This window comes from Castor canadensis, chromosome 13 (genome assembly GCF_047511655.1).
Source record: "Castor canadensis chromosome 13, mCasCan1.hap1v2, whole genome shotgun sequence".
Lineage (NCBI taxonomy): Eukaryota > Metazoa > Chordata > Mammalia > Rodentia > Castoridae > Castor > Castor canadensis.
The window spans coordinates 6,950,305-7,021,034 of record NC_133398.1 but is presented as its reverse complement, the minus strand read 5'-3'; the positions used below and the strand labels follow the sequence as shown (position 1 = coordinate 7,021,034).

The 70,730-nt window shown below is 53.2% G+C and overlaps 2 long non-coding RNA genes across 3 annotated transcripts; one reads left to right on the top strand and one right to left on the bottom strand.

The window, feature by feature from the left end:
- Positions 1 to 22,558: 22,558 nt before the first annotated feature.
- LOC141415789 (uncharacterized) lies at positions 22,559 to 49,613 on the top strand. Of its 2 annotated transcripts, XR_012440750.1 has the most exons (4): positions 22,598 to 22,641; positions 37,068 to 39,235; positions 47,258 to 47,397; positions 48,085 to 49,613. It is a non-coding gene; the product is annotated as an uncharacterized lncRNA (long non-coding RNA). The 2 variants fall into 2 exon arrangements; XR_012440749.1 differs by lacking the exon at positions 37,068 to 39,235 and having other exon boundaries at positions 22,559 to 22,641.
- LOC141415790 (uncharacterized) lies at positions 39,217 to 48,708 on the bottom strand. Its single transcript, XR_012440751.1, has 3 exons — positions 48,588 to 48,708; positions 44,164 to 44,235; positions 39,217 to 41,345 (listed from the first exon to the last, which is right to left on the bottom strand). It is a non-coding gene; the product is annotated as an uncharacterized lncRNA (long non-coding RNA).
- Positions 49,614 to 70,730: the final 21,117 nt, after the last annotated feature.

Sequence of the window (70,730 nt, the reverse complement as noted above, 5' to 3'; positions counted from 1 at the left end):
ATTACCGATGGGCGCAGTCACTTCAGCTCTGGGGACCTGGAGCCCTGCACCCAGGGGAGTCCTAGGTGTCTTTGGGGACTTGCTTCTGGCCCCCTCCCCCGAGGACAGAAAAGAAAGCTGTGTCTCTGGCCTGGGGCACCACGGACAAAGTCAGCCTGAAGCTGGCCTCCCTTGATCTGTCTTCTTTATTAAAAATTATTTTATTTTAGAATTAACATACATTAATGACACGAGGGGATTTCATTGTGATGATTCCACACACCCATACAGTGAACCCCTCCATTACACTCCCTTGCCCCCTTGACCTGCCTCAGAGGCTCCCTCCTGCCCTCCAAGCTGCTGGGCCTGTGGCCAGTGGGAGGGTGTGTGTGATGAGAATGGGGCTGCACTTTGGGGGCCTCATATTTTAAGTTCCCCACCTGGCTGGGGAAAAGAGGCTGTCCTTGCTTCACAAAGGCAGCTCTGTGTGCCAAATTGTCCTCACTGACCTTCACATGTGTTTGCAATAAAAATCAAGTTTCTAGCCAGGCATGGTGTCACACATCTATAATCCCAGCTTTTCAAGAGGCTGAGGCAGGAGAAGCAAGAGTTAGAGGCCAGTCCAGCAAAGGTAGAGAGGGGAGACCCTGTCTCAAAACAAAAAAAGACAAAAGGACTGGGGCTAGGCGGGGAGAGGGCTTGCCTAGCATGCTCAAAGCCCTGAGTTCAATACCTAGTACCCCTCTCCCAAATAAAAAACATGAAAGCCCGCTCCTGTCCATGTCACTCAGTTGCCCCTTACCCCAACCCCAGGGCCACCCTCAAACACCCTAGCTTTCCCCCACCCTGCAAGCTCTGCCTGTGCCCAGGCAGGTGTAGTGGGGGGCTGGGGGGACACGGGGTGAGCCAGGCACAGGCAGAGAGGGAAAGCCAGCCCCACCTGTGATGTTCCTGGGCCCTTGGACTCCAGAATGCTCCACGCTCCCGTGCACCCTGCTGGGGTTTGTTAAGAGATTAGTGTATGCAAATACCATTTTCCTATGGTGGTTTTGGCCTTGGACTCTGTGGGTTAAGTTACTTGATTTAAATACGTGTTTGTCTCCCCTGCCCCACACATCCGTGTATAAACCCTAAACACTACATAAAACCCCCAGTGCCACTGAGCATCCACAGTGCAGATGGTCTGCGGGGGCTGCAGGGCACCTGGGGACCCCTCTCGTGTCCTTAATGGGGTCTGGGACAAGGTGGAGGTGTGGGAGGGGCCTCAGAAGGGCCATTAGCAAAGGATGAGTCAGGAGGACTTGGATGGTGACCAACATGGGAGCTAGAGACAGCTCCAAAGCTACTGGGGACCCCTCTGGGGTGTGGGGCAGGCCTGGCAAAGGAAGTGGGTCATGCTTTGGGGGCAGGCAGGGGATGGGCTCCAAGAGCTGGGGTCAGGGGCAGGTGGGCAGACTCAACCACCGAGGACCGCAAATCCTGCCAAACCCTGTGCCTCCCTGAGAGGAGAGGGCTGGGGAGTCACCTGGTGGGTGACCGGGCACTTCTGGGAGATGAGGGACAGACTGGGCCTGGCCTCTGGGTGTCTAAGTAGCAGGCACACTGAAGTGACTTGCCCAGCTTCCCTGAAACTGGATGGCCTGGGACATTCCCAAGCTGTCCCCAGATCCCTCCAGGCCCCCACTTGACACCCTTCCTTCCTCCTGAAAGCCTTGGCTCAGATCACCCTCACTGTCAGTGCCCCTCGCCCACCCACCCACCCAAATCAATCAGCAGAGCATAAGCCCCTGGGCCCAGCGGCTGGCTTGGGGTTATTCACTGAGGCACATAGTAGGTACTCAGGAAATAGGTGGCTAAGCAAACGATGCCAAATCCCCCAGCCCAGCCAGGCTGTGACCAGGAAGTGTATACACATGCAATTGCAGCCTGCAGAACCAATGAACAGCTCAGGACCAATACAGTTGAGCAAGCACTAATTGAGCACCACCTGCATACCTGTCAAAGCAAGGCCTGGGTTCCATGGTGGGTGGAAAGGAGAGAGGGAGACTCAGAGGATTGAAGTTGGGGCACTGGTCTTAGGGGATCTGAGACCCTGCTCTCTCCTGCTGTCTATGAGTGTGGGTCTTCCTCCCGCTTGCTCTCAGTGGGTCGTAGCGCCTCCCCTCTCCTCATCATCAACATTAATATTTCGTGATTGCCTAAGGCATAAAGATAGCCAAGCCTAACTTCTCAGATAATTTAGGGTCGATGTGGATCTGCTTCATGTCAAAGGCAGGAGCTCTACGATGCCTTCACGAGCTGCTGTCATAGCAGTGTGTATAATTTTTGCTTTCGATCGTCCCTTCAGTTGCACAGAAGTTAAGAGGAAGCAAAGGTCTTTTCTATTGACTCAGCCTGATCGGTTTCCTTCGAGCATTGCTTATTGTGTGTGTCTCCTGGTAAAAAAGTCTCTTCCTTTTTATAAATCTGAAAATGACTAATTTACCTTCACTCTAAAGGGATATTTTGCTGGGTATAAAATTCTTGGGTTGAAGTATTTTTTTTTTTCATCCTTTTTTTTAATGATTTTTTGTTGTTGTTACTGGGGCTTGAACTCACTCCTCCAACCCTATTTTTTTGTGAAGAGTGTTTTGAGATAGGATCTCGAGGGACTATTTGCCTGGGCTGGCTTTGAACCACGATCCTCCTGATCTCTGCGTCCTGAGTAGCTAGGATTACAGGTGTGAGCCACTGGTGCCAGGCTTTTTATGACTTTTTATTTTAAAATAATATCAGATTCACAGGAAGTTTCATCAATAGTACTGAGAGATCTGTTTCCCCCCATGGCTATATCTTACATGGTAGCACTGCAGCAAAAGCAGGAAAGTGACTTTGGCTCAATGTGTGTGCAGAGTTGTACGCTGTTCTATTATATTTCTATACAAGCATAGATTTGTGCCACTGCCTTGTCAATCACAATACAGAACTCTCTTCATCTCAAAGCCCCCTCCATAGTCACCCCCAGCCCCGTCCCCACCCTCCTCTTCCCCTGCCGTCTGCTCTCTCTCTCTCTGGGATTCTGTCATTTCGCGATTGTTCTGAAAGTGAAGTTGTACGGCATGTGATCTTTCCAGAGTGACTTTTTGTCTCGTGTCCTGGTTCACCCCTGTCATGGAGGTCCTCTGCCTTTTGCTGTTTCCATCAAAGCTGCCATGGACACCCACGTGGAGATTTTAGCTTTTGTCTCTTGCAGGTGATGTCCAGGAGGGGGACCGTTGGGAACCTTACAGCGTGAGTAACAATTTCCCATTGCTAAGCCAGGCCTGAGGGACCCCGCTTCTCTGTATCCTGGCTGGCACTTGGTGTTGATAGCATTTTAGGTTTTTGTTTATTTGTTTAATTTTGGCTGTTCTAGTTAGGCAAGCAGTGACATGTCACTGTAGCCTTAATTTGCATTTCTCTAATGGCTGATCAGACATCTTTTGTGTGACTACTCACTGTTCATGTATCTTCTTTGGTGGAATGTCTCTTCATGACCTGGGGCCACTTTCTAGTTGAATTATTTGTGGTTTGAGAGTTCTTTATGTAATCTAGATGCAAATTCTTTGTTAGATGTTTTCTTAGGTCATTTGCAAATACAGTCAGCCCTCAGATTCAACCAACTGAAGATTGAAAATATTTGGGGAAAAAATTTTCGTCTGTATTGAAAATGCACAGACTTTCCCCTGTCGTTAAATCCTAAACAATACGGCACGTCATTCCCTAAGACCACTCGTGACCTGCATTTGCATTGCACTAATATTTTAAGTCATCCAGGGACAACTGAAAGTCGACGGGGGAGCCAGGCGCCCATGGCTCACGCCTGTAATCGCCACTCAGGAGGCAGAGATCAGGAGGATCGTGGTTCAAAGCCAGCCGGGGCAAATAGTTCTTGAAAAAAACCCGTCACAAAAAAAGGGCTGGTGAAGTGGCTCGAGGTATAGTCCCTGCTCCAGTTCCAAAAAAGAAAGAAAGTAGATGGGAGTGCACCATTTTACGTGAGGACCTGAGCAGCTGTGAAGCTTAGTAGCTGAGGAGTCCTGGAATCCCTCGCCCTCAGACGGTGAGGAGGAACAACTGTATTTTCTCCTCCTCTATCACTTGTCTTTTCACCCTCTTATCAGCAAAACTTTTACTTGTTCATTTATTTTGAGACAAGCTCTTGCTATGTGGCCCAGGCTGACCTCAAACCCACAATCCTCCTGTTTCTGCCTCCCACATGCTGGGATTACAGGCAGGTCATCATGCCTGTCCAAAAAAAATTAATTTCAATGAAGTCTGACTTGTCAGGTATGTTTATAAGGACCCTGCTTTACGGGTCCTCTCTGTCTGGCCCTGAATGCCGAAGACTTTCTCCTGTTTTCTTTCCCGGAACGTTTTAGACTGTTTTGTTTTTAGGTGCAGGGCTGCCATCCGTCCTGAATTAATTGTGAACGAGGTGTGAGCCCGCTCCAGGTTCAATTTCTGCTGCAGGAGATGTTCGTTGGGAATATTTGTGTGGGTCTTTCCCAGCTCTCTGTTCTGTCCCACTGACCTGTGTGTCTGTCTCCTCTCAGTGTCTGTCCCCGGGAAATGTTTGAAGATCAGGCTTGGTTGTAAATTTTCAAAATTGTTTTAGGGTTTCTAGCTCCATTAATTTTTCCTTATTAACTTGGAATAATACTGTCAATGTCTTCAAGAACTCTGGCTTGGATTTGGACAGAAGTTGTATAAACATATGTATGAGCTTGGGGGAAGGTGACAGGTTTGCTACCTTCATTCTTCTAATTCATGAGCATAGGTTGTCTCTACCTAGTTTTTAATTTGTATTAGTGTTTTATGATTTTCAGCATATAAGTCCTAGCTATCTTTTGCTATTTATACCTAAATATTTTGGTTTTCGAGTGAGTGTAAATGGCATTTTATTTTTATTTTTATTTTCCTGTGTTCATTGATAGCGCATAGACACACAATTGGTTCTTCTTGTGTTCATCTTATACCCTGTGTCCGACTGGACTCATTTATGATCATTTATACTGCCGATGTTTTGGAACTTTCTACATGACCTTGTCATGGGCAAAAGCAAACATTTCTATTTCTCCTTTCTGATTTGCATGGTGTTATTTCCTTTTCTTGCCTTGTTGCTCTGGCAAGAAGTTTAGCAATGCTGTGCGTGGTGGTGCAAGCCTGTAATCCCAGCACTCAGAGGCTGAGTCAGGAGGATTTCAAGCTTGAGGCCAGCTGGGCAGCATACCTGAACCTAAACCAAAACAAATAAATAAGTGAGCAAAAATAATCCCAGCGCTAAGCTCGGACTGTTGAGCGTGGGCCTCCCTGCCTGTTTCCAGCTTGGCGGAGAAAGCTCTCTTTCACACTAGCAATGCTAGTGGGGTCCCCGCCCCTTCCCAGGGTGCCTAGCGCTTTTCACCAGCAGGTGTCGAATTTTGGCAGGGTTTTTTTCTGCATCAGCTAATCGATGATGTGGTTTTTCATCTTTAACTTTTTTATCCACCCAGTCGTGCATTCTGGAATAAAACCCACTTGCTCCTGAGGTCCAGCTCTCACGCACTGCCTAAGTCTGATTCCCAGTGTTCTGTTAAGGATGTTGATTTTGGGATGTCGTGTCCTTTGTCTTACTTGGTTTTGGTACTAGGATAATATCGTCCTCATAAAGTGAATTGGGAGGTGTTCCTTTCCTTTTATTTGTTTATTTGAGTTTTTGAAGTCAGGATCTAAAAAATTAAATGTATCCCAGGCTGGCCTTGAACTCTTACCCTCCTGTCTTCCCCATGCTGGACTACAGGCATGCTCCACCACGCCCAGCTCCCTTCTCTTTTTATGAATTGATTTCTTTCATGTGACTTATTCCACGATCGATGACTTGTCATAGTTTGTGGTTTCCAAGCTGTAGGATTCTCTATGCCCTAGATGTCTGCGGGATTTGTACAGTGGTCCCCTCCTCACGCCTGACTTTGGTAACCGAGTCTTCTCTCTCTCATTTCCCCCGCTTCTTTTGCTAGATGCTTCTCAATTTGATGGATCTTTTCAAACAACCAGACTTTTCTTTTATTGATTTTTGCCTATTTTGCTGATTTAAATTTTACGAAGTTGTTTTTATACTAATTATTTCCTCCTGCTTGCTTTGCTGTTTTTCTGGTTTCTTCAGGTAGGTCAGACTGATGACTCAGACTTCACTTCTAACATAAAGGTTTAAGGCTATAAATTTCCCTCTCACTACTTCTTTAGCCTCATCCCACAAAGTGTGATATGCAGTGGGCTTTTTTTGTTTCAGTTTTATTTATTTTTGTTAAAAAAATAATTTTCCTTTAAGACTTCTTTGACTTAGGAATCACTTAGGCATCTGGGTTTCACTTCCAAGTGTTTGGAGCTCATCCTGTTCTTTTCTACATTGGTCTCTGCTTCGAGTCCATCACGTCAAGGAGCAAACGCCATGGTTCAGTTCTTTCAGGCCACTGGAGACTTGATGAACTCAGGGTGTAGCCTCTGCAGTCCACGCTCAGCAAACACCTGCAGATGATGTGCAGTCTCTTGTTGGATTGAGTGCTCCATGAACACTAACTCGACCCTGTTGACTGATGGTGGTAAGTTTTAGACCACTGCTAATTTTGTGTCTGGCTGTTCTGTCAGTTGTTGCAGAAGGGCGTTGTCTCCAGCTATAATTGTGAATTTGTCCGTTCCTCTTTTCTGTTCTGTCAGTTTTTGCCTGGTGCATTTTGCAGCACCCTTGTTTGATGCTTTAATTGCTCTATCTTCTTAGCATTTTGACTCTTCCTTCCTCATGTAATTTTGTTCTTTGTCTCTGGTGAGTTCTTTGCTCTGAAGCCTGCTTTATTTAAGATTAATGTAGCTACTTCTATTTTCTTTTGATTAATTTTTGCATGGATTATATCTTCATCCATGCTTTTCCTCTCAACCTACTATGTTATACAGTTTCTTGATTTGCAATGGTTTGATTTACATTTTTGACTTTATGATAGTGCAAAAGGGATATACATTTAACAGAAACCATATTTTATTTTATTTTTTAATCTTTTCCTGGCTAGTGATATGTGATGTGACTCTCTCGTCTGTCACAGTGCAGCAGGCTGCAGCTCCCAGTGAGCTGCACAGTCGCAAGGATCAGCAGCCGGTACTCTACACAGTACCATGCGGCTGAACTACGATGCTTGGTAGGTTAGGTTTATTAAGTGCATTTAAACTCATGATAATTTCAGTTTACAATGGCTGGAAGCTATGTTCCCATTGTAAATTGAAGAGTATCTGTATTTGAAACAGGTTTCTTACAAACAGTAATATTTGGGTCATTAAAAAAAAAATCTTTGCTAATCTCTGTATTTTAAGTAGTGAATTTAGACCATTTACATTTAATGTAATTATTGCCTTGTTAGAATTTAAGTCTGGCAATATTTTTTTGGCTTTCTTTGTTGTTATTTTATCTTTCTCTTTTCCTTTGACTTCCTATGGATTACTTGAGCTTTTAATACACACATATCTCTTTGTATAACATTTTAAGTGTTTGGTTTAGGTATTACACTATACACTCATAACATATTATAGTGCACTAGTGCTGAAATTTTGCCAGTCTGAGTCAGTATAGAAATCTTACCTCCACACAGGTCCCTTTGTGCTCTCTTGGATGTAATATACTTTTCTTAAATATTTCCTCTACATAGGTTGAGAACCATGCTAGACACTGGTATGCTTTTGCTTCAACCATCAAACATAATTTACAGAACTCAGGAGAAGGAAAGTCTGTTGCTGTTACTCATATTTGCTATCCTTTTAATCTATCTTCCCTCCAAACATTGTAAGATTTCTTTTACCATTTCCTTTCCATTTCAAGAACTTTCTTTTGCCCATTCTTTTAGGGCAGGTCTCCTGGTGACAGATTGTCCTTTATTCCTGAAGGCTATTTTCACCGGATGTAGAATCAAGGTTGACATTTCTTCTTTTTGGTACTTGAACACTTGTGACACTTTCTTCTGACCACCGTGGTTTCTGATGAGAAATGTGCTATTATTCAGATTGGTTTTCTCCTTTCCATGAGGCACAGTATGGCAGTTACCTTTGTGTTACTCTTACAAAACACTGAAGTACTCAACTTGAAAAGAGGGAAAGTTTGGATCATAGTTTTGAAGGCTTCAGTCCATGATTGATTGGCCCATTGCTTCTGGGCCTGAGGCAAAGCAGTATCCATGGTGGGAGTAGGTGGAAGAGGAAGCTGCTCACCTTAGGGTAACCAGAAACTGAAAGAGAGAGAGATCAATGCTGGCATCCCACAGTCCCTGGGGAGGGGACACCCCAGTGACCTAAGACCTCCAGCTGGGCCCCACATTTTAAAGGTTCCATGCTGAGGACCAAGCCTTTAACACATGGGCCTTGGGGAAAGGTTTCAGATCCAAACTGTAGCACATGGTTTCTTTCTTCCTGCTTTCATTTTTCCTTTAGTTTTGTTTTCAGTACTGGATTTGAACCTTGAGTCACTCCACCAGACCTTTTTTGTGATGGATTTTTTTGAGATAGGGTCTGGTGAACTATTTACCCAGGCTGGCTTCGACCCTCAATCCTCCTGATCTTTGCCTCCTGAGTAGCTGCCACTGGTGCCCAGATTTGTCCTTTAATTTTATGGCATGTCTTGACATGGTTTTCTTTTGTTTTATCTTGTTTCTGGTTTGCTCAGCTTCTTGAATCTGTACGATTAAGTCATTTGCCTAATTTACCCACCCAGTATGTCTTCTTGTCCTTCTTCAGTCACACTGTCTTTATCTTGTCCTTCTGGAAATCCATTGACACTCATTTAAGATGTCATCATGGGCCACAGTTTCCTGAGCTCTGTGTTCTTTCTCCCTGTTGTCACTATTGAATAATTTCTCCGTCCTATTATTTGGATCATAGATTCTTTCCTTTGTTCTTCCATTCCACTGTGGAGCCCATGTAATTGGTTCTTAAATTTCTGTTTGTTTCTGATTAACATCTTCTGGTTTTTTGCTGAGACTAACATTTTTCACCATTTGTGTCAAATATGTAATTGCTTATTAAAGCATTTTTATGGTGGATTCTTTAAAGTCCTTGTGAGATAATTCCAACTTCTGTGTCAACTTATGTTGGCATCTGTTATCTTTTTCTCTGAGCAGTTGAGATCTTCCCGGTTCTTGGTATGATGAGTGATTTTTCTGGACATTTTTCTGAGACTATGGACCTATGGACTTATGGACCCCCCTTTAACAGCGCACTCGTGGAGGATGGAAAGCATGTCTCAGCAGGTGGGCAAGAGTGTCGCTCTCTGCTGGTGCTGAGGGAAAAGGAGGCCATTACTGCCTCCGCGGACACTACCCTCATCACTGCTCCTTCTGTGGTCTCCATGGGTGTCGTGGGGTGGAGTGGGGTCATTACTGCTGGGAAAAGGCAAGTTCTGGCTCTTTACTACTGATACTGCTTCAGAGGGGACAGAAAGGAGCATCATTATCACTGGCTGGGAGAGTGTGCCCAGGTTTCCCAGGTGGCCTCTACTGATGCCACAGGGACTTACTACTGCTTGGTGTGAATGAAGTCTTGGTAGAGAATGAAGAAAGGGAAGGGGGCTCAGTTACAGACTCAAGAAGGTTCCCAGTCTTTCATGGGCAGCATTGGAGTGGGACCACAGTTTCCCTGTGCTGTTTGGCTGGATTAAGGTGATTTTTGCCTAACTGTTCTGTCCTCCTAGACAGCCTCTTTCCTAGTATTTTGACTAAAGAGAGCAGGGTTTTCTTGGGGGCTGGTTTTGGTTTGTTTGTTTTTTGCCTGCATCTGTTGTTTTTTTTGGGGGGTTCAGGCTCTCCAGCCTCCATATGTCTGTGAATGTGAGAGGCAAAAAGAAAATCCAGGGGTCCTGGGGTCCCTAGTCAGTTTTCCTTCTCTCTACTTTTCAGGGTCTTCTTTTTTTTTTTTTTTAATTGGTGTGCTGGGTGGGATCAGGGTCTTCTTATGATTTTTTTATGTATAATACCCACTGATTTGGGCTGCATTTGGTGAGAGGAGTGGAAAAAGTGCATCAATTCCCTCTTGTCTGGAACTAGAAACATGAAGCTTGTTTTTCTTTCAGCCCTTTGACATTCTACTTTCTTTTCACTTCCATAATTTCTGATGAGAAGTCAGTAATTTTTCAAATCGCTGTTTCTTCATGTGTAAAGTGTCATTTTTCACTGGCTACTTTCACTTCAGTTTTCAATAGTTTTACTGTGATATGCCTAGGTGTGGCTTTTTTTGTGTGTATTTATCTTCCTTGGAAGTAAGTGGCCATCTTGATTTAAAAAGTTGGGAGATTTCTGGTCATTACTTTTTGGGGGGATTTGAATTCAGAGCTTTGCACTTTTAAAGCAAGTGCTCTACCACTTGAGCCATACCTCCAGTCCTGGTCATTACTTCTTGAAATATCCTTTTTCTGACCCACTTTCTATACATATTAAGTAAATTAAGTTAGTAAATAAAAACCCAGATTAGAAAATGCTACACTTAAATGGTTTTACTTGTGACATCTATCAAACATTTATGGATTAACTAAGCATAAACTCAGAAATCAGAGAAGGGGAAATACTTCTTATTTCACGAGGCCAATACAACCCCAACTGCAAAGCTTAACAAAGCCATCAAAGAATAGAAAGCTACAGACCCATCCGACCAACCCCCTCCAGATCAGAGATGCAAACAACCCTAACTAAGCAAAGTCAATCCAGCAATATGTTTTTTTAAGGATAATTTATTAAGACCAAGTAAATTTTATCTCAGGAGTGCAATATTGGTTTAACACTAAAAAGTCAATCAATGTAATATACTATATTCACACAATAAAGGAGAAAAGCCATACGATCATCTCAAAAGATAAATTTTTAAGTACAACTCAACACCCAGTCATGATATATTTGAAAACAACCCTCAGGAACTGGAAATAGAAGGGACCTTTTTCAACTGAAAGAGGATATTATGAAAACCCACAGCTGATATTGTACTTAACTGTGAACTTGTGAACACTCTCCTAAGAGCAGGAAAACAGTGTGTCACTGTACTGAAAATCCTAACTGGTGCACTAAGGGTGAAGGAGGAAGAAGAGTGGGAGGAGGAGGAGGAAGTGGGGAGGAGGAGGAGAAGGAGGAGGGGATAAGAGAAATAAAGGCATAAACACCAGGAAGAAAGTCATAGGACATCTATGCACACATGACATCACTGTCTATGTGAAAAACTGAGGAATCTACAAAGCCACCGAGACAGCTGAATTCGTGAATTTCTTAAGACAGTAAGATACAAGACTCACATAGATATACTGGATCTATACAACTGATAATTGTACGTGTTAACACTAACAGCAAACAGAAAATTACTATTTATTTGGTATTGTCGTACTGGGGGCACATGGTGACATTAACCAAAGTTCTTACATTATATCACAGTTGAGTTTTCACCCCTTTCAGCATTCAGCAAACAAAAATTTTAAAATTCCATTTATAAATATAAATGCTTAGTAACAAGCCACCCATCACTTTGCTTTCTCCTTGCTCCCCACCACAGCCACAATCCCCTCTGTCACAGGACTGTCTTTAGCTGAACCTAGAAAATGAGTTAGCCTGTCACTTTTCCCTGAGGATGTCAGGCCCCAGTCAGGGAGAAGCCATTGGCCTGGTCACCACAGTGAGAACCACAATTGGTCACAGGTCTATCAAGACATCCTGTGGAGTCCAGGCTTCCTTCCTTCAGGTCTTTACAGGTCACCAAATAAAGCCTTTGTCATCAGGAGCTTATGTTCAAGTGCAGGGTCACTGACGTGGGATACAGAACAAGGGCCCTGGTCCCTGGAACCTGTGAATGTGTCAACTTGGTGGCAAAAGGGACTTAAATTAGGGGTCTTGGGGTGGGGTCTGGAAGGGCTGGGTGGGCCAAAGTTAGTCACAGAGTCCTTATTAGAGGGAGGTGGAAGGTCCAAGTTGGAGAAGTTGATGTGACAGTGGAGGCAGAGGCCGGGACGGTGCATTTGGTGGGAGGAGCAGTAAGCTGAGGAGTCGGGGGTGGGAGGACAGAGCTGCCCTGGGAGGTCCTGGGAGTGTGGCACTGCCCCACCTTGGATTTTGCCTCCTGAGACTTATTTTGGACTTTCAACATCCAGGAGCGCAGGTGATGAACCCACGTTGCTCTAGGTAGAGGGTTGTGATGATTTGTCACAGCAGCCATGCTGAGCCCTACTGCCCTCACAGGCACGCAGGTCATCCCCGGGGTGTTAGGACTCTGGGCTCATCCTTGCTTTAGAGGGGCAGCGTGGAGATGAAGGTCTCTGCACCTGCGATGACCAGGCCACCAGCATATGACTATCTTTGAGCCCCTCACGGGAGAAGAGAGGGCTGACCACAGCGACAGAAGCCAGCAGCTGCCTGTGCTCAGACGAAGCTCCTTCATTACAAATGTGCCAGCTATCAGGTGTATAACCCCTCCTTTCATGACAGAGGAACCGAGGCACGAGAAGGAAGGACCACCTGGGTCACACCCAGAGCTGCATGGCCACCACAGGGCTGGCAGTTGAGCCTGGGTTTCCTCTCCCACCTGCTCACACACATTCCTGAGTGGCTGCCCCAGTTAGGGCAGCTACACCAGAGGGACAGATGGGCTTCGGCTGAGCCCTGTCACGTGCATCTCGGCCTCCTGGCTTTTATTCCGGCTGCTTCCCTCTCAGTGATGTCATTCCCCGACTAAACCAAGCCTTCTCTTTTTGGGAAGCACGCAGCACACAGCTCTCTTCCCTTCCTGGGAGACCCTGTGGCTCTCAGTGTCCCCTGGAGGCCTCTCAGGCTCTCTCTTGTGCCACTAACCCACTTCACCTTCTCCACAGTGGCACCCACTCTCTGGAAGCAGCAGTCCAGCCTCCCTCTCTCTGAGAAGCCAGAGGGGGCTGAAGGTGTGGCTCACATTAGCCTTTGTCACAGAAAACCAAGCTGGAAGGGAGGTTGCCGTGTCCTGGTGACAGTGCGTCATGGTGACAGCGCGTCATGGTAGGAACTCAGCTCCTGTAACAAAATCCAAACAGCAGTGTCCTAAACAAGCCTCAACATACACGGTCCCCGGCTTGCTGCTCTGACACCCTCAGCACATGGCTTCTACCTTGTGACTACAGATGGCTGCTCTGGCTCCTGCCACTGCGTCTGAGTTCCAGCAGGAAGGAGAAGCAAGGACAAGAACCAGATGCTGCACCCATATGGTCACATGCAGGTCACATGGGCCCTGAAGTTACAACGAAGGCTAGGAAATGTGGTCTTTTGTTTGGTGGCCAAGGGCCCAGCAGCAATTTTTATTATCCTAGGACTGGATAGATGTTGTCAGCTGCAATGGAGGCTCCCAGGAGTTTTCTAGTCAAGCACTGAGCTTCTCTGGAAGCTGGGGACCTGGACGGGAGGCAGGTGTGACCTGGCAACAACGACGAGGGAATGGAAGGTTTGACATTCTTCCCATACAGGAGCAGCCAGGCTAGAGAGAGAGTCATCCTGACTTTCCTGTCCTGCTGAGGGAGCAGCTGGGGCCCGACTGCCCATTCTGTGGCAGGGGTGGGGACAGCTGCTGGGACACGAGCCCGTGTTCTCCCCTGGGGAAACAGGAGTAGAGTTCAGGAAGACACGAGTCCTTTTCAAAGTGCTTTCAATGACACAGAAGCACCGCGGGCTGGAGTGCTCGCTCCCTGCCCCTCCCAGGGTCACCAAGGTGTGATCTCAGGGCCTTCTGCAAGGCCATCCCCGAGGTCTTTTCTGTTACAGCCTCATCTCCCCAGGGGTGACATGTTTTCTGGTGACTTTGTTTAGAGTCTGTCTCCCTCACTGGAGTTAAAACCTGACCACACCCGCTTTTCACGCCGTTGGCTGTTCCTAGCGCAGAATCGGGCCCCGGCAAGCGTGGGGTTTGTGTCTTCCATGAATGAAAGAGACTGTGAGTCATGACTGCAATCCCGGCCAGGAACGGGTGCAGCCGGCCCTCCTTACTGTGCTTTCAGTTCCCTATGGTTAACTGTGGTCCCCAAAATGTTACTTGGACAGTTCCAGAAATAAGCAACTTATAAGTTTTAAATAACTTTTCTTATAATTGTTCTTTTTATTATTGGTCATGTCTTACCAGATCTAGTTTATAAATTAAATTTGTATAGGAAAAAACCTAGTGTATACAGGGTTCAGTACTATTTTAGCTTTCAGGCATGCACTGGGGGGGGGTCTGGGAGATGTCCCCTGCAGATAAGGGGGACCCCCCCACCCCGTGCTTCCCTCCCCTGGCCAGTCCTCCACACACCTGTTGGCGCTTGCCTCATTTGTCTACAAGTTTGTCTCATACAGGCACATGCCCTGCTGTGTTAATCTAACATTGCATAAGAAATAATCCCCAGGTCAGGCACAGAGGCTCACGCCTGTAGTCCCGGCTACTCAGGAAGTGGAGATCAGGAGGACTGTGGTTTGGGGCCAGCTCAGGCAAAAAGTTACCGAGGCTCCATCTTGGGCACAATAGCATAAGCGTGAACCCTAGCTGAGCGAGAGGCCAGCCCTGGACAAAAACACGAAACCCTAAAGCTAAAAGGGCTGGGAGTGTAGCTCAGGTGCTGCACCTGTGTAGATTAGAGTGCCTGCCTAACAAGTGTGAGGTCCTGAGTTCAAATCCCAGTTCTGACCACTAAATAAATAAATAAGGAAAAGAAAAAGAAAGAATCCCTAAACAGAGGGGTTCAGGACAAGACAATGCTTTATCTTTCTGTTGTCTGGACAGAACTTGGGAAGTCTTAGCTGGGTGGTTCTGGGAGACTCCCAAGGTTACGTCAGAGGTTAGCTGTGATCACAGCCATCCAAAGGCTCAACCAGGGCTGCAGGACCTGTTTGTTGTGGTCTCATCTGTGGGCCAACAAGCTGTGGACTCTTCAGAGCTGCCTCAGGATCCTTGTGGCAGGGCGCTGGCTTCCTCCAGAGTGACAGCCCAAGGGGGCAAGACGGAAGGCCATCCCTCTACCACCTAGCTGGGAGGACACATATGGCCATCTTTCTCCTACTTGACTGGCCACCAGTCCAGCCCTCAGTCACTGTGGGAGGACAGGACACAGGGCATGAACACCAGGAAAGGCCTTCTTGGCAGGTGGCCTCCAGGCTCTCCGGATCCCCAGAGCAGGCCCTGGCTGTGCAGCTTTGGTTTCCCTGGGGCCCTGCACAGGCCTGGGACGGGGGTGGAGCCCAGGTTCCATATGAGCTCCTTGGAGGAATGAATGAACGAAGCCAGGAAGAAAGGAAGGGATAATGAAACAGCAAATGAATTAAAGAGCCTGCGGTGAGAACTCTCTGTGGCAGAACTTGTTCTGGTCACTGAAGGTCTTGTCTCAGGGAATCCGAGCCCAGAGGTGGTGGTGTGCGGGCAGGGGATTCCTTTCTTTCCATCTAGCCTACCCTAGTAAATTTTGGGGGGATGGGGGTGGTCCAGATGGTCTGGGGGACTTGTGGAGGTGTGGCTGCCCCCACTCTTTAGGCACTGGTAAGAAGGATCGAAGGCACTGAGGTGAACATGAGAGAGGATGATCGGATTGCAGCCCTTGCTTTGCGTCCTCTCTTGGTGCTGACTTGTGTCCTACAGCACAGCACTGGACAGTTCTGCTGTGGCCAGCCGGGGAGGGACAGGGATGAGCGTGCCAATGAAGTTAGATTTCCCACCTGGGAAGGGCTCAGAAAGTGTGGAAGGGCCTGTGGCCTCTGTGTCACCTGCTGTGGTTTTCCATGGCCCCTGACTTCTGTTGACTTGGCTGTTGGTGAGGTGGCCTCTCTGCTTTACCTGTGATCCCCAGGTGCCTTTTCTTGGGCCTGGGGCAGGGCGGAGGGGCTTCTTTCCCCACACCTCTGGTCCCCACAGCCCTGGGAGAATCTGAATGTCATTTTACACAATCTGGGCTCTCAGTTAATCTTACCTCCCTCCTGGCTTTAAGCCACCCAGGGTACGGGAAGCTCCCGGATCACAGTTGAGGTAAAAATGCTCTTTAGCCTCAGGGCCTGCTGATGTGTTAGGCTGGCCGTGACACCCACTGCTGCTGTCTGTTGTTGTCTTACCTGAGGAGAGCACGGTGGTGGTGGAACAAAGCTGCAGTCTGCAGGCCGCCAAGCAGCCAGACAGGGCCTGGAGCTGATGCTGGTGAAGGCGCTGTGCTGAGCGCAGACTTACAGAACTGGACGAGTGGCCAACATCCCTGAGCCTCAGTTTCCTTATCTGAAACGTGGGAGTCAGCACTCAGCCTAACAGATGTCCTCAAAGGACAGGGGTGACGGATGGTGACCAGGCACTGGGTTTACCAACCAACCCAAGATCCGCAAAGCTGCAGTGGCCGGGGACCCCCACCATACCCCATGGGGCAGCTGCGCGGCCCCTCCCGTCTGTGGAGCAGAGCAGTTACAGCAGGGTGTGAGGCCCCTGTGCTGTCCAAACTTCCCATCAGGAGGGTTACTGCTCAGATAATGGGGGTTGGGGACTCAGGGACCAAAGACAGCTGGGGAGAGAGGGAGGGAGGGACCACCAGTCCAGGTGCTGTGATAGAGGACAGAGGGGGCAGTAGGTGCGGTGTTTGCAAAGACGCCAGGGTGAGGCGGGTTTGTTCCCAAGCCTGGAAGAGGAGAGGTGGGAGAAGCCTGAAGAAGAAGAGGTGATTGGGATCTAGAAAATGAGGAGTGGGCGGGGCCTCGAAGGATGCAAAGTGGGCGGGGCCTGGGCCTGAGGGGGCGGGGCCAGAGGGCAAAGACTGGCCTCCCAACTTCAGGCTAAGGCACCTTAGACCAGGAGTTAATCTGTCTGTGCCTCAGTCTCCATCTCTGTAAAATGGGGCCCATGGAGGTAAAATAGTCCCCCAAAGGGGTGAAAACCATCGCACTCAGAGCAGAGCCCAGTGCTGCTGTGGGTTCTATATTCACGTCTAGTCAATAAATAAGTGTAAATGTCACACCCTACTCCCACGTGCTCAGGCTCAGCTGCTTGTCAGCAGACTTTGGTTGGAGCTGGGGACGTTCCCCCTTTCTTTCTCTCTCTGCCACACCTGTCCCCCTCCCAGCTCCTGCAACTTGTCCCCTCGTCCCCTGGGGAGAAGACACTGCACAGAGCTTCCCCATACTCCCCTGAGGTTCCTTCCATGTGGACTGTGGGTGCCGTCTAAGCCTCTGCCTGTCGGCTCTCCTTGGAATCGAGCCAGTCACCAGGTTGGGTGGAGATTTTAGGAGACCCTTGACCTTGGAGGAGAGAGGCTGAGGGAACAAGCTCTCTTCTTTGACCAGTTGGTGTGGGCTGTGCATCTGTGCGAGCAGGTTGGGGAGCCCCTTCACAGCCACCCTCACCCCCCACAGGCTTAGCTCAGGAGTGTGACAGCCACGTGGAACCTTAGGCTTTGCCCAACAGCCTGTTTAGAGAGAGGTGGGGATGTGAGAGCCAGGGACCATCTCAGCTCCCTGGACAAATGAGCAACTCCTTCTCCTCCTTTTTCTAAAGGGTCCACGCTGCGTCCCTGCTTCCTGTGTTTTGAAGATTCAGAGAAAGAATGAGTGTCATTTCTGCAACACAGGACGCCAAGGATGTATCTGCTGCAGGGGGAGCAGGGGTGGGGCTGGGATGGGGCTGTGCCAACACCATGGGCTGTGCTCCTCCTGTCTGCTTCCCAGCTGCGTATGGGATATGACCTAGTTAGGGCTTGTCTGTAAGGTGCAGATCCCTTTGCCAGGGACAGGCTGTGGAACCTTCCAGTGCATCCCTATGCTCTTCCTTCCCCACCTGTGTCAGTCAGAGTTCAGTGAAAGAAAGAGAACCCGAGAGAGCTCTATACTGCAGGTCTTGCCTTAGTGGGTGGCCAGACAGGTCTGGGGTGTGGGGGGAGGGCAACTGGAAAGCCAGCTGACTCGCTGTACACCACCAGGACTTCTCTAGCGAGGAAGCCTTGGTCTTGCTCGGAAGCCTTTGCACCGACTGAGCCGCGCCCACCCAGAGGTCCAGAGCAACCTCTGATACTCAGAAGTGCTCCGATCATGGATTTTAGTCACATCCACAAAATACCTTCAGAGCAACACAGAGGTTGGAGTGTGGAAGTATGGGGGACTACAGCCCCACCACATTGTCACAGGAAACTCACCATCCCACAGTCCCTACTGATGGTGTCTGTGTCCTTCCGGCTTGAACACTGAGTCACTCTCAGCCTTTGGCCCCATCAAGGTTTGGTGAGGTCAGCAGCCCTCCCAGTCCTGGGCCCTCTGCCCTACAGTAACAAATCCCCAGCTGGAACCACAGTGTTGGCCTAGGTCCTCCTCCAGCTGTGTGTCCCCAGCCTGTGTGAGCAGCTCCATGTGATCTCATGTGGGGTGGAGTGACAGCCCTCCTTGCTGCCCTCAGGACGCAGCCAGTCCCAGGGAACTGCAGATCCTGGTTCAGGATGGCAGAGGGGGTCTGCCAGGAGCCTCTGCCTTCCTGGCTTCCAGGCCATGCTCTGGGCTGGATTCCCTGGTTAGGCCACAGCCCTGGGCTGCAGGAAACCAGATCTGTGGTTGTTTTGCTTCGATTGCACAACATCGGTGCAGGAGGCCAGAGCAGACATCTGCTGTTTTGGCCAGCCCGGCACCCCCACCTCCCTTTTCTGGCAAGAGCCCCCTGATTGCCTCATGGGGAAATCCCCCCATGTGTGCAGTTAGAAGTGGGCTGTCAGTCCAGATGCCCCGTCCTTCTTTGCCAAGGAATGGACCTATAGCCCTAGCTCGGTCACCAGCACTCCTTCCTTTGTCCTCAGTCCCCAAGGTGGTCACTGAGAACCCCACTTTCTGGTTGTACCTTCCCTAGGGCCTTCCCTAAGCTCTCATTCCTCCAGGCAATGAAGCCCTTTCTTGCTCAGGGCAAACAGCCCACTTCTATTGGTTAAACTCTGGGTGCAAATCCTGGCTCTGTCCTTACCCACTGTGTGACCCTGGACAAGATGGACTGTCTCTGGGCCTCAGTTTCTCCATGTACACACCTGAGCCCACCTCTAGTGCTGACACCCACAGTCCCTGGCTGCTTTGGCCATCTCAGTCAACTTGGATGGGCATGTCCACTGCCAAGGACCAGACGGGGCCTTCTCTGCTCCGACCCCAGAGGTCTATAGTGTTCGTTTGGCAGTGGAGAAGAGGTAATAGCTGCAGAATCCTTTGTCCTACCTCCTGCTGTAGGGGGCAGCATTGTGAGGATCAGTGTGCTGGCCCACCGAAGGCTGGCTAAGCTGTCGCTTTCACAGGACAGTGGTCCAGGTCTCTAACTCATGGTGCTTCACAGTCACAGGTCTGACAACTGTATGAAAGCGTTGGATGTTTTCCTTGGACTTAAAAACCTCTCTCTCTCTCTCTCTCTCCCCTGGCCCTTCTCTCTCTTTCTGTCTCTGCTGCTCTGTTGCACACACATACAGTTCCTAGAGGAGGGCTAGGAACAGCCTTCAGATGTCTATCCCGACCCTAAGATAGCTGGCCCCTGGGTGTCTAGAAGAGGTCACCTGCCCTGGCACACGAGTTCAGTGGTTGGGTCTGGCCCCAGGTACTCTGTTAGTATCAGCACATCTCAGCTCATCCACCCCCAGAGGACAGAATCTGTGGTAGATCTGGCTGGCTCTGAATTCACCAAGTCCAGGCTCAAGGCTTTGCTTATGGACATGCATCTGGACTACATTTCCCAGCCTCCCTTGCAACTAGGAGTGGCCTCATGGCTGAGCCCTGGCCAATGGACTGCAAGCTGGAGGGATATGTACCACCCCTGCCCCTTTTAGCTTAGAAATAAACATCTTCCATGCTGTTCTCCACACTCTTTTGCTCTCCCACCAGATTACTGCAGAGGACAAGTCCTAACGATGACAGGGCCACACAGCCAAGGGAACTGGGCCCCCGAGTGACTGTGTGGAGCAGGACCTTGCCCCTTCACGCCACTGGCCCACAGCTGACTGTACTGGGAGCAAAAAATCCACTTTTATTTGGGACTGATTGTCATGGCCGTTGTGATTAACACAGCATTTCAGTGGCTCCATCCCAGGCAGGTTCTTTTGTACTAAAAGGAATCCATCTTAGATCCCCTGGAAGCTAGGAGCTGCTTCTCTGCCTTCAGCCCAGGACCCTCGAAGCTGCAGAGGCTCTGCCTCTCCCCGAGCCTCAGGCCTGCCTGAGCCCCAAGGCCTCTTCTTCAGGGCTTCAGTCCTTGCCCTTAGCCCCCCCCCCCACCCCTTCTGCCTTGCCTCACACCTATAGCTTTCAGCCCCCTTCTTTTGCCACTGTTACCTCCCATCTATCTGGCTATTGTCTGGGGCCAAACCATTAGGATTCAGAGGTCAGTTGTGTTATTTTTTTCTCCCTCACCAATAGCTCCCCGAGGGGCTGGGCCTGGCTGTCTGCTGAATGCCCTCCTGCCCAGCAGATGGGCAGGCATGGGTGGCTTCAGACCTGTGGCCTTTGTGATCTGGAAGTGTGGATGGCCCTGACATGGTTGTTCCCAGAATCCCATTTTCCTGGGATACCTGAATGCCAGCAGAAGAGGCTAGCCTCTGCCTCTGGCTCCATTCCTACCTGAGCTGCAGTGAGGCTCCAGGACAATGGAGGCCAGAGCTGGAACCAGGCTGCTTTCCTCTGACCTTGTTCCCCAGCCGGAAACAGCACCCAGGGCTCTGCCCCCTGCCCCTATTGCGCTGAAGACTAAGGTACATCCCCACCAGGGAAAACCTTTCCACTATTGTTCCTCAGCGGGAAGGCCCCTCCACCCTTTAAATAATTGAACCAGTCTCCCAACTACCAGTTATCAAACCCTTTAGCTGTTGGTTATCTTCCCAGTAATAGTATCAACAACGGCTCCACTTGCAGTGCGTGTGCAAGGCCCCACACCCCAGATTTCACTGATCCCTCCCTCCAGCCCTGGGAGAAGATGCCCTCCTAGACCCATTTCACAGATGAGGAAGTCAAGGTCCTGTAGCCTCCTCCGCACCAGCCCCAGGACCAGATGGGAAGACAGTGGCAAGTGGCAGGTGGGGTTTGTCTGGCCAGGCAGGAAGGTGAGTCCTTCCTAGGGATTCCTGGGGCTCCCAGCTCATAGGGACTCCCTCTCCTTTGCTCCCCCATAGGTCCTTGCCCTCCACAGCACCCAGCTTGGAGCTCCTCCGCTCCCTGTCTGCTTCTAGGCATCCATCGAAAGCTACTGCTGCTGCTGCAGCTTGGCCCTGCTGGGTTTCTCCTGAGCATACCGGCGAGCTCTGCTTCTCAGAGGTTGTGTGCTCACTTTGCAAAACAGCAGAAATTTATAGCTCAAGTAATTGATCACGGTGCTTCTGCCTCCCTCCATCTCGCTGGGTCTCCTAATTCCCTTCTCCCGCTCTCCCACCGCTTTCTTCTCCACGCGCCATCTGTGGTGTCAGAGAAAAGGAAGCCAAAAAGGGAGGGAGGGTTCTAGCCCCAGTTCTGCAAATTACACACAAACCTCAGTTTCCCCATCCACCAAACAGATGAGCTAATAATACTTGCTTACAGAGCACTGGGCCTGGGGCTTTCAGATCCAGTGCACACCCATACAGGGCCACCACTCCCCACAACCACCCTGGGTGGTGTGTGTGGGGGGGATTGAGACCCACTTTCTAGATGGGGACAGTGGGGTCCAGAGAGCTCTAGGTAATTACGCAGACCCAGGTCAGCTGTGTCCAAACCATTAGACTACACTGCCTCTCCACCTCCAGGGCCAATCTGAAAAGAGGAGATCACTGCCCTGGCCAAGCCTGGCTGCACCCCCACTTCACTTCATCCTGGGGTTAGCTATGGATCCTGGGGTTAGTTAGAAATGGAGCAGAGGCCACTGGGACAAGAGGAAGCTGCAAACTCAGTCCTTTCTGTCACTTCTTAGTGCTGGCTCTTCTTCTGTACCAGCTGTGTGAACAGGAGCCTCCCAGGATGACCTGGAAGTGGGGTGGTGGTATAGGTCCCTGGGCTGAACCCTGCAGGCTTGGACTGAAGCCCCCTCCAGCGCTGGCTGATGGCCCTTCTGCCCCCTTCTGTTCATTTCTAGGGGGAAGATAGCTTCCAGGGGGCAACAGACCTGTCTGTTCCCCTCCATTTTCAGCCTAGCTTCAACTCTGCCCCTGCACATCTGTCTCTCCCTGCTGTCGGCGTGTGTCTCTGTCTCTAGCCTCCAGCCGCAGGTGGAACTTGCTTCCCTCCCAGGCACCACTGGCCCCCAAGGCCAAGGCCAGCTCCTGTCCCGCTGCTCAGCATCCAAGGGCGCCTGGCCCAGCCTCCTCCCTTCGCCCTGCAGCGCGGGGCTGCACCGGCCGCAGTCGGGGGGTGGGAGGGATGGGGGGGATGGTGGTGGTGGCGGGCACGTTGTGTCCCCCCCTTTCGAGATGGGGACAGAGGCTCCAGCCCCGCCGGCTGCCTGCTCCCGCCTGGCTGGCGGAGATGAGAGCCGGCTGCAGGGCTGAGAGCGAGGCAGCCGCACGCAGAACAAACAGAATTTTTTTTTGCAACTAGAGGGGGAAGCACAGAGCTAAAAATAAAACGAAAAGATCAGTATCTGTCAGTCTGACAGCTGATTGGCTGCTCAGAGATGCATATAATTACCAGCAACTGGCGCTGGCTAGGCAAAGCCGGGAGAAACTGCTGAGACGAGGTTAGGATTTAACCTTTAAATTCTGGAGCCACCGGAAAGCGAGGGGAGACGACGGGCGTCGGTGCTAATGAGGCTGGGCGGGGGGCGCAGGGGGGCGGGGGCCGCCGAGTCGGGGTCAGGTCCCGGGGCTCCCCCCGAGGGCCCTGGGGGGGGACGGCGGCCGGCAGCCTCCGCCATCAGACTGGCAGTGCCTGTGATTGGGCGGCCCGGGGGCGGGGGTCCTTCTCCACGCCCAGAGGGGGTGGTGTCTTCCGGGAAATTTGGGGGGGGGTGGGGAATCTCACCTGGGAGGGAGGGGAGGAGTTGCTGCGTGAGGCTTCGGGTCCCTCCCGGGCTGGCCCCGGTGGCGAGGCCCACCCTGTCCCCACCCACATTCCTCTCCTCTGCCTTGTCCTGCCCGGTATCTTTTCCTTCCTCGCTCTCCTTCCTTCGCCCCCAGCCCCGCCCCCCTTGGGGGATCTGTTTCCTCCAGCACCTGGCATCTCAGGCTTGTCCTAGGTCCCCAGAGATAGACCAGACTGCAGGACAGGAGAGGTGGTGTGTTCTCACCAGACCTCAGTTTCTTCATCTGTAAAATAGGGGTGGTGCGCATGGGCACCCCCCACCCCCACTGTCCCCAGATGCTCAGTGCTGTGTCTTAATTTTCCACCCAAGCCAGGACTCGAGATTTCTGGTCTCTGAGCACTGGTGAACGGGGACCAAGAGTGCCTGCCTATCCCTAGGGTGACAATGGGGACCCAGTGAGCCCCCATGTACTGGGGAGGTGGCAGAACCTTTGGCAGTGGCACCGTCTCCTGGCACCGGCCACCTCCTGTCTTCTAGGCCTTCGCCCAGACTGCAGCCTGGACCTCCCCTCCTCCTCCTCCTCCTCGCCACAGCCCTTCCCTCCAGGCCTTTTCTTTGGGGAGGCCTCCTGGTGTCCAGCAGTTCCTCTTCTGCCTCTGCTGGCCTCTGACCCCGTGCTCAAGCCCTAAGTGTCTGAGCCTCATGAGGACAGGCCTGTTCACAGCTGTGTGGCCCGTGTCCCCCAGGAAGCAAGACTGTAGAGTCTCTGCTCTGTGGCTTGAGGAGCCAGGCAGAGGCAGGAACCAGTCTGGCCACACTGCCCATGGCTGGGGCTAGCAACAGTCTCAGCTGATGGGACATATGACAGGCCCCAAGTGCCACCTTAGCAGGGCAGGAGCAGGCATGGGCCCAAGCCTGTGTTGCTCCCTGTGCGGGATAGATGGGGCAGTGGAAGGGGCTGCCACCTTGTCTGGGGATGGAGGAAACCCAGATTGGCCTGCAGGAGATGCTGCCGAGCTCCTGGCAGGGTGACATGCAAGGGCCGGTGTCCACTGAGGAAGGAATTCACACATAGCCTGTGTGTGTCTCCCCAGTCCGAGCACTGTACAGGGATACCTTGAATTCCCACATCAACCACTGGAAAGTGGTGCTGTGGTCACCTCCATTTTGCAGTTAAGGAAACAGCCACAGAGCTGAGCAAGGTGCCCAGGCCCTGTGGCTAGAGAGGTCCTGCTAAGGCCCCTGTCTCCTAAGGCTGGCCTCTGCCATCAGATAAGCATGAAAGAGAGGGAGATGAATTTGGAGCAGCTGCCTGGGCATGCAAAGAATTCCCCTTTGGTGCCTCCTTGAGAGATTTTTAGGAAGATTTCAGCTGCTTCTCACTGATTGCAGGATGTCAGGCTGGTGTTTCCTTTAGATATGACACAGGGCTGAGCCTGGCCCCCTAGGTGATTGTAATGGTATCCCAGTGGCTCCTGCCCATGCACCCAACGTAGGACTCGGCCTTGGTTGGTTGCTCACCTGGAGCCCTCGCCACCCACCCCAGAGAGATGGTCCTCATCCCTGAGTTAATCCCCAACCCAGTGTCCTCCACTCGGTGCCATCCCTGCATGGAACAGCCAGTCAATAAAGTGAGCTGGACGCGTTTCAGATGAAGAGACAGGACAGGAAAGTTGCATGACTTGCAGGAAGCAGCCCCATGTTGGGTCAAGAATCCAGCTTTTGACTTCCACCTTCCACAGTCACTCGAGAGTCCCCTGTTACGTCCCTTTGAGCCTTGCCTGTCTGCCTCCCAAGTCTTCTAGTAAAACCGCTAAGGAGGTTTTCTAGCTCTCCTGGGAGCTGGATGAAAGTTGGCCACCGCTCAGTGTTGGGGAAGTTGCATGTTTCCAGAGGCACTTGAGTTTTCCTTTCTTGTGTGTGACCTGATTCAAATTTTCCGTCTTTGTTGCTTTGGCTCCCACTCAGGGAAATGTCAGCAGTGCATGTGACCTTGCAATGTGACAACCAGCCCAGGTAATTCACGCACGCAGGTGAGACTTGCCTGTCCCTGGTTTGGGGGTGGGGTGATAGCAAGTGTCTAGTGAGGCCAGGAATTAGAAAGCAGAGACCTTAGCTGGGTGTCGGTGGCTCACGCCTGTAATCCTAACTACTTAGGAGGCAGAGATCAGGAGGATCTTGGTTCGAAGCCAACTCCGGGCAAGTATTTTGAAAAACCCATCATGAAAAAGGGCAGGAGGAGTTGCTCAGATGTAGGCCTGAGTTAAGCCCCAGTACCCTCCCCCCAAAAGAAATCATAGGGGTAAGAGGTGGGCGTCCCAGCCAGTGACCTTGGGAGCCTCCTTGGACTAGAAGAAGAATCTCACGTGGTCTGTCATTGACATCCGTTTATGGCACATGGCTGTACAAACATGGCCTCCTGCCAGGGACGTGCTGCACGTGGCTTTTAGAATTTGCAACTTTTGATTTGTCCTAAGTCAGGCAAGGGATTGTTTTGAAGTGGAAAACCTGTCACAGTCTCTCTCCTCAGAAGACCAGAAGCCTAGGTTTGGTGAATCCCCTGTGCATGGGGCTGGCGTGGGAATGTCCGGGCAGCAAATCTGGCTTCCAGCATTCCCGGCTCAGGGAGGAGGATAGAACCAGTGGCTCACCCCCCTCCTTACCCCAGACTCTTTGGCTACTGGTTTCCGAATACCTGAATTCCTGTTTCTTTGTCTCACCCAGCACTGTGCTGGCCCTTCCTCAAGAACTTGGCCAGTGCTGGTCCTGCTTGGCAGGGGAGTGAGAAAGATGTCAAGCATTCTCTTAAAAAAAAAAATCCAGGCATGGTGGGGCACAGCTGTAATCCCAGCTTCTCGAGAGGCAGAGATCTGGAAGATTGAAGATTGAGACTAACCCAGGGAGAAAGTTATGAATACCCATTTCAACAAATAAGCCAGGCTTGGTGCCTGGCTTCCCAGGTACTTGGAAGGCATAGGGAGGAGGATCATAGTTCAAGGTCAGCCCCTGGCAAGAACGTGAGACCCTACCTGAAAAATAACTAAAGCAAAAAAAGGCTGGGCTGTGGCTCAGGTGTGGCTGCCGCTCATCCCCCTGAGCTCCTGCTGAAACTACTTGTCCTGCCCTGGTGTGTCCTGTCCATGGCCGAGAGGGCCTGGAAAGGAACTCCTGATACTCAGTCATTTTTAAGAAGTCACTGTGCCCCTCCCCCAGTCCAGATGACTTCAAGTCTGGGATAGAGAAGATAGGGGTCATGGGCTCTGGGGGCCTCCAGGGCATCGCAGGTCATGGGACACCTGGAGGCATCATCGCAAGCCAGAGCCCCACCGTGAACTTCACACTCTAGCTTCCTGGGACCAGTCTGTCCAGGGCCTCCCCCCTCCTGTTGGGGGCGGGGAGCGAGGTGAGAGGGAAGGCAAGAGGCAGGTCCCAGTTTCCCAGTCCCTAAGGCTCCCCTGGCCGACTGCGCCTCCTCACAGTTTTCTACAGGAAAGTCAAGTGTGTCTGAGCTGGTGTCTGCCCCGCTGCCTGCAAACCTGCACACAGGAGCCCACGTGCCACCCCCAGGGACAGCCTTGGTGGAGAACAAGGGTGAGGAGCAGTGGGTCAAGACCCAGGGTATGCACTGGGCCCCTTCCTTCCTGTGCCTCCCAGGGAGCCCGTGGCCGCCAGCCTTGCCCTCTGCCCTTGGTGTCACGTCTGGCTAACCCCATGGCCAGTGGGGCGGGGTGGGAGTGGGCAAGGCCTGGATAGAACCAGGGTCTCTTGCATGCTAGGCAGGTGCTCTGCCATAGAGCCATGCTCCCAGCCCATTTTAGAGAAGAGATAAGAGCAAAAGCCACCACACTGAGAAATAATGCAGACAGTATTCTCCCTGCCCAGGCCAACTCTTGGTTCCCACCAGAAACGGACTCCTGCCGTCATCTGCCCGAGGCCCTCGCTGGCCCAGCTCGCAGGCGCTGGTTTGGTGAGCAGCGGACGCCCACCTTTAGGGTTAATCGGGCGTTGCTGTCTGCTCAGTTCCATGATCACCTTGGACTCTAATGGGCTGTGAATAGCACAGCGGCCTCCTGCAGAGAGCCATGAGGGCCTCCACCACCCAGAGATTGTGTGTCAGCCGCCACTCTCATGGTCCATCTAGGAAGTCCTCACACAGCAGGGGCTCAGGGACAGTCTGAGTTTGTGCGATCATTCTGGCTATATTTACTGCTGTGTGACCTTAGGTAGATAGCTTCCCTCTCTGAACTCCTGGGTCCCAGTGTGTCTGTCCTGGGTTACCAGTGCCCTGTCAGGGCTGGACATCTTTATTTATTCTATTTGAGACGAAGAGTCTCTCACTGTGTTACATAGGCTGGTCTGGAACTCACCATCATCCTGCCTCAGCCTCCGGAGTGCTAGGATTACAGGCATATGCTACCACACTGAACAGGGTGTTTTTATTGTTGCTATTACCTCTAATTCATCTCTCCCTCCTTTCCATCCTTTGATCATCACAGGGGGTTCCTTGATGAGAAAGGAGGGGCAGAAGCAAAGCATAAATATGGATATGGGATCCCCTGATAAGCGGTGATGGACCGAGACCCCAGAACAGCCCATTAGCGAGGCAGTGGTCCCAGGGTACACCCAAGCACTCCCCAACTTTATGTGCCTTAGACCCCCTGGGAATCTTGCTCAGAGGCAGATTCTCAGTGGTGGCCTGGGCCTGGGCTCCAGGGGAGACAGAGGCTGGGCTAGTTGGTCCCACAGCGAGCAAGTGGCCAGGGTGCAGTGCATCCCACCCCCGACGCCCACGCCCACGAGGTCTCTGGCCAGAGGGAGTGGGCGGCATCTGTGCCTGCACGCAGGGTTCCCATGCCAGGAAGGACAGAACGGCATGAGGGTAGAGTTAATGTTTTTAACGAAAGAGGAGGACCTCTGCCTTCTTGCGTGCAGAAAGAGCTCCGTTCCCACCCCCACACAGCCCCGGGGACCTGAAAGAATGTGGTTTTCTGAACACTGTCTTCCCTCCCCGAAGGGGGTGACTGGTCTTGAAAACTTGCCTGTGAAATGAATTTTTCTGTCCCCAGTGCTATTTTCCAGTGACTTGTGTTTTAAAACCGTACTTGCGTTCCCTCCGAGATAAATCCACCGTCCAGGTCCTGGTGTTCAGGAAGCTGCAAACACGGGGTGGAAAAGACCCCCCCACAGTGCACGGGGGACCCCTGGGCTACCGTGCTGCAGAGAGCTGGTGCTTCAGAGAGCTGGGTTTAGGGTTGTGGTCTCCAAATGGGCTGAGGTCCCTCACAGAACTTGGCCCAGAGCTCTTGCTAGTACCAGTGACTATGAGATGGGTGGGGCCAGAAGTGGCCCATGATAAACCAGCTCCTCCCCTAGCAAAGGAGTTGATGGGGGGGGGGTCCCATCATGGCATACCTGCTGTCCTGTCCTTGTGTCTAACACCATTCAGTCATACTCTGAATATTGACTAGATTTTTCATTTTCTATTGGGCACAGTGTATAAAGCACACTAGGCACAGCTTTCATGACAGTTTGACTTTGTGTCCCGAAGGGATCGCTGAGGCTCTGACACCAGAATTCCAGGGTCAGAGATTCCTGGGAAATGCTGTGTTAGGAGAACAGCTTCTCTGGCTGGCAGGGTCTGCTTTAACAGGCCAGGGAGTCCTGGGAAAATCGAACAGGAAACAAGTCCACAGCCTGCCTGCGCTCTGCTGGCCTTGGGTTTTCAGAGCATAGCCTAAAATCAAGATGCCCAGGAACACACTTTGGGGACCGAGACACTGAAAGTCCTTCGTAACTCAACTGCTTCTGAGTCAGTCACCTACTCCTGCTTCACAAATCACCCCACACTTATCTCACCATTTCTGTGGGTCAGAAATTCAGAGGCAGCCCAGATGGCTTGTCCTAGCCTGTGGGCTCTGGTGAGGTGGCAGTCGGGGTTGGAGGATGTGCTTCCTAAATGGCTCACCCCCCCCCCCCACCACCACCGTGGCTGGCACTCAGGCCTCATTCCTGCCGCCACGGGCCTCTCCATAGAGCAGCTTGAGCTTCCTCACGAGATGGCAGCTGGCCTTCCCCAGAAAGAGCGAGGCACAAAGCAAGACTCAGTGCCTGTGATGACTTCGCCTTGGAAGCTAGTTTGTTGTTTGTTTGTCTCCTGTTGGTTACCCTGGCTGGCCGAGTCACTGTGGGAGGACACCACACAGGCGTGAATGACGGGGTGGGAATCACTTGGAGACCGTCTTGGAGCATTACAACCATCAGCCATCAGTTCAGTGTGAGGACAGGTACCTTGCCTGTTCACACGGTTGGTCTCTTAGCATTTAGGGGGCGTGAGTGACTGAGTAATCTGTGATGGACAGGAAGAGGAAGAAACTGGGAACTTATCTCCCACACCAAGCTGGAGGAACAACAGCAGTAATGATAACCTACCTCCATCTCTCTCTCTCTCTCTCTCTCTCTCTCTCTCTCTCGCCTCTCTCGGCAGTGGTGCAGTTTGAACTCAAGGACTCACACTTGCTAGTTAGATGCTGTACCACTTGACAAACCTACAGCCCAGTTTTAGTTATTTTTCTGATCGGATCGTGCATTTTTTTGCCCAGGCTGCTCTCGGATTGTGGTCCTCCTGCCTGTGCCTCCTGTATGGCTTGGATCACAGGCATCCACCAACACACCCGACTTGTTTGCTGAGATGGGGGTCTTGTGAGCTGCTTTGCCTGGGCTTGCCTCAAACCATGATCCTCTTGAGTAGCTGGGATTGCAAGTGTGAGCTATGCTGCTTGGCTCTGGCCCCGTCTCTTGAGCTTTCACTCGGTGCCAGGTGTGATGGGCATCATGGCGCCATCATGGCATCTTACCCCCCGGCAGCAGTCTCTTATCCATTTCTAAGCAATTTGTGAGGACAGGTTGTGTGCGTGCATGCCATGACAACTGTAGCTGGAGTTTTGAGGGACTTAGGCGGGACAGAGGTCAATGATAAACAAATAATAAATCGATGAGATAAAATATTTATCTCATTACAGCCTGAGGACTAAGTACATTAACAAGGTGAGGAGTTGGGGAGCCAGGCCTGAAGGCTTATTGCTGTGACAACTGCCACGTGTCCAGGCTGGGGTGGGGCAGTCCTGTCCTAGGCCCACCCTTGTGGTCATTAGCTGGTGGCTTCACGGTTCTCAGTTTCTCATTTGTAAAATGGGTGTTGGTGACGAGCTAATCCCAGGGCTCCAGAATGCTTCATTGTGGCAAAGCTGAGGGCGTGATACCACGCTGGTGGCACCCTAAGTTTGAGGGACTCTTACAGTTGTATTTCCTGGAAGGGCCCAGGAACACAGCGTGAACGCTGAGCCACAAACAGACCTCAGTTCTGCACGGCCTCCTGCAGGTGAGCCCCCAGGAGCCTGGACGAAACCCAACCCTCCTCCTGCTGGGGGCATGTGCGGGCGTCGAGCCTGCCCGCCTCTTCCTGTCCTGTTGGGACACGAGTCTCCACAAAGGGAGCACTGGGCATTGTGTTCCCTCGACATCTCAACACGCTTGGAGGAACCTGGCTAAGTTTGCTGTCCCAACAGACGTTGGAAGGTGCTGGCTCCCATCCTGCAGTCTGGCCTGGGAGGATGTTCCAGAGTCAGGGGAAGAGAGGGGCGAGGAGGGACCAGAAGCTGGCAGGGAGCGCACCCCTTAGCTGTGTGACTCCCGGCAAGCACCGCAACCTCTCTGGGCCCCAGTCTCCCCATATGTTGGATCACCTTTGGGCTCTCTATAGTCACAGTCCAGAAGCTCCCCACCAACTTTCTCCCCTGGTTTTAAGGGGGCAAACACATTTAGCCCAGTAGTAAGCCGGATTCAGCGACTGTCCGTTTCCAAGTGGCCCTTGACTCTCCACCTTTGCAACTGCGTCTCAGCCTCTGCCCTTGGATGAGCCCCGAGGCCGCTGAGAAGCCGGAAAGGGAGGAAGGGGACTTTGGTGGCCCTCAGAGAGTTCAGGTCTCCTCTGGGGGTACTGACTTCATGGCAGGCCGGGTGAGCCAACTTCCTTCTTGGGCATCCGCTGTGGGCATCTTGGCTGCACGCATGCTTTGTGGTCTCCCTGGGTCCAGGACATAGACCTGCCACACCTGCCTTCAGGGGAAGTCTGGGCCACCTGCCTCTGGGCCTCAGTTTTCTTTGTAACATGAGGACTGTGACACTCCATTCGCTTAGGTGTATTAGGCTCCAGCTGTATGTAGGCCAAGTGGGGTGCAGGAGGTGCTGACCTCCTGGAAGGAAAGGCCGATGGTGGGCTCAGAGGGGCTACCAGACTGTCATGCGAGTTGTGGCCTGTTGGTGGCACTTTGGTGTGGCTCAGGTATGCTGGGCGCTTGGAGTGTATCTGGTTTATGCATGAAAATGTGTTCTCTCTCTGCTGATTTCTTTATTTTAAAAATTACTGTTGCCTAGAGCGAAACTTGACATGTCATTCCCCATAGAAACCCTTCCACACCTCTCAGGCCTCAGATGACAGGGCTGCGCTCTCCACCTTGGGGGGAGCCCCTCAGACATTTCTCTTCTCTTCCTACCTCCCTAAATGTCACTTCCTCCAGGCAGCCCTCCCAGCTTATTTGAGCCAGTTGGGCCTACCTCAGGCACTGCCTTTCTCATCCAGGGAATGATCAACGTCCCCACCCATGCCACAGGGCCAGGCACACCACTGTGATGCCCGCCCCCAGTTTGGAGCTCTGCAGTGTCTGTCCAGTGAGTCTACTACAGACAGCTTGACAATTGTACATCCAGGTCGGTCACCTGGGGTGGGGCCTGCCAGCCAATCTCCTCACTGAGTTCCCTGGAGCCTGGGAAGGACTCTGGAGGTGGCCACCCAGCCGCATCCCTCTTGGGCCTGCAGGCTGGAGCGGCAGGAGCAAAGGGGTTAAATGTTTCTGGTAGCGGTGGTTCCTGTCCCTTCCCCTTCCGGGGCTGCACAGCCTGGGTAGGCAGGAATGTTTACAATGCACAGCCGGGAGGGAGGGCAGGCGGAGGAGTGGTGGAGGTGGGGGCCAGGCCGGCCCAGGGCCAGGCTCCCCTGTTGAGCAATCGCCCTGCCAGTTCCTGTAACTTGCCCCCCCAACCAGTTCCTCCTCGGCCAGGCAGGATGGAAAGACTGAGGCCTGACAGCCTTGAGGTCAGAGGGAATAGTGAGTGGCTCCCACGGAGGCAGAGCAGGGGTGCAGGCAGCTCAGCACCCCAGCACAGAGAGGGCAGGCTTTGCCCAAGGTCACAACCCGTGAATTGGGCCTCAATGCTGGGGCCTCTTTTCCTCCCAGGGCTCCATGCTGCAACTCACAATGCAGGCAGAGATCATACTGCCACCCAGCCTGGGAGCTCGTGAACCACCTGGAACCCTTTCCCAACTTAAGGCAAGGTCCACAGGCCCTGGCCTGGCTCCTTCACCCAGGCCCCAGGGCCTCAGAGAGCATGGGGGCTCCCACTGGACTGGGTGCCCCTCACCTCCCTCTCCAGCCCTCCCCAGGCAGGCGGGTAGAGGACACTGGTGATCCTGGATCCTGGCCTCCAAGAGTGTGAAGGAAATGAATGATGGCCAAACAGGGCCAGGCTTCAGCTGCCTTCCCTCCTCCCTTCCTCCTTCTGGGTTTTTTCCAGTGAGGACTTTCCGTGCCATGGTGCTCACCTCCTCCATCTCCAGCCCCGTGGGGGGGCGCTCCCTCTGCCAGCAGCATTCACAGTCAAACCCTGTCCTGATCTTACTCCACCATCCTTTATCTGCTCTAGTTTCCTCATCTGCAGGATGCACTGCAGGGAGGAGGTGATCCACTTGCCTCTGGCCCCATGACCTATGGTCAGCGCTGCCCCCCACCCCCACCCCAGCTTTGCTGTTGGAATCCAGGTGTGACTTGGTGGGCCAGGACCCACAGGTCCTTGGCAGCTGGTGGCTGATCCACCTGTCCTTGGAGTCATACCCCGTCTAGACAGACCTCACATTTCCCTTGAGAACCAGAGCAGCCCACCTCCAGGTCAGGAGCTCAGGAGAGGAGCGACTTGCCGAGACATAGAGCGATGTTAACCCTGAAAGCCACCCCTAGAACACCGAGGTCCCCTCCTACACTCTGCTCTGCCACCATTTAGTGAGCACTTACTGTATGTCAGGAAAACAGACCAGTGCTTTACAAAGCTGATCGACTTTGCTCCAACGACTTACCTAAGGGGGAGGTGTGTCGATCCCCTTGTTCAGAAAATAGAGAGGCTGATGATTTGCTTAAGGTCACACAGCATGCAAGGAATGGAGCCTGACTTTGAACTCAGGCTGTCAGTCTCCAGAGTCTGTGCTCGTGGCCAGGCTCCTCTGTACCTGGCTTGAGACTCAGGCTCTGCATACAGGGTGTGGGTGACCTTGGGTAAGTGGCTGAGGGCCCAGAGTCAGAAAGAGGGGAAGGAGTTCCCAGGGCGGGGTGCTCAGGGGTACAGCCTCTTTTTGTAGGGTATCCAGTCAACACAGCCAGGACCACGTGCCCCTCTGCTGCCCCTGGCTCCTCGTGGCTGGCTTCTTGGTGGCTGGGAAGGCCCCTGTGGACAGATGAACAGATAGGCAATGCCACTCTGTCCCAGGACCTTCAGGGCTGTGTGGCACTGCCACCTCCCGAGCAGGTTCCCTTTAAGAAACCAGAAGATTGATATCCTGGCAGGCTGTGCACGAGGAGCCCATCCAAATGGCTTGCATGTTTGCATTTTTTACTGCTCCGTTTAATATGTATGCAAATGCCGGCCGCTGCGCCACTGTGGCTGCAGTCACACGCGGAGCCCCATTAAAGCGGCCGTCCCAGGCACGCGCCTCATTCGAGGCGACGGGCTGCGGCCCTGATAGATGGGGTGCAGGACGGAGACAAATGATGGCGCTTTGTAATTTCTCTCTCTCCTTTTCTGGGGGTGGGGGCAGCTGGAGCCTGGGAACCCGCAGAGGAGATCTAAATATATGTAAAATTGTTTGCGGGTTTGGGGCCTGCAGTGTAGACACCAGAACTGAGAAGAAGTCAGTGCTTTCCTGGTGGGAGTCGGGCTGCAGGCTGCAGGGGTGGCAGAGCCCCGATAGTGGCCTTCATCCAGCAGAGCCCAGGAGCGACTCTGAGCCTGACAAGCAGGAGGGTCCTGGGTGGGGGGACTGCAGCCCAGAGAAACCAGGCAGATGCGGTTCCAGCCCCGCAGCAGGCCATGCAAGCCATGCAGGGCCTGCTGTCCCCGTCCCACCCTCACTTCCTTCTCTTGTGCCACCAGAGCTGGGGACTTTATAGCTACGGTGTCATTCGGTTCCACACTAAGCCTGTGAGGTGGACTGGGGTCACGCCGTTATGCAGTTGGGGAAACTGAGGCTTGGTTAGGAGTTCCCTGGCAAGGGTGGCAGAATGAGTGGGTGAGGGCTTGGGCCTCTCCCAAGTCGGATCATCTCTCTTGCTCTGTGGAGTTTGTTCTCGGCCGTGATATGTGTGTGCGCGTGCACGTGTGCGTTCCATGTGCACACTCTGAATTTGCCCAGACTCACCCCACCGCACCCCCGGGGCTCCCCTTCTCCACCACCCTCTACACCCCCACCCGCCAGGTGACCCAAGCCCACCTGAGCATCACCTAAGTGATGTTAGACTGAGCCCCGAGTTTTCGAAGTCTACTGAAGCCTGAACCTCGAGGTGCTTGGCTTGGTGGGGATCCCCCCTCCTTTCTCAGGACATTGGCCACAGGCGATGGGGGGACAGCCTGGAGGGGGTGTGGAGGATGGAAGCATTCAGAGATGGGGCCTGGGGACAGACCACTCTCGCACCTCCCAGCCCACTGTGGTGCTCGCTCGGCATCGGCGTGAGTGAGTGTGAGCGAGAGCCAAGCGTGTGCACGGGAGTATGGGACTGCGTTTGGGTGAGACTTTCACAGTGTGCCACGTGTGCTGACAACTGGGCTAGTGTGCATGCACGCATATGTGTGTGTGTCAAAGTGACAGCAGCTGAGAACAAGTGTCCCTGCTCCCCCCACCCCCCACGGTCCCCTCCTACCCTGCTTCAGCCTCTGCCTCCCTTCTCTGCAGCCTGTCTGCCTGCTGGCCCTGCCCCTTGCTCCTTGCTGGCATGGCAGGTGGGAATCTCAGAGGTGAGGAGGACTTGGGTTGGTGGGACAGGGGGTTGGGGCACAGCCGGCTACGTGATGGGGAGCCTGGGATTCTTCACGGGAGGGAAGGGCATGGACCACTCTCTGGAGAAGCTGTGTGCAAGTGTGCCCATTGGATGGGACCTCCGCTGCCCTTCCTGTCCTTTCTGCCTCTCACACCTATGGAGGGGCTTGCCCACCATCTGCCTAAGGACCGTAGCCCCAGGACACTCGGTTGGCTCCCCCGTGGCTCAGTGAGGTTTCCTGTCCTCACTGTGGACTGGGCTCAGTCCTTACACCCCAGGGCTCACCTTGGGGGTCCACAAAGCCCAGCCAAACAGGGACCCCAGGGATTCCCTCAGCCCACCTGTGTTTGAGGACCGTCCATCCTTCTAGCAGCCTTGCCTCGGGTAACCTAGTCACGCTGGCCCAACCACGATAATAACAGCGCTAAGGCACTGAAGCCTGTGTGTCATCGAGTCACGTTCCTTCACCGAGAACCCCTATGAGCAGACACAGTGGCGGCCTCTCTGAAGACCCCTCCCCACAGCCCCTCGGGAGCATCTCTGGAACCAGCCCCCCCTGCCCACAGAGGCTAAGCCTGGAGATCCCACAGGGCAGTGAGCCAGAAGCACCAGGGCTCCTCCCGTCATTGCTTGTGCAGCACCCTTCGCCCATGATGACATGATGGTGGGGCAGGACCTGGGGTCTTCACAAGACTCGGTAGAGTGGCCCAGTGAACAGCAAAGTCCTAGGCTCTGATTTGCCCACCCCTCAGTCCCCAGCTGGCTGGGAGATGGGTGCCACATGGGGACTGAGTCATGCCAGGCAGACCTGGGCCTCTCTTGCTGGAGAGGCTGGGACCTGCCCCTTCCATCACTCATGGTCTGTGTCCAGCCAGGGTGGCTGGACAGCAGCTGCATCCTCTCTATGTTCTGAGGATGGGGAGACTGAGGTTGGTCTGCAGGGAATAGCTTGTTGTTGAAAGAGCCTCAGACTTTCTGGAAAGTAGCGATTTAATTTGACTAATACTTTGGTGGGGGTGGTGGGGGGGGGCATCCTTGTCCATAGTGGGAAGAAAATGAGCCTTGCCGAACTCACACAGGGACACTGACTCACACCACTCAGCACTGAGCGCGCTGTGAGAGGGGCGGTATGGTCACACGGTGTTAAGGGGGGGTTTGAGAAGGACATCCTGAAGAAGCAATGTTGGAGGTGAGGCAGCAGCAACCTTTCTGGAGGAACTATTGGAGGGATGGGAGTGGGGCAGGGGGAGAAGCACATTCCAGGCAGGGAAGTAGCCTATGCAAAGGGCCTGTGGCCAATGGGTGTCTGAGCATTTGAGGGACAGGGCAGTTCCTGGAATGTGATGAGTGAGGAGAAGAGGCTGGGAATGGCAGCAGGGGTCAGTTCAGGCAGTGACCAGCAGTGTGTGAGTGTGGTGGATTGTTTTCGCCAGCAAGGGGGAGCCATGATGGTTTGACGTGGGCCTGGCCATCCTGGTGGAGGCTGAAGCTATTGAGGATAGCCTTGAGAATTGAAAGAAGTGTTTAGCAGGTGCTCACCGTGTGTCAGGCACCATTTTGGATTAAAGGAAAGGCCTGGAAGGGAAGTGACCTATCCAAGGTCACCCAGCTGGCGACCTGCAGAAATGGCTGCAATATCTGTGCTCTCATCTTGCACACAACGGGGCCCCTGATCTGGATGTGACAACGAAGGTTATGGAGCTGACCCCACCTCCCACCTCTGTACCCCAGCCTGGGTGGGCACACCAGGTCACAGGGTCAGCCAGGGCTGAAAAGGCCCAGCTCAGCTCCCGCTCACTCCGGCCTAGCAGGGGAAGTAGAGGTTGCAACACTGACAGCTGGGGCTCTGGGGAAGTTGGGTCCTGGCTTGGTCACTGGCACACAGGTCATGCTGTGGTCCCAGGAGCACTGCCCCCACTCACTTGGCCAGGAGTTGAGGATTTGGGACGGGGGTTGGCGGTGGTGGGCTCTGTGCTACTGTGTGCTGTTGTGCTGGCACTTCAGGTCTGCACCCCAAAGAATGGCGAGCAGGGTCAGGAAGAGATTGTGGCACACTCGTCATCATTGTTCACAGCAGCCAAAAGATGGAAGCAACTTGGGTTCTCCAATCCATGAGCAGAAAAAAGAATCCAGAATCTACAACGGAATATTACTCATCCAGGAAAAAGGAAGGAAATTCTGACATCCACTTTAATATGGACACAACCCATGAGGCCAGTCACAAAAGGACAAATGCTACAGGATTCCAGTTCTGTGAAGTCCCCAGACTCGTCATACTCATAGAGACAGGCAATGTGGCTGTGAAGGGCTGAGTGGGGGAAGTGGGGAAGAGCTTAATGGAAGTTGGAAGGAGCCGTGGCTGGATGACAGCCATGGCCGTGTGAACAGTGTGAAAGCACTCCCCTCCACTGGGATCCTGAGATCAGGAGGATCGCAGCCCGAGGCCAGCCCGGGCAAAAAGTTAGTGAGACCCCATCTTAACCTAGAACCTGAGCACGGTCATCCCTGCTGTGTGGGATGTGTAAATAGGAGGAATGAGGTCTGGCTGGTCCAGACTTAAGCGTGAGCATATTTGAAAAATAGCTAAAGCAAAAAGGGCTGGGGGGGAGGTGGTGGCTCAAGTGGTAGAGCACCTGCCTAGCAAGTGCAAGGCCCTGAGTTCAAACTTCAGTACCACCGAAAACAAAATGGTTGAGAGGACACATTTTATGTTCTCTCTCTCTGAGGCAGGGTCTTACTGTGTGGCTCAGGCTGGCCTTGAACTTGAGATCCTCCTGCCTCAGCCCACCAAGTACTGGGATTATAGGTGCGCACCCACACACCTGGCTCAACCAATCTTCCTCCCTCCCTCCCTCCCTTCCCTTTTCTTTTGGCAGGAGTAGAGTTTGAACTCGGGCCCCTTTCTGCCTTTGCATTGGTTATTTGTGAGCCGGTCTCGCTTCGTGCTTGGCTGGCCTGGACGGCACTCTCCTATTTGTGCTTCTCTGCAGCTCGAGGTGACAGGCATGCGCCACCACTGCCAGCCATGGCTTAAGAAGGGGTCTTGAGGACTTTTTGCCCTGGCTGGCCTCCTGATCTCTGCCTCCCAAGTAGCTGAGAGTGCAGTTGTGACCACGTTGCCTGGCTTTAAACCAAATTTTTATTCTCAGTCATTGTCACAGGCTCTCTTGTCAGCTGCATTTGTAGGCAAGGAAGGGGTCATTGTGAAAGTCCATGACGCCTCACGGTGTTCGGCCCAGCAGCTCTGGTACTGGCAGGGACGCTTTGAGCCTTTCGCATTTGAGAACATAAAAGGAAATCCACCCCCACTGTACACATGGACGGTGGAGGCCTGCAAGTCAAGAGGCTGCTCCAAGGCCTCTCAGCATCCCCTAAACTGGAGCTGGGCCTCCAGGACATTCTCAGGACCCAGGCCGGGCCTTGTCCGGATGCATCTGTGCTCGTCAGCAAGGCTATGCTTGGTAACAAATGAGCCTCGCAGCAACACAGCAGAAGTTTCACGGCCAGCAGGGGCTGCTCTGAGCCAGGTGGTTCTGCAGGACACTTGCCCTCCTGAGAAGGCTCAGGGCCCAGGCTGCCTCCATCTCTGCATCACTGAGGCAGGGAAAGGACACGATGTCACTTCCTCCCACAATTTGACAAGGATGAGAGAGCAGAAGTGGCTATAGTGAGCTCCAGAAGTTTCTGCTCACAGTCGAGGTGTGCTGGTGCCCCTTTTGAACTACAAACGAAGGCTGGCTATTCTCTCCTGTCCTTGACGTGTCGGGGTGGCGATGTCCCCAGCAGGTGGGCAGGTGTCCCAGCCGGCGTTCTTCCATGTGCTCTGTCCTCACACACGGGACCGGCCCTCTGAGCGGGTGTTTGGGTCATTTCCACTGTTCTGCTGCTCTAGACTGAAGAGCCAGTCATTTCCTTGGGCGTCTTTCCTCGCCACGTGAAGGTTTCTGTGCTATAAAGATCTAAAAATGGGGCCACTCGGTCAAAGGGTGCAGCTGCCCACAAGTACCAAAGAAGTTCCTAAGGCCGCTGCAGATGGACCGGACCAGAGCTCCAGGGACCAGGTGACATCTCCATCCCAGGGCATTTCCAAAGGCACGCGGGGAGAGAAGCAGAAACAGGGCTGGTGGCACTGCTGTCTCCAGGTCGCAGGTCACAAGCTGAGTTCCTGAGAGGTAGGGTCATTTCCTATGCTGCCCAGCAGTGGACATTTGAGCCCCTGTGCTGTCCCTTGCTTCCTTCCCACTCCCTGCTGGAGACCTCAGGGTTCAGCCATCCTCCTGGCCCGGCACCCACAAAGTCACCCGCCTCCAGCACTTCCTTTCTGCACACCCCACCCACCTCCCATCTGCAGGAGCCTCTCTACTCGGTTTTATCTTGTGTACGGTTTTTTTTTCTTCTTTGGACCATGTCACTGTTTCTGAAAAAACAGAAACAAAAACATCATACCTGTTGTAAAATAAATTACCCAGGTGATGAGATAAGAAACCAGCAGGCTTCACCCAGAGACCGGCTGGTGGCATTTTGGCCGAAGCCTTCTGCAGGTTCTAATGGCCCTGAGCGCCCCTGTAGGATGAACTGGGCTCATCCTGCCTTGCTGCAGGTGGGCGGCTGTGTGTCTACCTGCTTGGTTTCTGTCCCTTCCAGGCAGGAACAAGTGTCCCCATCCTTCACCCTTGCTGGGTGGGGAGTCCCTGCTGCAGCCCCAGGGAGCAGGTCTTACAGGGTTTGGGACCCACTAAGCTGGTGCTCCTGATTGTCCCCAAAGAAAATCAGTCCACCTGTGACATTTTACTCCTCCTTCCAGGTCCCAGTTCATGGCAATAGTCAAGGTGGCCTTTCTCCACCCAGGGATCTCAGGAGCTCCCTGGAAGGACCTTGGCCTCTAGGGAAAGAAGAGGTGCTGGGTCTGGCCACATTTCTGACAGGAGGCAGGGATGGGGGGGCAGTGGGGTCCCCCATAGAATCCAATCTGATTCAGTGTGAGAGGAAAGTTACTGGAAGGAAAAATGGCTCATGGGGACGCTGCTTGAATGCCCTGGGGATATCCATCAGGGAGCGATGCCCAAAGAAAACCTTGGGGACAACTTGACAGCAGGAAGGAGGCAAGGGCCCATGACAGGTGACCATGTGCCTTCTTTAGGGGAGGGAGGCTGTGCCAGAGCTGGGAATTTGGAGTCAGACCAGAGAAGGTCCTGGTTGTATCCCACGTTGGCTGTGTGAACTCGGGTAGGTAACTTAAGGTCTCTGAGCTCTGGTTTCCTCATCCAAGCTCTGGGGACAGTAGTACCCACTTGTAGCCTGTTGTAAGGACAGAATTCGGTGGCCAGCCTCCTTCTACTGCCTCTGTTTTGTTCCATTCTCCTTTGGTGTGGTGGCCTGGGGACAGCTGAGTGACAGAAGAGGGTGACTTGGGAAGCTGAAAGTCCCCATCCATGCTTCAAAGAGGTCTCTTCACACCCACCTTGGGCTCTTTTCTCCTTCTCAAGATAACCCTTACCCAAGTGATGGATGGAATGGAACAGAGGAGGGGCCAGGAACCCCCTGCCCACCTCTGTTCTCCACCTTGATGTCCCTTAGGGTCCATGAAACAGCTTGAAAACACCACTTAGGCCAGCAGGGTATCACAGCCCTGGATGTGCTGATGGCAGATAAGGGGGTCCAGTGCAGTTCTGTGCTGTGCTTACTTCATGCAAGAGGAAGAAGGTGTGGGGGGGAGCCTGAGTGTGTTCCCTGTTCAGGTGGCCAGGCTGGGCGCCCTGACCTCAGGGGCCCACAGGGTCCTCTAGGAGTCCCTGGGGGAAGCAGAGAGGCTGCCCTTTTTCTCACCAACGCCACACACAGTGGAGCCTCTGCTTGGCACCACCCGACCCAGCCTCAGCTTCCTCACCTGCCACATGCAGGGTGGGGCAGATCACAGCCGGGTCCTGGGAAGGTGCACGGACGCCAGGCCCAAGCTGTTTCTGGTGCTGGGCGGTAACGGTCAGGAAGAGCACACAGCCACTCACCGCCAGCAGGACAAGAGGGTCCTGCGAGGTGCAGACTGAGCGGAATCTTGGAAATGAATGTCACTCCCTGTGGGGACGGGAACAGACAGGGCGAAGGTCAGAGGGTGGGGTGCAAACCTGGACGCAGCCTCTCACCCAGAAGGGTCAGTCCAAGGCCATTTCCTCCACTGCAGCATGGGAGAAAGCTTGCAGGTCCCCAAAAGCTTTGTTTGAGCAACGTCCAGCTGGTCTCAGGGGCAGAGTGAATGCTGTGTCCCAGAATTCCATGGTGACATGCCTGTGGGACAGAAGAGGGTCTGTAGGGACAGGGCTGCGGGAGGTTAGGGAATGGTGGCTTTGGCTCATGCACGGGTGACAAGTGAGCAGGAAACAAGCACCTTGAGGGTACAGCACGTCGTGGAGGGACACTGCCCTTGGTCAAGGGGAGAGAGGTGTCACGGTGCCCATCTTGCAGACAAAGGAACTGAGGCTCCCAGACTTGAGGCTCCAGGCTGCCTGTGGCGGGGGCCAGCTCACAGGGCTATCCCTCTTCTGCGTTCAATTGTGGGAGTTTATGTCCTAGCTTTAGAATGTGCCTCAGGCCAGACGAGGTGGCACACGCCTGTAATCCAGCACTCGGGGCTGAGGCAGGTGGATCATGAGTTAGAGGCCAGCCTGGGCTGCATAGTGAGACCCTGTCTCAAAAAACAAGGCCTGGGATATAGCTCGGTGGTGGATGGCTCGCCTAGCTTGTTCAGGGTTAGGAGTTCCATCCTCAGAAATGGAAAAAAGGACAAAAAGTAGGCCAGTGTGCCTTGGTTTCTCCTTTGTGCCAGGTGAGCTGGGGGTTCGGTCAGAGGGGCCTGGAAATGGCACTGACTCCATCCCAGACCTCCAGACAGAACGGCTTCCGGCCTCCAGAGCAGGAGTTTAGTCCCTGGCCCCAGCCCCCAGTGGGGAAACTGAGGCTCCCCCTCAGGCTCAGGCCCTGCGGAAGCAGCTGTGGCCTCCGGCCAGGCCCTGGGACGCGCTCCTCCTCGGCCTCCTTCCCACTTCCCCGCCGCTCCGGCCTCTGGAGAAGATTCCCGCGGTCCCGGTTGGGGGTGCCAGACTGCCGGAGACGACAGCGTGGATTTTACATCCTGTTCTGCTCACTTATGATTATGCTTACTTAAGGCAGGAAGAGCAGTGTGGCAGCCGGTCACCTCGGGGTGGCGGCCCTCCTCGCCTGCAGGCCTGACATGGGAGCAGGAAGCAGGGGACAAGGGAAGATGCAGAGGGAGGAAGGGAAGGGGTAGGGGCAGGAGGGGGACAGGGGACTCTGAGGGGACATGGAGGAGGGGGCAGAGAGATGGAGGAAAAGCACAGAAAGACACACACACCACACCACACACACCACACATATCACACACACACCACACACCACACATATCACACACGCCACCACACACACACCACACACACATCCCACATACACATCCCACACACCACACACACCACATACACATCCCACACGCCACACACACCACACACACATCCCACGCACCACACACACCACATACACATCCCACACACCACACACACCACACACCACACACACCACACACACCCCACACCTGCACACACACCACACATCACACACCACACACCACACCCCATACACACACCACACCCCACACACACACCACACACACATCACACACATCACACACACCACACATCACACATCCCACACACCACACACCACACACACATCCCACACACACATCCCACACCACACACACATCCCACACACACATCACACACCACACACCACACCCCCCACACACACCACACACACATCACACACACCACACACCACACACACCACACACACCACACATCACACATCCCACACACCACACACACCACACACACATCCCACACACACATCCCACACACCCCACACCTGCACACACACCACACATCACACACCACACACACATCACACACCACACACACATCACACACCACACCCCACACACACACCACACACACATCACACACACCACACACACACCACACACACATCCCACACACCCCACACCTGCACACACCACACATCACACACCACACACCACACCCCACACACACACCACACACACATCACACACACCACACACCACACATCACACACCACACACACATCACACACCACACACCACACACATCACACACCACACACACATCACACACCACACACCACACACACATCACACACCACACCCCACACACCCCACACACACCACACACACCACACACACACCCCACACACACACCTCACACACACACCACACACACATCACACACACACACCCCACACACACACCACACACACATCACACACACCACACCTGCACACACACCACACACGCATCACACACACCACACACACCACACACACACCACACACACACCACACACATCACACACACCACACACACATCACACACCACACACACCACACACGCATCACACACACCACACACACCACACACCACACACACATCACACACACCACACACACATCACACACACCACACAACACACACACCACACACGTGCACACACGCAGCTCCCCAAGCGCATAGGAGGAGAGGGAGCTACACAGATGAATAATTTACTAGGGAAATGCAAAAAGAATTTAGAAACTCCATTTATAAATACTTCTTTTCACAAGGACCCCTCCCCGCTCTGTCCCCAGAGGGTGATCTTCGTGGTGGCCTCCAGTCCCTCCCTCTGGCTCTCACTCCGGGTCCAGGGTAGGGGCCTTCTTCCCCTCCACCAGCTTTACTCACGGAGGTCCTGTCTCCCATGGGCTCTCCTTTGTCTCAGGCCATGTTGGCCGTGGTGACCACCCTCTCTCCCTGTCCTACCCTCTCTCTGCCTCTCTGTTACTGGGGAGTGGGGTCCCTGTCCCTCTTTTCTGCCCCCATTTCTCTCTGAGGCCTACATCTCGACTTCTGTGTCTCTTGGGGAAGGGGCCGTCTTTGTGCATGAGCTTTCTGTCCCTTGCATCCTGTCCCTTTCTGTCCTGCCGTCTCTCCATTTCTGTCCACCCTTGCCTCCTGTCTCACCTTTCAGAGGACCTCCGCTTGTTCCAGCCAACAGGTCAAAGGCAGGCTTTGGAGGACAGTGGTCACAGGAACCTAGTGAGGTTTTTTGGGATGGAGTCTTAATTGGCCGTCATTGAGTCAGTCTGGGTCAGTGGGTCAGCTCCAGGCCACAGAGCAGGGAGGTCAGGGTCAAGGTGTGGCCTGTGCCCAGCCCTGAGCAAGGAAGTCCCGTACACCTCTGAGTCTGGGGTCTCCTGCCTCGAGGGGAATGGGGCAGCACCTGTCCCCGTGGGGTGGTGACCCTGGTCCACCCAGGCTCCCTTCACCGGTGGGGAAAGGGAGGTACTCAGTGGGCCCATGTCACAGGCCCAGCAAAATTTGCACTTCCTGAGCCTGGCACCCGGGCTGACAGAGCGCCCTTGTCCTTGGGGAAGCTGCTCCCCGTCCCTCCTCCTGTCCTTCACCCCCCCACACCCCGCCCAGTGCTCTCCCTGTGGACCAGCGCCTCCCATCCCCTGCCATCAGTGGAATGATAGCTCGGAGCGCTGGACCCCGTGTCCCATCCCCTCAGAGCCCCCAAGTGTGCTTAGAGCCCAGGCCAGCCCAGCAAGAGCAGGAAGAAACTGTGGTACAGCACCAGCACAGCGTCGTCAGGTCTTGAAGGAGGCCTGTCTCTCAGGAAGTGCCAGGCAGGGACAGAGGGGACAGGTTCCAGAGGCTCAGGGACCTCTGTGCCAGAGAGGCACCAGGTGGGGAGCAAGGCCTGGGATGCAGTTCCACAGCTAGCTGTGTGACCTCAGGCAAGGGCCTGCACCTCTCTGGGCCTCAGTGAAAATAAGGGGGCTCAGATCCCCAATTTCCCAGGGCCCGGGTAGAACACTTTGTCCTCCACCAAACCTGCCTGGAGCATGAAAGCTGCGGCTTTGGGCAGCAGGAGGCCCACTCTGGGGGGCAGCAGGAGGCCCACTCTGGGGAGCAGCTATCCAGCCAGCCCTGGGCCACGGCCTCACGGAGGTACTGAGCAGCTAATGACAGCCCCACGTCTCTGCTCGGTGCCTGCCATGTGCTATGTGCACCATCTTTCAATTTTATCTGCACCTTGAGAGGTGGCTACCATATTTCTCTCCATTTTACGGATGGGGAAGCAGCCTGCGGTCACAGTGCCATCTCTGGGCGAGGGCCCTGGTGACCCCAGTCGCCCGGCACTGCAGCTACCTTGGGGGTTGTTAGGAAAGGTCCCTGATGGGGCTGGGGATAGCTCAGTGCCAGAGCCGTGGCTCACGTGCCTGAGGCCCCGTGTTCAATCCCCAGCACCCACTCCCCCCCGACCCCACCCCACGCCCCCGCCAAATAATAAGAGAAATAAACAGGATTTTTTTTTTTTGGACACTGGGTCTGGCTATGACCCAGGCTGGCCTTGAACACTTGATGCTCGTGCCTCAGGAGTGCAGCACTGTGCCCAGAACTGGGGCATGATGAAATTGTCCCAGTGTCACCTCCCGCATCCTCCCATGGTCCAAGCCAACAAACAGCCCGCCCAGACAGAACGCAGAGGGCACGGACTCTCCGTGATCACAGAGTCAGAGTTCATGGCCACGTTCGATCTGCCATGGGTGCAAACACAGATGCTGTGGGAAATTTGGTTCAATACACAGCAAACGCTGGATTCGGCGAACTCCAGGAGGATTTCCCGCAGGACTTCTCAGAGCCTTTGGCATGTGTGTCACCAACAGAGAATTTTCCTAACTGATTTCAGGGAGCCGGTATTGGCTTGCCTGCAAGGGTCCTATCTCAGGTGGGGGTGGGGTGCTGGCCCTGGAGCACCAAGGCCCCTCTGCACCGCACTCTGGCAGCAGTGCCTCCACCCTCCATGCTGGCCTCCAGATCAATCACCCAAGTGATAGGCAGGATGGACTGGATGCCCTCTCTGGCCGCTCCCTCCTTAGCTTCGTGTCTGGGGAGCTGCCCTGGTCTAGGTCCATCCTCCCCCACCCCCAGCAGGCTGGGCTAGTTCTACCATCCCAGGTAGCCAGATCCCTGGGCCTGTACCCCTCTTTTCTTCCCTAGAAAAGGGGTTCGTCCCTTCAGCCACCCATCATCTAATCTTTGGAGGCCGATGGGCAGGAGCAGGGCCTTGCTGCCTGGCTGCTCTGAGGTGGGCCTCTTCACACCAGGGAGCCTCCAAGTCTAGTTCTCCCCCATCTGGTGACAAAAGCACCTCTCAAGAAAGGCATTGGTCTTGGCTGTGGGCGGTGGCTCACACCTGTAATTCCAGCTATCAGGAGATGGAGATCAGGAGGATCATGGTTTGAAGCCAGCCTGGAACAAAGTTAGTGAGATCCTATCTCAACAAGCCAACTGGGAGTGGTGGCATACATCTATAAGCCCAGCTATGCAGGAAGTATAGGTAGGAGGATTGTAGTCCAAAGCTGGCCCTGGGCAAATAAGCAGGAGAACCTATCTGAAAAATAATCTAAAAAGCAAAGAGAGTTGGAGGTGTGGCTCAAGTGGTAGAGCACCTACCTAGCAAGTACAAGGCCCTGAGTTCAAATTCTGGTACTGCCAAAGAGTAAAAAATAGAAGTGTTATTCTTAAGTGGCCATCTCCTGGGTAGGCAAGTTCCAGGCACTTCCTGTCATCCTCTCTGTTCCCACCTGTAAAAGGGGGTGCTGTTACTACCTGCTGCATAAGTTCCAGGGTAATAGGTGTGGATTTGAGGGGTTCCAACAACAGGTGTGGTGCATGGCTCTGGTCCTGGCTGCCAGCCAGCGGCAGTAGGCAGGGGCACAGCTGGCAATGGCCAGGTCTGCTGAGTACAATGTGTGTGTGCCCAGGACACTGCAGGGTGGGCTGTTGGCTTGCCCTGCCCCCCTTGGCAGCCTGCTTCCTCTCCCCACTTCATCCTACCCTGTCCTGGTCAGAGCCCACTGCCACCAATTCCCGGACGCCATGGCCCCTCTGTGATGTCTCTGGACAGGGACAGAGGCCACCCCTCTGCTGCCTGGACCAGCATGGTGGGGGATCTAGGGGACCTGTCAGAGCTCCTCTTGACAGAGTCCATCCTCCTCCATCCCTGTGTCCTTGCACATGTGATCCAGCCTGATTCCCCCTCTAGGCTGGAGGGAGAATGCGGTGGGTTCTGACCAGCAAGGCAGCGGGCCTCTGGGGAGCCCCTGCCTCCCCCAGGGAGTCCAGCCCCAGCCCGGGACAGAGGGGAAGCCTTGGAGCTGGGCCAGGCAGAGCCTCGAGCAGCAGGTGAGAGGGCCAGGCCGGGATGGGGCCTGAAGGGCATGGGGTATGGGGGGTCCTCGTGCTGCCCACAGAGCCAGGGCCTAGGCCCACCCTCTCCTTCTGCTTCCTGGCCTCCTCTCCCCTCCCACAGCCTGTAGCTCTTATCTGCCTGCTTCCCTCAGTCGCCAGCACCCCTGGGCTCCTCCTCAGTCACTTCTTCCAGCACGCCCTGATGACCCAGGCCCCTGCATGGGTCCTCTCCATCCCTTGCTGTCACCCTTATGACACTTGCTGTCACTGAGCCAGTGCCATCCCTTGGATCCTGCCCACCTCTATATGCTCATTTGCTCCTAGCCCCTGGCTTCCAGCCAGGCTCAGCTACTTCCCAGGCCTCTGGGCCTTTGCGCACGCTATGCTGAGGCCTGGAATGTTTTCTCTTGCCATCAGAAGCCTGCTTGCACTTCAGGGCTCAGCCTGACCCCTCCCAAGGGTTCCTTGAAGCAATTATCTGGCCAGACAGTCTGCCTACTTGTCTGTCACCCCTACTGGACTGTCTGGGAGGGGGAGGGGGACCTGCCTTATCTCTGATCCTCCAGCTTGGCCCAAGGTCTGGCTGGGAGGCGCAAAGGTGGCTCAGTGTGCACTTGACTTTTACACTCTCCACCATCTCTCCCTGGGTTCACTCGCCTCTCCACCCTCCTCTTCCCACAGTGCAGCTCTGTGCTGCCGGCACCCACTTTGACATCACACAGGCCAGCTGTGTCACCTCACGACTTGGAGCCTCAGTGTTCACATCTGTGAAATGGAGGGAGGAGCACAAATGCCCAGGGGCTGTTGGAAGAGCTGAAGGACAAAGGAAAAGTCTTTGGACGTCACAGGAGTTCACTGACTGTTTACAATTACTGTCTTCTGGAACTACCCAGCCTGGCCTGTCGTAACCACCTGGCACATGTCTGGGAGCTCTCTGCGGCAACTGGCCACAACCTGGAATCACTTTGTGTTTTCGTCTTTGCTCAGAACACTCTATGGTTCCCCATTGCCCACCCTCCCAGGGACTAAAAACGTGTGCTCATTTTCAAAATTCTTCATCACCCACCCTGACTAGTGACCAAAGTCCTTTATGGAAGAAGGGGCTCTCTGACCAGTGGCACCTCCCCCCTCTCCCCACTCCTCCTTCACCCACGGGATCTGTGCCACCCTGGGCAGCCACTCACCTCTCAGAGCTACTGGTTCCCTCAGGGCAAAATGGAACTAAAATTCTCTGTGGTGACGCTTCCCCTGTCGGGCTCGTGAGGTCACGGGGACAGCTGGGTACAGAGGGCTGAGCCTGGCGCGGGACACCTGTGAGGGCTCTGCATGGGCCATCGCTGTCACACGGCCCTGGAGCCAGGCGGGATCTGCCCTGGTCCTCATCTTCTGATTCCTGACTTTCCAGGCTGGATGTCATCCCAACTGTGCTTCAAGGAAAGAATATTTGTTCTTTTTTAAAATAATGATAATATTTTTCTCCATTTACAAAAATAATCCATGTTAATTGCGAGTAATTTTGAAATTAATATAAACCCAAGAGAAATCATAAATGACACATTTTAACTTCATCCTCATCCACTGGCACATGAATTGCGGGCCTCCAGCCTCGCTCGGGGAGGGGTGGTCTCTGAGCTGTGTCCCCACACTTGCTCCTGTTCCAGAACTTCCCGTGGACACCTTCATCCCTCTTCTACAGATGAACAAAGGGAGGTCACCAGCCCTGGCCTGGCCAGGTCCTTCCCTCCACTCCTGCCTGACTGCCCTTGCTTTGAGTGGGTGGTTTTGTCAGATGTCCCCCTACGCAGAGGAGTGAGTCCCATGCTCCTGCCAGGCCTGGCACACAGCAGCTTCCTGCCTGCCCTATTCTGCGCCAGCAAGACCAGTTGGCCCTGGTGACAGATGAGGCGTGAGAACGCCATTTGGCTGGGCTGGATGGTCCACCATGGGGATGGAAGGAACTGGGGGGTTCTTCAGGGCTGGGTAGGGGATGGAGGAAGTGTCAGAGAGACTTCCAGGTTAGGGGATGTGAGGCCCAGGCCTAGCAGTGAGGAGGTGGCCCTGAAGGACACAGGCAGGGGACTTCCCAGGCTCCTGGTGCTGGTGCCCATGTCAGGAAACGCAGCCATGTGGGCGCGAAGCCTTTCGGGAGACCCTCTTCGAGGAGCAGAGTGTGGCGATGGCAGCAGTTCTATTAAAAGCAATCCTCGTTACTGTGCCGTTAATTATTAATAGTGCCGGGCAAATAAAGGATGGGAAAACCCAGCTGGGCCTGACTCAAGCCCCGCCGCCAGAGCAAATGGCTTCTGGTTCATGTCCAGGAGACTCAGCCATGAATGTGCCACCAGAAAAGTAATGACAACGCAGAGGCCGCCACAGTGGGCAGGGCACTTCTGTCAGCTAGAGAAAATGGAGAGCCTGGAAGCTTCCTCCTTCCCTTCCTGTTCTTCCTCCTCTCCCTGCTCCTCCTCCTCCCCCAGCTTCTCCTTGTCTTCCCCATGTTCCTCCTTCCCTCTTCCTCTTCCCTCCTTCTCTTCCTCCTCCTCCTTTCCTTGCCCCCCCTCAGGCACACCTGGCTCCTGGGCTGTTCCACCTCTTAGAGTCGAGAGAAGCCACAGCAAGGAGAGAGAAAATAGGGAGGTGTTAAGTTGGGGCTAAAGAGACCCCCAGAGAGAGTGATGATCCACCCCTCTTTCCTGACCCCACCCTGGTTTAGCTTCACCAAACTCCTACTGACCCTTCAAAGCCCTGACTCAAATGGCCTCTCCTCCACGCAGTCCTGCCCTCCCCAGCTGGGCTACCACCCAGGACACAGAAGCTATCTCTCCCTGCGAGTCTGGCAGGGGCTGAGCTGGGTTATTAGTCAAATGGCCATCACAAACCGGGCCCACAAAAGGACAGCACTCAAAAGCCAAAGATGGAAGGGCGCACCATGAAGGCTGGGAGCCTGTGGGCCTGGCTCTCCCCAGAACCTCCTGGTGACTGCCACATTGCTCATGGGGCGGGGGGGGGGGGTGGGGGGACACGAGAAGGAGGCACCTGGGAAAGTGAGCCTTGTCAGAAAACCCCGAGTCACCCCACACCACGCACCCTCAAGGTGCTGCTTTTTTTGGAACAAATATGTCATGGTTGGGATCTTAAGTGTCCCCCAAAAGCTCACATGCGGAAGGTGTGGTCCCCAGTGCCGTAGTGTTCGGGGGTGGGGCCTTTGGGGGGTGAGTGGACCCCGAGGTCTCAGACCTGTGAGGGGAGCAACCCAATGGAGTCGTAGCTCCAGGGGTTACTGGGGGATCGTTAGGAGGCGTGCCCGGTTGTAGGAGGCAGGTCATTGGGGTGCACCTTGAAAGGGGTATTTTGTCCCCATCCTTTCCTCCCTTGCTCCCCTTGCTTCCTGGCGGTTATGAGGTGAGTGGCTTTGCTCCAGCAGCACTCCCGCCATGGTGCTTTGCCCCACCACAGGCCCAGAAACGAGTCCAGGGACCACTGATGGTCCCTCTGAGACGGTGAGTCTGATAACGGTGACATTATCTTGGGTTTGGTCACAGTGGCAGAAAGCTAACAGGAAATGAATGAATGACTACCACAACCCCAAACCTGTACACTTCGATATAAATTGCCATCTGGGGAACCTGTGCTCCCACCTGTGCCATGAAGGCAGAAAGACCAGGCCTCAGTCGGTGCTGGACACAAAGACCACAGTCACCTCAGGCCAGCACGGGGAGAAGCCCCTGCTGACCGCCATGGTGGAGCACATCAGAAAGAGCCTTGGAACAGGCCAGGGACAAAAGCAAAGGTGCTCAGGGACCTGGAATCTGTGTCAGTCCGAGAACTAGATGACTGTCCCTGCCTCCGAGCTGCTGATCTGCAAGAAATGAGGTCCCTGGTCACTCCCAGAAAGTGGGCAAGAGGAAGCTTTGATGGTGCAAGGCATCCTGGGAAGTAAACATGATGGGGGGGTAGGGAATGACACTCCCAGGAGCAGTGCATGCTGGGACTTCTCCCATTAGTGTGGCCCATGGGGGCAGATCACCTAAGGGCCAGATGGCTGGGCAGGAGTGGATGGCGCCTTCACTGGCAGTGCTGTGGCTGGCGAGGGTCTGCTGGGACCTGGGAATGGGTGGACAGAGCCCACTGGACTGTGTTGTCCAGACCCCAAACTGAGAATGAACTTGGCCACGCAGCCAATGGCGAGGGAGCAAAGGTGAGCTCCACACGCAGCCCAAGTGTCATGGCAGGTGGGTGTTTCTGTGCTTGAGGGGAGATCCCAAGGGGAAAGGACTGAAACGCCCTCAGAGCTCCCGGAAGGAGCCAGCAGCCTGCTGCTGGGGGGTGAGGGGTGGGGGACTTTGGTGGCCATCTCTGGGTGGCAGGAGAATTTTGATGAGAGGAGCAGGAAGCGTCAGGGCAGCCAGGCAGGCGAGAGGAGGCTGAACGTGGAAAAGGATGTGGAAGGCGTCATAGGCTGATTGTGGTTCCCTGAAAGAAATGTTCGTCTCTTAATTCCTGGTACCTGTAAAGGTGACCTTATTTGGAAAAGAGTCTTTGCAGTTGGGATTAAGTTTAAGATGAGATCATCACAGATCAGCTGGGCTGGCCCTAATGCAATGACAGGTATCCTCAGCGGAAAAAAAAAGAAAAGATGGAGGCAGAGGAGAGCCACAGGGAAGACCACGGGAGGATGGAGGCAGAGACGGGAGTCACAGCCACAAGCCAAGGAAAGGCAAGGCCTACCGGCAGCCACCAGAAGCGAGGAGAGAGAATGGATTCAGCTTCAGAGCCTGTATTAATCAGCTTTCCATCACTATAACAAAATACCTGACGTGATTCACTTCTGAAGATGAAAGGTTTATTTTAGCTCACAGCTTTGGAAGGTCCAGTCCATGATTGTTGGTTCTGCTGTTTTGGGCCTGTGGAAGGGTACATCATTGCAGTAAAGCCCTCATCTGATGGCCAGGAACAGAAAAAAAAAAAAAGGAGAAAGAGGAAGCAGTGGGATTCCACAATCTCCTTCAAGGGCACACCTCCAGTGACCTGACGACCTCCCACTTAAAGATGCCCCGCCTCCCCATATGGCTGCCTTGGGGCTTAACTGAGACCCCAGCTCTATAGGACCTATAGCAGAAACCTCTAGGAGGAACCAAGCCTGTTTGCTGAAACCGTGATTCCAGATGTCTGTCTTCTGGGGCAGTGTCATTTTAAGCCATCCACATGGAGTGACCGTTTGTAAGAGTGGCCTTCAGAAACAAATACAGCTTGAGCTCAAAAGGATTGCAGGGAGAATGGTAGAGCTGAGGAGGCGGTGAGAGAGTGGAAAGCAAGCTAGTGATCATCAGGAGACCAGGCTTAAGGCGCTTTCGACCACGTGTGACAGACATCGAGAGACGAATGAGACCAGGGGAAGGTGACAAGGATGAAAGTCAGAGGACAAACACATCCTGGGATTCTTGAAGAGGGAGAAGAAAAGAATGAAAACTCCCATCTGGCCTTAGCACAAAAAATCTGAATATGCAGATTGGAAAGCTCACTGGATTCTGGGAAAATAGAGACTTCTACAGAGACATGCAAATATATACATACCAAAATGTGGCGCCTGCCTCTAAAGAGACAATGCTCTGGTTTGGATCTGAACTGTCCCCCCAAAAGCTCATTTGGAGACTTAGTTAATGCTTTTCTTTTTTTGAGATCGAATCTCACTATATAACCCGGGCTGGCCTGGAACCTTCCATCCTCCTGCCTCTGCCTCCTGAGTGCTGAGACTACAGGCTTGTACCACCATGCCCAGCTGCATGAATCCATTGATGGGGTCCCAGCTGAATGCACTATTGGTAGGGGTGGGACCTAGTTGGAGGAAGTGAGTCGTTGGGTGCATACCCATAAAAGGAATACCCCCCCTTCCTCTTCCTCTCTCTCTCTCTCTCCATCTCTAGAAGCAATGGAGCCAAGTGACTGTGAACTAAAACCTCTGCCACTGAGTCAAGATAAACCTCTCCTGCTTTCAAGATGTTTAGCTCAGGTTATTTGTCATGGTGATGGAAAGGTGACTAATGCAGTAAGGTTTTATTTATTTATTTTAGCAGTATGCATTTGAACTCAGCACCTTCTGCTTGCTAGGCAGGAGCTCTACCACTTGAGCCACACTTCCAGTCCATTTTGCTCTGGTTATTTTGGAGATGGGGGTCTCGTGAACTATTTGCCCCAGCTGGCCTTGAACCACAGTCCTCCTGATCTCAGGCTCCCAAGTACCTAGGATTACAGGCATGAGCCACAGGTGCCTGGTTGCATTTAGTTATTTTTCTAAGGCCTCATGTTTTGTCTGGGATGAGCCTCAGACTGTGACCCTCCTTCCTATGCCTCCCATGTAGCTGGGAGCACACGTGTGCCCCACCATGCCTGGCTTCTTTGTTGAGAAGGAAATTTCACTAATTTTTTGCCCAGGTTGGCCTCAAACTGTAATCTTCCCAATCTCCACCTCTTAAGTAGCCACCGTGCCTGGCCACTGTGAGTCACTTATAAGAGAACAAAACGCAGGCTGTTTCAGATTGTGCCAAACTGCTGCTCCTGGTGAGAGAGCTGTGCCGATGAGGCTTGAGGCAGTGGGGCAGTCACCTCTGGAAGGGAGGTTTCCATCTGCCTGTGGCTCAGGCACCCGTACTGAGACCAGCTTGAAATCACTGAATCTAAACAGCGATTGTAAATATCTCCTCCAGACTGAATAAAATATCAAAAAATATTCCTAAGTGATCATTCATGTAGTGTAAACATGAGAATTCAGCTAGGCAAGGCAGCTGACACCTGTAATCCCAGCTGCTTGGGAGGCTGAGAGAGGAGGATCACTAGAGTCCAGGAGTTTGAGGTCAGTCTGGGCTGCCCCTGTCTCAAAACAGAACCAAAAAACAAAACAAAAGAATTTAGTCGTGTGGATCTCAAGTTTTAGATACATCAACAAAGATCCGAAAGTGGGGGGCCCTGGCCTCACTTTAAATAGGAGGGGCTGCACAGGTGCTGTGTCCGTTTCTGTTCAGCTACAAATGCAAGGCTTCCTACAGTGAGAAGATCGTTCTAGAGGAGTTAGGAGTTATCTAGCAACAGGGCTGAGGCCATGGTTCAAGGAGTAGAGCTCCTGCCCTGAGTTCAAATCCCAGTACCACCACCACCACCAAAAGAAAAAAAATCAGTCTCGTAGGAGGATGTAGAACGAAGCTGAGGGGACATGCAGAAAAGCAAACGAGGAACAGAACAGGGGAAGGCCTCTCCAGTGTACACGGCCACATTTTCCTTGCAAACAGCCGGGACTCTCAGAGAGGATGCACCGAAAACGAAGCTGGAAATCCAGCTTGATGGGGCTTCGAAGAAGTGAAAGGAATACAGGTTAAAAATAGAGGACTGCATAAATTTGTACAAGGCAAATTCATGTCAACTGAAAGCAAAGGAAATATTTGTTTCACAGAAGAACCCCAGAGAATCAGGAGAGGGGACAGAGGTCATTTGTGTTGATAATGGTTCAAGTCCCAGCAAAAACGAGATTGTCATGATCTTTGTGTCCTACATAGCACTGTATCCAACCAAGGAGACTGATGACCTAGACGCGCACACGGGCAAGAGGAAATGCGCGAGAGACTTGAACACACGTCTGTCTTTGACGTGTTTAAATTGTAACCTTCCCATTTGTGTGTCCTTGGGTATAATTAATAAGGTTGATTTATTTAATCATTGAACCATGTGCCCTACAAAACAAAAGACACTCATTTCTATGCCAGAGCCCATCAAACATTTATGAAAATTGATCATCTATAGGCCATAAACAAAAACCTCAACAGAACCCTCCAAAGCCGATATGGTAAGATTGCCCATAGTGCAATCGGGCCAGAAATGATTAACAAAAGTTTAAATTAAAAACCAACCATTTGAAAATTAAAAATCACTTTCGTAAATAACTGTAAATGTAACCTCCGTGACAGAGTATTTAAAGGAAATAAAGATGCAAGTAACATTCTTGTGACAGGGAAACTGGTGAGAAAGTGGTCTTATGTCACAAGAGGAATTTCACATGTCCACCATGAGGGCGTTTGGAAAGGAGAAAAGACCAAAGTCAGTCAGTGCAGCTCAGCTTAAGAAGAGGAAAAAGAGAAGCCAAAGCCTAGTAAGAGGAGAGAGAGGAGGAGTGGCAAAGGTAAAGGCAGGATCTAACCAGTGAGCAAAAAGGAAAGCAAGAGAAGTAGGAGATGATCTATGACGGTTTCCTGGAGGCTAATAAATTATTAGGTAGACTTCTAGCAGATCCAAAGAAAATAAACAGACAAGTAACACACAACAGGAACCAAAAGCAGATTTAAAAATTAAATTGAATAAAGCCTTAGAATCATACATTTAAAAATAAGAATAAATGGATAACTCAATGAGAAAATACATATGACCAAGACCAATTCAACAGGTGGGAGAAAACCAAAAAAACCTATTACTGCGGAAAAAATTAAAGCAGTAGGGAAGGAAGGATCTACTTCCCAGAGCAGTGTTGGGGCTGGATGCAATAGTGTGTTTTGGGACAGGGGAAGAGGGGGCTTCCCAGCCAAGCTCCGAGCACATTCTAACTGTGGGCTGGGCTGTGACTCCACGGTGGAGCTCTTGCCTCACATGTGTCATTCCTAGCACCATCAAAAAAAAAAAAAAAAATCCCCAAACAAAACAAGAATAAAGCCCAACCATAAAACAAAGGGTTGGCAGATAGCACAGAACTACAGACCAGTTTGGCTCAGGAATAGGACACAAATCCTAAGTAAAATGCCAGCAAATTATCCTGGCTCAGACCCTGGGTCACAAAACCCAGAAATCTGCTCCAAGGAGTTCAGTCAAAGGGGAGAGTCACTGTGAGGACTGAGACATCCCACAGCAAGACTCCCACAGCCACCAAGGGACTCGCCTCTCTGTAGACAGCCTTCTTCACATTCATCAGACCACAAAGGTCAAGGGCTTTTCGAGGAGACTTTGGGCGTCTTGGGGTCCTGAGACCTCCGTCAGCACTGTAGGGATGCCTCCTCAGCACGGTTGGTGCTGACACCTGTGCTGTTCACTGGCTTGCCCAGTCCTCCTCCCACTTTTCACTGGGGTTAGGCTGGACCATGTGACTTGCTTTGTCTGAGAAAGTACGGGTGGAAGTACGAGGTGCTGACTTGCAGGGGCAGGCATTTAATTGCTGGTGTCAGACTCTACTTCCCTGTCCTCAGCAAGAGGAGGGTGTTCCTTGGACGATGCGCCACACTGAGCGAGCCACAGCTGCCCCAGACAGTTGCCCGGATTCACAGCAGAGTTTTTATGAGCAACAAACCACCTTCTCTCAAGCCATGAGATTTTGACATTTTGTGTCATTGCAGCATAACCTAGCTTATCCTGACGAATCCAATGACAAAGGAGATCCATCTGAAGCCAAGACCCACATATATTTGACATAAAAATATTGAAGCATTCTTAGCAATGTCTGGAACGTGGCAAGGGTGTTCACTAAAGCCTCTAAAATTGACATTGCTCTGAAAGTTGTGGACTATGCAATCAGACACGAAACATAAATTTATGACCACGACTAAAAAGGAGATGAAATTGCCCTTCATTGTGGAGAATACAATTGTCTTCTTGAACACCCAAGGGAAGCAAATGAAAATCTATTAAATAAGAGGAGACTTATAGAGTTACAGAACTACATACAAAAATCAATAACTCCCCTCTCTCCCCACTTTCTATTGGTTTGATTGCATTTTCTTTATTTCTCTTTTCTCTCTCTTGGTTTGAAAGTTATACATTTCATTTCTGCCTTTTAGATGTTATTTTTAAATTATTACTGTGTGCAATTGACTTAATATGATCTAAGTCAATACACTTCACGTTCCTTTTAGAAAATACAAGGTCTTAAGAGTGATTTAACTCTGATCACATCTCCTAGTCACTCTGTTATGGTTGTCTAGTATTTTATGTCCTCTTTGTTCTAATCCAACACTTACCATTATTATTGCCATTCTTATTTAGATTTTTGTCCATGTTTTAATGTCTTAGCTCACTGCCTCTTCATCTCGTGTTTGACACAATTCCCTCTCCAATTCTTTTCTTGTTCTTTCAGCAAAGATCCATGAGTGGTGGTGACATTCTTCAGTCTTTGTCTAAAATATCTTTGTTTTTGCCCTCACTCTTGAAAGACAGTTAAGTTGACAAATATTTTTTTAATCATCTTGAAGATATTATGACCTCATCTTCTAATTTTTCTATTGCTGATCATTTGATTATCTCTCTGCAGTCTATGGCATGGTGATTAAGCAAAAATCCACGTCTTGACCCTCCCATCTATCCCCCTGTCCAGTTGTCCATGGTCCACAGTTCTGCTCTTTGGACTAGGCTCAGCTCACAGTTTTGCCACTGTTGCCTGGGGTCGATGGTGTGACCTCTCTCAGCTGGAGCCTGGCTGGTATATGTGGTCCCCAGGACGGCTGTAACAGAGCCACACCCTGGGTGGCTTAAACAGCAGAAGTCTGTTTGCTCACAGTTCTAGAGAACGGAAGTCTGAAGTCAAGGTGGTGGCCTTGTTGACCTCTTCTAAGACCTGTCTCGTTGGTTTAGAGATGTCCTCTTTTCCCTGTGTCTCCATGTGGTGCCCATCTGTGTTCTAATTTCTTCTGATAAGGACACTGGTCTCAGTGGATAAGACCTCATTTTACCTTAGCGACCCCTTTAAAAGTCCTATAGCTGCATACAGTCAATGTTGAGGTATTGAGGGTTAAGGGTTCGGCATGTGAGTTTGGGGTGGGGACACAATCCAACTTGTACCGGTGGGGGTGAGGACCTCCTTCGTACGTCTGGCCAGCGGTGCTGGCCATCAGCTGGGTGGCTTCCCTTCACCAGGAGACTGTACAGGGCTTCTTGACGGTACAGATGGAAGCCTCAAGCTTGCGTTGGGAAGGTAGATGACGTCATCTCTGCTGCAAGCAATTGGACAAGCAGGGTTCAAGGTCAGGCCAGATTCAAGGGTGCTGGAGAGTGGCTGCATCATACCAGTTAAGGGCAGGCCCATGGAGAAGAGCAACTCTCCAGGCCATTGCTGCAAAGAAATGGCTTCAGCAATGTCAAGTGGTGAAGATGACTTCCGCTCTCTCTTTGCAGTGCGGGGATGGAGGCCAGCCTCGTGCGTGTGTGGCAAGCACTCCACCACCAAGCTGTGCCCAGCCCCTGTACACATCTTAGCTCTGAGTGATGTCCTTCCCAAGTTCTGGACTGTTCTCAGGGACTTTCTGTGGACTATGGTCCCTTTACTGTCCTCATAATCCATCTCCTCCCAGGTCCTCTCTAGGACGCATGCTAGATTTTCTCTTTCTTTCCTGAGTTTTTCTAGTTTCATTCTTTCTGACTTTATCTTAGCAAGCTGCATTCTGGATAATTTCCTCAGTGCCTCCTTCCAAGTCATGAGTAGTTTCTCCAGCTCCATCTTATCTGCCATCTAACTCATCTATTGAAATTGTGATTCTAATGACTACATTTTCAGTTTTTGAAGATTTTTGTTTTTCTTTCAAATTTGCCACTTCGTTTTTTCATGGTATCTTTTAAATTTTCTTTTCCTTCTTTCCTCCTGCGTCCTTCCTCCCTGCTTCCTTCCTTCCCTCTCTACTTTCTTCCTTCCCTCCCTACTTCATTCCTTCCTTCCCTTCCTCTCTCCCTCCCTCCCTCTCTTCCTTCCTTTTAATAATTTAAAGCAAGCCAGGTGTGGTGATGCATGCCTGAAGCAGGAGGAACACAAGTTCAGGCCAATCTGCTCTATATAGCAAGACTTTGTTTAAAAAAAAAAAGTATATGCCAGATTTGGTAGCTCACCCATGTAATCCCATCTACTCTGGAGGCAGAGACCAGGAAGATTGCAGTTCAAGGCCAGCCAGGGCAAAAGTTCGTGAGACCCCCCAACTCAATCAATAAAAGCTGAGCTCAGTGGTGTGCACCTGTTATCCTAGCTACATAGGGAGCATAAATAGGAGCATTGAGGTCCAGGTCTAGGGTGTCATAAATGCAAGTCCCTCTTTGAAAAATGACTAAAGCAAAAAGGGTTGAGGTGTGGCTCAGGTGGCAGAGCTCCTACCTGGGAAACACAAGGACCTGAGTACAAACTCTGATAAGGAACCAAAAAAAAAAAGTTTTTTAAATGCTTGTTTTATCATCTGTTTTGGGTTGCGCTGCTGTCTCAATTCTCAATGGTTGTGCCCTGTCTGCTGCTCCCCCACGGGGAGCCATTTCATCCTGTCATTTGTACTTAGGGCTCAGCACCTGATCCCTGGGCCTTGCCTCTTTGTTGGGTCTCTGCTACAGAACTGCTTCTTGGCCTGGTGCTCTCCTTCCGCCTCCATACCTGGGATCTTTCTTTCAAGATCGGTGACTGCTGCTGCTGTCGCTGTTACATTCTGTCACCCTTCCTCAGCAGAAGGAGCGTGGACACAGCTCAGTCAGGTCACGGGACCCAGACATCAGTTGAATGTGTTATTGAAGGTGTCATTAAATTCCAGAGGGAGGAGACGGCTGTTTGTTAAACGGTATGAAGACAACTGTTCAATATTTGGAGGTGGGCGGAGGAGGCTGTTAGCCTCACCATACACTGTAACTAAATAGATTGCAGACAAAATAAAACATGAAATATAAAAGTGGAACCGGAAAAGTGCTGGGTGGAAATAATGTGACGGGGAAAGCCTGTTTAATTATTCAGCAGATGGAAAAAATCGCCCCCAAGCTCTGAAGACAAATGTTTTAAAGTTATGTTTGTTGAAGAACCTCATAGCAAGAGCTGACGAGGAAGGTATCTGCAAGGGCCGGCCAAGTGGTCAAACAGTAGGACCCCTGCCTAGCAAGCATGAGGCCCTGTGTTCAAATCCCAATACTGCCCCGCCCCCAAAAAAGATATCTGCCTGTGCTTGCAGAAGCTCTGCCTCCAATCTCCAGCGTTCCTGCGTGTCTAGAAGAAGACAATTAAACACCCAGTAGGGGACTGGGCAAAGGAAATAAATCAGTAATTCTCAAAATAAGAAATACAAATGGCCAACAAGCCTGCGAAGGTGAGGTCCCCTTCAGAATGGTGAAAGAAACCCTTGTTAAAATAAGATCTCCTTGACCCTATCAAAAATGTCAGACAGGATTCGACTCCTGCGTGACAAGTGAATGGAGATTGATTCTACAGGGCCCTCTGGCCTCAGTAGAAGTGGGTGGAGGAGCTCAAGTGGTGAGCACCTGCCTAGCAAGCATGAGGCCCTGAGTTTAGATCCCAGCGCCATGTCCCCTGCAAAAAAGTGGGTGATATGCTGAACGGTAGCTCTCCAAAGAGATGACCGTGTGCTGATCACTGCTCATGAGCATAACTGTGACCGTATTTGGGGAAAGGGGATGTTCTGCCAGTGTAATTAAAGGTCATGAGGACATCCTGGACTATCCGGCTGGGCCCTAAATCCATGACATGTGTCCTCATAAGAGGACAAACAAACAAGTGGTCCTGTGACCACAGAGGCAGAGAGGGTGAGGTCACAAGTCAAGGACTACCAGCAACTGCCAGAAGCCTGAGAATGCAAGGAAGTCCTGGTCCCCTAGGACCTTCAGAGCCACTGTGGCCCCGAGACACCGTGGGAATAAATTTCTGGTGCTTGAAGCCACCCCACTGTGGTCATTTGTATGGCAGCCACAGGAAACCGAGTGTCATGAGATCAATTCTGGAAGGGGAATTTGGCAGCCCAGACCCAGACATGGGCATCTTTTCCTTCTAGAAATTACTCTTTTAATAACCGAGCGTTTGTCGAAGATTTCTTGGGCAGGATATTCTGTGCAGGCTACTTCTTTAAGAAGCGTGGAAGAACCGAGCTGTCTGCTGGATAACGGGACTGTTGGAATAAATGATGCAATTGCTACATGACAGGAAAGAAGAAAACACCAGCAGTGCCCCTGATGGAGAGCTCCCGACGCCCTAGGCCTCTCAGCCCCTTGTCTATGGAATTCTCGCCATGCTGCTCGGAAGAACTCAAGGTCAGATGGTGCAGGCCATCTGCCCAAGGTCACATAGCCAAGGGGCTGAGTTTGACCCTAGGCCCTATGACATTGTGACACAGCAAGAAGGCTCATGGTGCAGCCACAGTGCCAGAGATGGGTCTGAGCATGGGAGAATATTGCTGGGTGACAAAACGGTCAAGCATGTCCCATCTTTGCAAAAATAAAACATGCATTCGATGTGCAAAGAAGCCAGGCTGGCAGGTTGTACTGTGCTCTGCACAAGGGCGGTTCCTTCTGGGGATGGAGTCAGGGAGTTTTATCTTCCACAGTGCACACATGGAGCTTTTGTAATCAGAGCAAAAGATGGAAAGACAAACAGCTCTTGCACCCGGGAGGAGCATGCCCACCTCTGAGCTTGTCCTGGGAGGTGGACTAGCCAGCTGCAGCCGTGGCCAGCCAGGGACCCCAGGCGTCTGGCCACTGCACCCCACCCACCAGTCTTCCCCCCAGCAACGCTCCCTCCCCACACTGTGCTGCTGTGAACATTGATTTTTCCATCCTTCAGAGAAGCGCCTGAGGAAAAGCAAGGAGCATCTTTGGATCAATGAGCAGAGCCCTGCAGCTGGGGGTGGGGTCCGCGAGGCCACTGGCTTGTCACTGTCCTGCCCAGAAGCTGGGGGGAGCCCTGCTAGGAGGGGTGGAGACAAAGTGGCCAAGTGGGGGTGCATGTGGCAGGTGGTGTGGGGAGCAGTGCAGGGCAGGTGTGACATGGAGGTGGGCTTTGTGGGTTCAGGGTGGGGGTGCACATGAGTGTGTGGCATGAGGCAAGCAGCCTGGCAGGGTGCAGCGAAGGCTGTGCGACAGCACTCCTGCCACTGCTGGGCTCCTCCAGGGGGCTATTCTCTTCCTTAGATACAGGGCTGGCCCCAGCCTCCCCTGGGAAGCAGCTGATTTACTTCACAGCAGCCAGAGGGGGAAACTGAGGCTGAAGCTGTGGCCACCTGTGGGTTCTGCCACCTGCATCCCCAAATCCTGCACTGAGGGGGCTTCAAGGTTGGGCCCTGGGGGCACAAAAGGGACACAGCCATATCCACCCTGTGAGCTCACTGTGGACCAGGGAGTAGGTGGGTGGGGTGGAGCTCCTGGACCTGTCTGGGACAGTAGACACCCTCCATGCCCATGCAGCAGGCCTGTCTCCCACACTGTCACTCTAGCCTCTTTCTGCCCAACCAGCCCAGCCCCATGTGACATGGCCCTTCATTCAAAGACCTCCTCTGGGCACCCACGGCTCCTGATGCCTTCCTCCTGGGGAGTTGGGCTGGGACTCTGGGATCCCCTTGGCTGGATCTGTGGTGCCCACTGCCTGATCTGGCACCAAAAATTGGTCCACATGTATTGGTCGCATGCAAGAATGAACCATGAAAATTGCTAAGGACAGACATGCGCCAATGGCTGAGTCTGAGGGTCTATGTGCATGTGTGTACCGCTGTCCACACGCCTGTATGCAGGTACGTGTGTGCACGCGTGTGTGAGTTCACGCACACTCAGTGCTTACTTGTGAGTGCGTGTTCACCTGCCTGTGCGTACTCGTGTGTGCACACCTGCAGCTCTGTGCACTGCTTCTTGCTCAAGGCCAGAGGACTCACACGCTTGTCACCGTGCTGTCTCCCCTGCACCCGCAGTCGCACCTGGCGCTCCAGCCACACTGCAGCCCACACATCTCTGGAACATGGCTCTGACCTGGGGCACGTCCAGTGTCCAGTCTTGGTCGAATGCCTACTTTGGCCTTGTCGTCTGTAAAATGGGAATGGGAGCCCTGAGTGCCAGAGTGAAGAAATGTTCCGCTTTCAAGCTGCTGGTGAGACAATAGTGACGACAGCCCCTGGCAGCAAACTGGGAGGATGGGGTTTGGGCCTCAGCCGTCCAGGAGACTTGGGGCAAGGGTTGCTGGGAAAACACCCAGGACAGGCAGGAGACTAAACCCTCCTGGCCCTGGGGCTCCTAGAACATAACAGCGGGGGGGCTGTGTAAAGGATGCAGGGAACCAGGAACAGATGTTTGTCTGCAGGTTTGACTGCCTACAGTGGCCAGTCACACATGAGGAATGGCCTTGAACTCAAACCTACAATGCCAGCCCTGCCACCTATGTATCTCTGCTCCAGCCCTGTGGCGTTCATTCTGTCCTTTCATATACCAAGTGTTTTTCTGCCTCAGGACCTTTGCTTCTGCCACCCCCCGCTTGCCCCAGATCGTGCTATGGCTGACCCCTGCTCAGCCTTCAGCTCAGAGGCCTCTCGCCGGTCATTCACCATCTGCAACAGCTTCTATTATTTGAACACTGTTGTTTACTGGCTCTTCTGTGTGTTTTCAACATGTGGAGGCCCTGGCACAATATGGGGCAGTCGGAAGGTACCCCATAAGATCTGTGGAAGGAAGGGAAGTAAAAAGGGCAGTGTGGGCTGGGTGTGGTGGTACACACTTGTAATCCCAGCTACTTGGGAGGCAGAGGTAGGAAGATCATGTCAGAGGCCCACTGGGTAAAAGTGGGAGACCCTATAAGAAAAATAACTAAAGCAAAAAGGGCTGGCTCAAGTGGTAGAGCACCTGCCTAACAAACATGAGGCACTGAGTTCAAACCCCAGCACCCCACTCCCCTGAAAGCGGGGATAGTAGCCTCAATCTGGCTCCCTGGATTCCAATCCTCACAACCTCTTGGAGTCCCTGCTTGCCGTGCCTGGCTCCGCCAGCACTTTAGCCAGCTGGGTGACCTTGGGCTGGTTGTACCTCCTCTCAGTCTGACCATCTTTGTGCCTCTCTGCAGAGCTGGGAGTCCGGAACCTCTGGGGTCTGCCTTGCTGGGGCAAGAGAGCTCCTTTCTGCACCCTGATAGGGTGGGGGACCCTCACTGGCTAAAAGGGGGTCTGGGACGGGTTCTCCACTCTCCCCAATCTGCTGGCCTCTGGGCAGAGGCCCAGCCCTGGTGGTCTCCTGAGATCTTGGGTGCAGTTTCTGGCCCATTGACAGGTCCCCGCTCTGGCTCCCTGGGGCCCCAGAGGTCTAGGTGGTGTAGCCCTCCAGTGCACCACGTGGGCATCCGGCCTCTCTGCGGCTCCCCTCCCAGAGACCAGAGGCTGCAGCCTGGAAAGACCGCTCAGCAAGGAGAGGCCCTTGGCCTGGTAGGGTTGTCACCTGGGGGCTCCTTCTCCAGGTGACAGCTCTTGTCAAGGCCACTGGGAGAATGACCTCTGTGGGGTCTTAGCTCAGGGACAGTTCCTGCAGACGGGAGGTGGGGTAGCAAGGGAAGGCAAAGCTTTCCACACAAACATGGAGGAGCCTGTGAGATAGGGATCCCATGCCAGGCTTAGCTGTGTGACTTCACAGGGCCAGGACATGGAGGTGAAGAAACCTAGGGAAGGGAAGGGAAGGGACCTTGGTGAACTTGGGGACAAGAGGAGACAGAGGATGGAGCCCTATACGCACAGCCTTGGGGTTTGTCCTTGCAGGTGCCCCCCACCCCACCCTTCCCTCCCGTTCTGGGTCTTTGAAAGAACAGCTCAAGCCAAGCTGCTCTTCTTGACTCCGGGGGCCCCAACAGAAACCCTGGGCCCAGACGCACTGGCCTTACTCCCCGGGCCCCTGAGCCCTTGCTTGTGGAAGTAGGGCTTGGAAGGAACAAGAGGGGCCTCTCCGTCTCCCCAGGCCTCCGGACAGTCCCTGTAGCACCTTGTTCCCAGATCCCATCTCAGGGCCTTTACACAGGCCAGAGACCTCTATTCCTCACTGGCTGTGTGACCTTGGGCAAGTTAGTTACCTGACCTCTCTGCGCTTCCATTTCCTTGGCTGGAAGACGGGCTCGTAATAGGCTGTCTGGGGACCTAGGGTAACGACAGTGTAGAGCACAAGACTCACACTTAGGGCAGAGTGGGGCCCCCCCTTCTGGGAGCCTCTTCCTCTCCTACCTGCCCAGTCCTGCCCAGGTCTCCACAAGGCCTCCCTGGCTGACCTTCATGCAGGACAAGTCCCTGCCCCGATCCCCTCTGTAAGAACAGCAGATAGGAAAAGAAAGGGGGCCGAGTCTGCACACGGAAGAGCTGGACTGAAATTCTGGAACATTCTGCCTGGTTGTGTGATTACGTGCGAGTTGCTTGGCCTCTCTGTGCCTGAATTTCTTTCTCTGTGAGACTGAGGGCAAAGCCGTCTGGCCTGCGCCGCGGGGCTCTGGAGCAGGAAGCAGGTCACGGGTGGGATGTGGTTCTCAGGGCGAAAGCCTCACGTGAGCGCCCCTGCGCTGGGTTCTCATCGCCTCCGGCCTTCTGAGTGGCCTGTCAGCCACTTCCTGGGGTCCCTGACACCTGTGCTGATGGGAGGTGGAGAAGTGGACGGCTCGATGGATTCTGACAGTCACAACAACTGGCACTTGAGGCTCACAGACCGGCCGCCACCTTCCTCACCCTGCCATGGAGTCCCTGGGCTGTCCCCCAGCCCAGCCTCTCATCCTCAGCCCTGGCCAGGAAGTGATCCACAGAGCTCCCCCCACACCCCCTCCAAAATGCCGTCTCTCCTCTGTTACTGACACTGTCACCCACCCAGTTCTTCTAGCCACAAGTTCACAGCCAACTTGTTTTCAAGGTAAAAACGCTGGAATTGACTTTGCTACAGGCCTGTTGTGAACCATAAGCTGAAAGAGAGTTCCCTTATTTATGTCCCAGCAAATAGCCACTGTCCCCGGTGAATTCCTATATGGTTACCAAAGGCAGAAAATCTAATCCAGATAGGATCCACGGGCTCCTGCGATGGAACCATGCAGAGGTGGGCATGGGTTTCAGGCGTGGCTTGATCTAGAGGCTCACGTTGGGGCTCTGGCCTGCCTCTCGGTAGTTCTTTCCCCTTTGCTCCCCTCCCAGTGTCAGCTGAGCCTCAGAAAAATGGCTGCTGGGTTCCAGAACCACCCTTACACCACACCATCCCAGCCAGCAGGCAAGAGCACCTTCTTCTTCAAGCCCAAGGAAAAGGGAGGAAACCTGGTTTTCAGAGGTGCTCCGGCTCACTTGGGAGAGGTTCAGAGAGGTCTTCCGGGAGGCAGGAGAAGGAGGAACGGCTGCAGGCAGTTTGGACACGCCAGATCCAAGTGCCCTTTTACCCCTGTGACACAGGACAGTGTTTGTGGGATCCAGAGGCCACAGTGGTCCCTTAGAGGATGCGGCACAGGATGGAGGCCAGACCAGCCTCCCCCGAGCCTCCCCTGAGCCTCTGCCTTTAGGAAGGGCCTGTTATGCACACTGCACTGGAGTCTTGGACACCAGCAGTGCTGAGAAAATGACAGCTGGGCCCCCATTGTCACCTCCCGCTCCTGGGGGTGGGCGCAGAGCAGGCTGCGGCTGGGTCACGGGAAACCCGCTGCCCGGGTCAGAGTGGGCAGGTGTGCTGTGGAGCGGGATCCCCACGCGTCTGAGGGAGGAGGGGGTGTCCAGGCTGGTGTCCCCCCTGCGCCCCGGCCTGGTGCATCTGGCTAAGCAGCCATCCTTCTTCCTCCTTGGCAGGCCCGGGAGCTCAGAGCCCGGGGCTGCAGCGTCAGCAGCAAGTGAGTTGCGGCCATTGATGTTCAGCCCCCGGGGACAGCTCCTCCCGAGGCCCAGAAGAGGCCCTAAGAAGGGAAGATGGCGCCTCTGGGACTCACATGGACAGTTGTGCAGGTCGTTCACTGCCCGGCGACAAGCAGAGCTGCAGTTCAGGCCCAGGCTGCATCCCACATGGGGGGGGCGGTCTCATCCACGCACAGGCACTGCAGGGGACACTGTGACCTCCGTGCGACACAGAGGGAGCCTCTGAACACTCAGGACTCTACATCATCTTTCAAATTGCATTTGTACTCATTTTTTGGAGTCCGATTCTGTGAGTTTTGCCGTCGTACGAGTCTGTGCCACGCCACCTCAGTCAGGATCCAGAGAAGCTGTTCCCTCCAAAAATCTTCCTCTCGATGGGGTCCTCCTTCACTCGGGGCCCCCGGCCACCGCAGCTCCTCGCTGGGGGAGGGAAGAGAACGAATCACACACGAGGTGCCCATCCAGGGGTGGCGTGTGTGCGTGGTTTGTTCCTTTTCGTGGCTGAGTAATAGTCCATGGTGTGGATGGACCGCCGTTTGTTTGTCCATCCATCTGCTGAAGGACATTTGGGTTGTCTTGGGTTTGGGGCCATCACAAAGCCCGCTGCTAGGAACTTCCACGCACACGTGTTGCGTGGACCTAGGTTTCCACCTCTCTGGGATAAATGCCCAGGACAGAATGGCCGCCGCATATGGCAAGGGTACAGACAATCCCTGCTGTTGTTCTGTGGCACTGAAGTTTGAACTCAGGGCCTCCCTCCTGGGATCACCGCCAGGCCTGGCCAGCCTCAGCCTCAGAGCCTGATCTTACTGACTTCTACCTCCAGAGTAGCTGGAATTACAGGCGTGAGCCGCTGCACTGTCTGGAGAGTAGATTCTACATTTTGGGCTCTGATCCGTCGTGACCGATCTTTGTGCACGGCGTGAGGAGAGGGTCGAGACTGGCCTTTTGCACGGGAACGTCTGATTGTCCCCTGGCGTTTGTCAAGCGAACGAAGAAAAAGCGCAGCGCGAGGCTGACCACACGAAGGAGGTCGAGATGGTAACCTAGTCCACGGATCCGTTTCTCACTATGAAGTTAGAACAATTTTTAAGCAAGGAGCCTCAGCCTGGGTCTCTGTAGACGTAGAAATTAACTCGCAGTGGGTCACAGACTCATGTGTAAAAGCAAACAGCGCCTCGTCTGCATCTCTGAGCGGCCTGCCTGGCTCCCCGAGGGATGACGCACTTGTCATGCAGGCGCCAGGGGCGAGTCCACAGAGAGCCTTCTAGGGCCCCTCCTGGGCCGTCCAGAGTTTGAGGACGGAAGGAAGGGAGACGGAGTTCCTCAGTGAGACGTGGGCACTGCATGCATCTTCTGTCATCTCACTCGACCCGAAACACATCCATGAGCCTTTAGAGCGTGGGGTTTGTTTCCATTCTGAGGTAAGGGGACTGAGCTCAGAGAGGTTAAGGGACTTGCCTAGGGTCACACAGCAAATGGGGGAGCAGGATTGGAAGCCAGGGCCTTGGCACTGCTGGAGGCAGGCAGGGACGAGCAGACTAAGCTGAGGGCTAGTTCTGCATCACTGCCCACCTGGCCGTGGCCCCTGGTGACATGGGTGTGGGCCACAGGCACTTTTCTCTCAGGTCTCTGGGGAGATGAGAGGCACTCAACCCCTGAGAGCGTCTGCTCAGTCCCCTTGGTGGTGACACCCCTCCTTCTGGCACTTGTCGTGGGGCCTCAGCAAACCCCTCCCCGCAGTGGGGAGCCCCCGGTCCTGACAGCATTGGACGTCTCAGTGTCCGGGCATCTTGGTGGCATGAGGTTTCAGCTGGGCCTGGCCTACGGCCTGTCCTTGGCTGGGCACTCGGGTCCCTGCCTCCTGCGACTGCCACCGCAGCCCACCCACCTTCTCCTTGCTCCACAGGCAGTTCCGTCCGACAGAGATGCCAGACTGGGGGCCCTCCACGCTCACCTGGTCCAACATGTACCATCTCGGCTTCCGGCTCCAGGCGTGCCAGGCTCCCGGGAGTCCCACGGGCTCCCCATCCCCCCAGCTCCCGCTGATCCAGCCTAGCCCAGAGGGTCATAAAAGCTGGCAATTGGCAGCAAAGCTTTCTAGAGATGTGCGGACCTTCTGGAACCTTGTGCTCCCAGAGGTGCCACACACACCGAGAGCATTCTCAGGACCCCTGACTTGCTATGCACTCATGTCTGCACTCGGCAGCTCCGTCGTGGCGGAGGTAGCTGTTGTCATCTTCACGACTGTTGTTTTTATTATCAAGATTTCTGTGCTGTGTGCCGTTGTGCACGCCTGTAATCCTAGCTACTCAGGAGGCAGAGATCAGGAGGATCATGGTTTGAAGCCAGCCCAAGGAAACAGTCTGTGACACCCTATCTCCAAAAAACCCATCACGAAACAGGAGCTGGAGGTGTGGCTCAAGTGGTACAGCGCTTGCCTAGCAAGCGTGAGGCCCTGAGTTCAAATCCCAATACTGCCAAAGCCAAAAAGATTTCTGGAGCTGGTGCAGAGGAGAGAGGCCCCAAGCAGGGTTCCCCTGCAACAGGGTCGTGACACTGAAGAGACCCTGGGGTGCCCGGTCAGGCAGAGCAGAGTGGGCTTATCCTGCCCAGAGCACAGGCCTCCTGCCACACGATGAGCTTTCACAGTCCCCAAGGGGCCACCCTGGACCCTCGCTCACCTCCAACCTCAGCGGCGCCAGGCCTGCCCACACCAACCCCGAAGCCAAACACAGCCTCTGATGGCCACTTGCCACCGTCCCTGCCCTCTTGCCCCTCCTCTCCTATAGCTCACCCTCACCCCATGGCTGAGGGCCCCTGTCTAGCACACAGGTGAGACCTTGCCCCTCTCCTACCCCAGACTCCTTCCCAAGCTTTTCATGCACAATTGTCACCCAGCAGCCCCACTGCCATCTCAGAGTGTGGTTTCCCAACTACTCATCCGTCTTCAGGGCAGGCTCTTACCTCCCGGCCTCTGCACATGCTCTCTCTGCCCAGAGCACCATTCTCTCATTTGTTATTGTGGGGAACTCCTATTCATCCCTCAAAACCCAACCTACATTCCATGATTCCTGAGGGCCCTTCTGTGCCCTCATCTCCCTCTGCAAATGCATGTATCCTGCTCTGTTAGAATTATTTTTGTTCTGCTGCTTCCCTGGAGTCAGTGTGTCATCTACCTGATTGCTTTAGGATCAGGAGATCTGGCTTTGCCACCAGCCCCTACACTTACCATGGGTTTGAACTTGGGTGTTGTCCACCCACCTGAGACCTTTCCACTGTTGATAAAGTGGGGATTAAAACATTGTCCTCTGTGTGGGGCTGCCTGAGGCCGAAATGAAGTCACACATGGTGGAAGGGACTTAGCACAGAGCCCCATGGTCACCGCTTAGCTGCTTCTGTGTCGTTGCTGCTCGGAGGGCCAGGGAGGGCATCTCCCCTAACTTCAGACCCCTGGGGCCCAGGGTCAGGCTCCCCCTAAGAGGACAGGTCTGTGGGTAGCTCTGGGTTCTGCTGCTGTGCCCTGCCCCTGGACTGGCCCCCTGTGGCTATGCTGTGCTGTGGGGAAAAGGCCTCGTGTCCCCACAAGGTGAGGGAAGCAGGAGTGGTGCAGATGCCCAGCTAGCAGGGACGGGTTTCCACCCCCAGAGCACAGTGGGCGGCCAGGGGGCTGTGTGAGGGGACCTGCCCCGTCCTGCCCCCAGGGGCTGCCCAGCAGGGAGGAGGAGGCAGCAGGCTGGC